The sequence below is a fragment of the Bos taurus genome, chromosome 19 (genome assembly GCF_002263795.3).
Source record: "Bos taurus isolate L1 Dominette 01449 registration number 42190680 breed Hereford chromosome 19, ARS-UCD2.0, whole genome shotgun sequence".
Taxonomy (NCBI): domain Eukaryota; kingdom Metazoa; phylum Chordata; class Mammalia; order Artiodactyla; family Bovidae; genus Bos; species Bos taurus.
In genome coordinates, this window is record NC_037346.1 from 35,882,572 (window position 1) to 35,953,481 (window position 70,910).

The 70,910-nt window shown below is 47.9% G+C and overlaps 2 protein-coding genes across 5 annotated transcripts; one reads left to right on the top strand and one right to left on the bottom strand.

Moving 5' to 3' along the window:
- The first annotated feature begins 460 nt into the window (after positions 1–460).
- TOB1 (transducer of ERBB2, 1) lies at positions 461–4,372 on the top strand. 2 transcript variants are annotated; one of them, NM_001077075.3, is made up of 2 exons: positions 461–791; positions 2,452–4,372. In NM_001077075.3, the coding sequence occupies exon 2, from the start codon at positions 2,591–2,593 to the stop codon at positions 3,614–3,616; it is 1,026 nt and encodes a 341-aa protein (NP_001070543.2). In that variant the 5' UTR covers positions 461–791; positions 2,452–2,590; the 3' UTR covers positions 3,617–4,372. The 2 variants fall into 2 exon arrangements, with proteins under 2 accessions (NP_001070543.2, NP_001265503.1); NM_001278574.1 differs by having other exon boundaries at positions 461–588.
- A 20,615-nt stretch (positions 4,373–24,987) lies between these two features.
- Positions 24,988–31,965, bottom strand: WFIKKN2 (WAP, follistatin/kazal, immunoglobulin, kunitz and netrin domain containing 2). Of its 3 annotated transcripts, none has more exons than XM_005220574.5 (2): positions 31,499–31,965; positions 24,988–27,919 (listed from the first exon to the last, which is right to left on the bottom strand). In XM_005220574.5, exon 2 carries the CDS (start codon positions 27,848–27,850, stop codon positions 26,399–26,401), a length of 1,452 nt encoding a protein of 483 aa, XP_005220631.2. In that variant the 5' UTR covers positions 27,851–27,919; positions 31,499–31,965; the 3' UTR covers positions 24,988–26,398. The 3 variants fall into 3 exon arrangements, with proteins under 3 accessions (XP_005220631.2, XP_024836012.1, NP_001070353.1); XM_024980244.2 differs by lacking the exon at positions 31,499–31,965 and adding an exon at positions 31,229–31,479; NM_001076885.1 differs by lacking the exon at positions 31,499–31,965 and adding an exon at positions 30,433–30,843.
- Positions 31,966–70,910: the final 38,945 nt, after the last annotated feature.

The following is a 70,910-nucleotide window of genomic DNA, read 5'->3' on the forward strand; positions in this document are numbered from 1 at the left end:
TGTCTATTCTCCCCTCCCTCTCGGGGTCTTGGGCTCTTCTCCCTGTTCACCTAGCCGCTACGCCCCCAGCTTCGCTCCCCTCCCCCCTTCTCCACAGTTCTCGGCCTAGACCTAGAGTCGGCCGCCCCAAACCACTTCTGTCGCCCTCTCTGGCATGTCTCTCCCCCAATCCCTTTCCAAATTTTCTCTTAATCCCGCCCACAATGTCTGGAAGATCATCGATTCATTGGCCACCCTGGAGACCAAGAGGTGTGGCCTTGCCCACCCGGCCCTCCGCGGCTTGTCAGGACTTGGGCAGGCGGGACTTGACCAATGGCGTCCGGGGGCAGGGCAGGGGCGGAGCCAGCGGCCTGGGTCTAGGGTACCCGGTGGGAGGGCGGGGAATGGTGACGCCACCCGGAGCTGTGTGACGCGGGGCGGGCGCGCGCGTCCCTACGGGAGGGGATGGGGGTGGGGAGGAGAATATAAAACGAGAGGCGGGGCGCGCGCCGCAGCAGAAAGAGTGAAGCTCTGGCCCGGCGCGGAGTGGGCGCTCTACGGGGACACTGGACCGGGCACCCTGGGCCGGGCACCGGGCTGTGTGGAGAGGTGAGCGGGCTCGCCTGACCGCGTCCTTGCCACCCCGAGCCAGAAGGGGCGAATTCCTGAGGCCCCGGTCCTCCGTAGCCTCCTCCCGGCGGCGTCGGCGTGCAGTCTGCCCGGTCAGCTAGCTCGTCGCCGCCGACCCTTCCTTGCCCCCGCCCCGCCTCCCCTTCTCCGCCCAGCGGCCGGGTCTGTGGTGGAAGCAGCCCGTAAGTATCTAGGGGCGGCGGGCGGGGTTAAGAGGAGGAGGGGCTGCAGCGGCTTCGAGCCCCGGGCCCTCGGAGCTTGGGATGGCGGCGTCGCGGCCCGGGCGCGGTGGGGACCGGCTCCCGACACCCGGTCGGAGGCGGCTCTTAGGGTCTCCGGCGCGCCCCGGAGGCGGGGCTGGCTGGCGAGTCGGGCTCGGCCGGGCCGGGTCACTGGGGAAGGGCTGTTCTGGGCGAACTGAAGGGAATCGGGTGTTGGAGCGCCCGGGAGCAGCGGCGAGCTCGAGGGGAACGCTGGAGTCCGCGGGGCCGCCAGGCCTGAAAATGGTGCCGAGGAGCTGGTGCTCCCCGGACTCTGGCTGGGTCCCAGGAACCTCGGAGTGGGGGGCAGGGAGCGGCGGGTCGGGTTACGGCGGGGGGAGGGGAGCGGCTGACCTGGTGCGACCGGCGCCGCGACCCGCCGGGTGTCCAGCCCCCGGCCCCAGTGGTCCCTTTTCCATTTCTCGTGGCTTTCCTCCACCACCTCCTCCTCTTGCTGCTGCTGCTGTAGCGCTTGGCTCCGAAGGCTGTGAGCAGAAATCTAATGAGACCCAACTGGCTGTTTATGTAATTCTTCATGCTCCCGTCTTTAAGGCGTTGCTTTGAAACTACCTTTCACCGAGCCTGAATTTCGCTCGACTGCACCTTCACGCAATTTGGCTTAATCAGCTGCCTTTGCCAGCACACGAGCTTGGAAAGTGTAGTTTCGGGGCAGCCTGGGATTCTTTTCCCTTTATCACCACGAGTATGGAAAATGAAACAGATGGGTTAATACCAACTTGATTTTTTTTAATGTCCTTTTAAATCAACCTAAGTGTACAGATAGATCCCTTTTGCAAATATCTTGTTTGCCCTTGATCTTTTCTTATCCCCACCCAGTGCTGATCCAGCAAACGTTTAAAGGTCGACCTTATCATACATGCCTCTTCGGCTGTTCTCTTTTCGTGAGAGAGGGAGTTGTTTTTGAAAATCAGAATAAAACTCAGAACCCCTACCCTTTAAACAGAATAATCAGAAGAGTTTGAAGTTAGTTGTTTCTTTTGTTAACAAGAAGTATTTTCAGATTTAGAAAAATACACATTAAATAGTATAGAGAAAAGGTTGTATCATGTACTTTCAAAATTTTCCTTACGTCTCACATTTTGGGATTGTTTGATAATAAAGCAGATTTAGGCAGTATATGTCCAAAATTAACTGAAATACAGAATTCATTTCTAAGCTAGTGAATAGGAGTATGACCAACGTTTAAAACAAGCATATACAGGTAAATAGACAGATGTGCTTAGTATGGTTTCCAATAAATATTCTTTTGAGAACTGCAAGAAGAAAAAGAAGGAATATGCTGTATATTCTGAAAGTGTTTTTCCTCTTAGAATTCTATTCAGAAACAAAGTAAATAATAGGGTTTTGTTTTGCACATTTTAAACTGTAGATCTTGTTTTCCCGAGATTTTGGTCTTCAGTAGACAATTTTCTGTTGGTAAGTGTGGATTAGATTTTTCAGACTTTCTAGCTTATTAGACTTTTTCAAAACTGAAATTACTTTGGGGGTAAAAAAAGGTTGTGGAACTTAACGTTTATCTTACATGGACATGTTTTCTTTTGTTTTCTATGTTTTCTTTAAGGAACAAGACTGCTTGAGGTGAAGGATATCTACTAATACCAGCACTTTGAATGAAAATTTGTTTTTCTGCCACAAACTGAACTTTTTTGTGTGTGTCTAGGGGGGAATTGAAACAAACCTAATTTTGTGGCATAGCAGCTATGCAGCTTGAAATCCAAGTAGCACTAAATTTTATTATTTCATATCTGTATAATAAGCTTCCCAGAAGACGTGTCAACATTTTTGGTGAAGAGCTTGAAAGACTTCTTAAGAAGAAATATGAAGGGCACTGGTATCCTGAAAAGCCATACAAAGGATCAGGGTTTAGATGTATACACGTAGGGGAGAAAGTGGACCCAGTGATTGAACAAGCATCCAAAGAGAGCGGTTTGGACATTGATGATGTGCGTGGCAATCTGCCACAGGATCTTAGTGTTTGGATCGACCCGTTTGAGGTTTCCTACCAAATTGGTGAAAAGGGACCAGTGAAGGTGCTTTATGTGGATGATAATAATGAAAATGGATGCGAGTTGGATAAGGAGATCAAAAACAGCTTTAACCCAGAGGCCCAGGTTTTTATGCCCGTAAGTGACCCAGCCTCATCAGTGTCCAGCTCTCCATCGCCTCCCTTTGGTCACTCTGCTGCCGTAAGCCCTACCTTCATGCCCCGGTCCACTCAGCCTTTAACCTTCACCACTGCCACTTTCGCTGCCACCAAGTTTGGCTCTACCAAAATGAAGAATAGTGGCCGCAGCAACAAGGTTGCACGTACTTCTCCTATTAACCTCGGCTTGAATGTGAATGACCTCTTGAAGCAGAAAGCCATCTCTTCCTCAATGCACTCTCTGTATGGGCTTGGCCTGGGTAACCAGCAGCAGCCGCAGCAACAGCAGCAGCCATCTCAGCCACCACCACCGCCGCAGCAGCAGCAACAGCAGAAAACCTCTGCTCTTTCTCCTAATGCCAAGGAATTTATTTTTCCTAATATGCAGGGTCAAGGTAGTACCAATGGAATGTTCCCAGGTGACAGCCCCCTTAACCTCAGTCCTCTCCAGTACAGTAATGCCTTTGATGTATTTGCGGCCTATGGAGGCCTCAACGAGAAGTCTTTTGTAGATGGCTTGAATTTTAGCTTAAATAACATGCAGTATTCTAACCAGCAATTCCAGCCTGTTATGGCTAACTAAAAAAAGAAAAAAATGTACAAGTTAAAATGGTTGGGCCCAAGGGGGATTTTTTTTAATAACCTCCTTGAGTTTTTTTTTTTTTTTTTTTTTTAAAGCTTATAGTAAGGATACATTCAAGCTTGGTTACAAAAATAAAACATGCATCATTTTTCATTGCCAACCAAGCACAAAGTTATTTTATACTGACTGTATATTTTAAAGTATACTCTCAGATATGGCCTCTTACAGTATTTAAGATATAGCAAGGACATGGCTGATTTTTTTTTTTATAAAAAATTGGCACTAATAAGTGGGTTTATTGGTCTTTTCTAATTGTATAATTTAATTTAGTACAAAGTTTGTAAAATATCAGAGGATATATATATTGTTTCTACGACATGGTATTGCATTTATATCTTTTTACTACAGTGATCTGTGACAGCAGCTTCATGTTGTATTTTTTTTACTGAAATTGTAAAATATCCATCTCAAAGACATCACCTATTCTAAAAATTGTGTACAGGATACTCCTTTAGTGGTGGAATTAAAATGTACGAATATTTGCTTTTTCAAAAAAAAGTATTTTCTGTTAAAGGTTTAAAAATTTTTGCTATATATTATGGAAGAAAATGTAATCGTAAATATTAATTTTGTACCTATATTGTGCAATACTTGAAAAAATGGTATAAAAGTATTTTGAGTCAGTGTCTTACATGTTAAGAGGGACTGAAATAGTTTATATTAAGTTTGTATTAAAATTCTTTAAAATTAAAAACATTTATTGTGGTCTTTGTTTTTAAGTCTTTGCCAAAGATCTAATTCTGGAATTATGTTGTAAATGCTGATACAGCAGAAAGATCTGACTCATTGAATCACAAAGTTATAATGGAAAGCAGTTGCTCTACTAGGGCACAGATAGTAGCTTACCATATAAAAAGTTGTGCTTAACCTGAGCAACGCTTGGGACAGCTTTGTTTTTTAGCAACAAGGGTGGTATGCTTAAGGCAAGTCAACTTTATTAAAATTGTGTCACACTAACATCTAAGATGGAGTCAGGTGATAAAATGAAATTCTCTCATGTAAACTGAGAGAGTTTATTTGAAATGTATATGGAGAAAGAAATCATTGGATCAATTTTCTGCATGGGAGATGAATAGCTCAGAAAACTTGCTTGACAAAGCAGCTCACTTGACTGCTTAAAAAAGATGATTTAGGTCTGTTTTTACTGATCCTTACACTTAAAGACTACTCATTGTAACTGGAGAATTTATGATTAACATCTATTCAAAATTGACAGGTTGTTAAATATTAGTATTTCTGTGCATTTTCCTATCAAAGTTTACACACAGGTTTTGGGTTGGTTTTTTCCTGGTTTGGTACTTCAAAGATTAGTCATAATGTGTCAAATTGTAGTGGCTCCTTAAGGAAGGAGGTTTTGGTTTTTTTTTTTTAGCGCATGAGTTGCAAGGGTGAGACACATTGTTAAAGTAAAATAATGAGTCATTTCACTGAATGTCCATTGATAACAGTGTTGACATTAGAAAATTGTCTTGAATTGGAATAACTTTCTCTGCTTTTTTAGTGAGAAACCAACACTGTCCAGGTTACTTGTGAAATAAATTTGGTCTCAAATGAGTTTTTTTTTTAGACACCAGTCTACAGAAGCCTTTTGTCTGTTACCCTTGTAATTTAGAGGAATAAAAAGTTTTAAGGAAACAAGCCCTGAAAACAACAGAGCTAAGCTGTTCTGTCAGCTCTATGGTGAGGCCTTTGTCCATTAGTGGACAGAATGAGGTTATGAAGAAGTATTGAGATAGTGACTGGAAATGAGAGAGATTTTTCTTCGTATGCTATCAATTATGTGCTTTTGTGATAGAGTTTGAAAAGCTATAAAAGAACGATCAGAGTAACAGTTTTAAATACTAGTTTCCGCTAGAAGCTTTTGGGTAAAGCTATAGGCTTAACTTGGAAGAAAACTGGTCTTTTTATGAATGAAGAAAGGCTCAAGTTAACTTTTTCTAAAAGCAACTGGCCAAGAGACACAAAATAGAGTTTGTAACAATCAAGAACACTAATACACATATTCAGGGCTTCTTTCCTGGTAGTTCAGATGGTAAGGAATCTGCTTGCAATGCAAGAGACCAGGGTTTGATCCCTGGGCAACCCACCCCAGTATTCCTGCCTGAAGAATTCCATGGATAGAGGAGCCTGGTGGGCTACAGTTCATGGGGTTGCAAAGTCAGACGCGACTAACACACATAATACTTATGTATTCATATTTTAAATAATTGAACTTAATGTATGACTATCTTTCAGATCTTAGGTATGCGTGTACTGACAAATCTGAGAGAAATTTCATATTGGTGCATACATTGGTTTGGTGCTGAAAACATTAGCTCAATTTTATCATGATTGGGTTCAAGAAAAAGTTGATTTGAAATTGATTTGAGCTTGGTATCCTTGAGGTCTTTTTTTTTTTTTTTTAAGAATGAACAAAGGCTCTCTGTTTTCATGCCCTTTTTGTTCATGAGGAATGGAAATTTTTAAAGGTGCTTTTGTTTAGCACAACTTAGAAAAACTCAGAAAAGTTTACATCCTAGTCTTTTTTCCCCCACTGCCATCACACTTTTTGACCTTATGTGTGGAGACTTTTAGCTGACAGTTTTGCTGAGTTAATTATATTAATAGATTTTCCCCTTTTTTTGTTGGGGGGGGGTGGCTCTTCAATAAATATACTGTGGCAGCCTCTGAATAGCCCTATTGTGGTGTCTAAAATGCTGCTTTACAAAGTACATAGATAATTGATGAGTCAAGATGATGATTCCAAAAAGTAGTTCTCTGATTTTAGAATATTCCTTTATTGTCCATTTTCTAAAATCAGGTGTACTGTTAAATCTCCTTTGGATAACTTTAACCTATCTTAGATGGCAAAATGAAGCCTTCAGTCAAAATGCCTCCTTAAGGATAATAATCTTGGACTTGCCTGGTGGTACAGTAGATAAGAATCTGCCTGCCAACGCAGGGAACACAGGTTCGATCCCTGGTGGGGGAAGATCCCACACGCCAAGGAGCAACTAAGCGTGTATGCCACAGCTTCTGAAGCCCATGAGCCTAGACCCTGTGCTTTGCAACAAGAAGAACCACCGCAATGAGGAGCCCATGAATCAAAACTGCAGAGAAGCCCCTTCTCGCTGCAACTAGAGAAAGCCCTCGCGCATCATCGAAGACTTAGCGCACACACACAAAGATAATAATCTTTGTTTACTGTATTAATGTCTTAACTTTTGAAGGTGAACTAAAAGTTATCCTGAGTGTAAAATGTTTTTCTAATGTGTATCAGTGTTATTCGCATGGTACCCGTATTATAATTGACTTAATCTAACAAATGTCCAGAACTTAGGTTATTTTTAAATGTCAGTGTAATGCACAGAGAAAATGAAGCACAGTTGAGCCTTGAACAGCATGGGGGTTAGAAGCAGCAACCACCCTCCACTCAGCGGAAAACCCATGTATAAGTTATAGTCCTTCCAAGTTCACATTGAGGATTCAACCAACTGCAGATCATGTAGTGCTATCGAAAAAAAAATTCCCATATAAGTGGACCCTCACAGTTCAAGCCCATACTGTTCAAGGATAAACTGTACCTCTTTTTGCATGTATTTAAGCTAATGAAGTAAAACGCTGGCTGGAGACCTTCCTACACAAGCAATATAGCATAGACATTTGTGCCTGCTCAGTATGTGTGCTCAGTGCTCAGTCATATCTGACTATTTGCAACCCCATAGACTGCCAGGCTCCTCTGTCCATGGAATGTTCCAGGCAAGAATACTGGAGTGGGTTGCCATTTCCTACTCCATCGTCATTTCCTACTCCACAGGATCTTCTCGAGCCAAGGATCGAACTTGTGTCTCCTACATTGGCAGGCAGATTCTTTACCACTGAGCCACCTGGGAAGCCATAGGATGGGCACAGCACATCAAATATATTTCATTGCCTGACTATATACCTGTCAGAAGGAGGATGACAATACTCTAGGGCAAGATCAGATAAGGAAAAAGTCTGACAAGGATGTAAAATCACTGTTGCTTAATAAAACCCATTCTATTGTTTAGTATGCCAATCAGCTGATGCTTAATCAATTTGACCCAGGAGTTCACTTTAGATCAGAGTTCTTCAGTTTTTTTTGTTATATTAAGAAGATATCTTCTTTTTTGTTGTTCAGTCACTAACTCATGTCCGACCGTCTTTGCAACCCCATGAACTGCAGCACACGAGGCTTCTCTGTCCTTCACTATCTCCCTGAGTTCGCTCAAACTCATGTCCTTTGAGTCAGTTATGCCATCCAACCATCTCATCCTCTGTCACCCCCTTCTCCTCCTTGAACAGCATGGGGGTTAGAAGCAGCAACCACCCTCCACTCAGCGGAAAACCCATGTATAACTTATAGTCAGTCCTTCCAAGTTCACATTGAGGATTCAACCAACTGCAGATCATGTAGTGCTATCGAAAAAAAATTCCCATATAAGTGGACCCACACAGTTTAAGCGCATACTGTGGGCCCTCAATCTTTCCCAGCATCAGGGTCTTTTCCGTTAAATCAGCTCTTCACATCGGAGAAGGCGATGGCACCCCACTCCAGTAGTCTTGCCTGGAAAACCTCATGGACGTAGGAGCCTGGTAGGCTGCAGTCCATGGGGTCGCTAAGAGTCGGACACAACTGAGCGACTTCACTTTCACTTTTCACTTTCATGCATTGGAGAAGGAAATGACAACCCACTCCAGTGTTCTTGCCTGGAGAATCCCAGGGACAGGGGAGCCTGTTGGGCTGCTGTCTATGGGGTCGCACAGAGTTGGACACGACTGAAGCGACTTAGCAACAGCAGCTCTTCACATCAGGTGGCCAAAATATTGGAGCTTCAGCTTCATCATCAGTCCTTGCAAAGAATATTCAGGTTGATTTCCTTTAGGATGGACTGGTTTGATCTCCTTGCATTCTAAGGGACTCTCAAGCATCTTCTCCAGCACCACAGTTCGAAAGCATCAATTCTTGGACACACGGCTTACTTTATGGTCCAACTCTCACATTCTTACATGACTGCTAGAAAAACCATAGCTTTGACTATATGGACCTTTGTCAGCAAGGGTGATATCTCTGCTTTTTAATATGCTGTCTAGGTTTGTCATAGTTTTTCTTCCAAGGAGCAAGCGTCTTTTAATTTTTTTCTTAATTATCTTTTATTTATTTATTTTTTAGCCATACCACATGGCTTGTGGGATCTCAGTTCCCCAACCAAGTACTGAACTGGAACCCAGGACACTGCTTCAGAATCTTAACTGCTAGACCACCAGGGAACTCCCATAGGAAGATATCTTCATGCTTCAGGGACCTAGGACCAGGAATTCCCTGACAGACCTAGGGAATAAAGGACCCAGAACCAATGTGCATACAGTTGGCAAATTAGTACAACACATACTTTTTTAATGTTTTAAAGTTAACAGACACTTACATATCACTTTCTGCTGCGCACGGTTCTAACCCAGTTTACAGAAGCGGGCTATGCCACGTGCTCAGTTGTGTTCACCTCTTGGTGATGCTGTGGACTGCAGGCTGCCAGGCTCCTCTGTCCATGAGATTCTCCAGGCAAAATACTGGAGTGGGTTGCCATGCCCTCCTCCAGGGGATCTTCTCGACTCAGGGCTCAAACCCGTGTCTCCTGTGTCTCCTGCATTTCAGGTGGGTTCTTTACCCACTGAGTCATCCAGGAAGACCGAAGGAGGACTGACGCACAGCTTGATATTGCATGGCCAATAAGTGGCAGACTTCGGATTCAAACTCAGGTAGTCTGTTCCAGAGTTCTTGCTCCTTAAGCTCTATGCTTTCTTCCCTCTCACTGGTTGCTCTTCTGATTCGAAGTTACAGGAACAAGACCTTTTTTGATATATTAGCCACGTCACTTGTAGAATCTCTCTACAAGAATGTCACTGAGAAGAGGCTAGTGGAAGGCTCTTAGCCATACTCCAAAGTCATGATTATGTCTTGAAAGATATACTTTGGAAATCCAGCGGCCATAAACTATAATCACAGGCTATCTGGCAATGTTTTTAGAAATCATTGTTATATCAATTCTATAATTTTGATTTTCTTAATTTAGTTGTGTTTACTTCTCTTATTTTGGAAGCACTGGGTGATGATTCCTTCAAATTGAGTAAGGGCTGTATCACTTCTAAGTAAAATTGTGAACATTGACCACCTGTAGCTATTTTCATACACATTCCTTACCTGTGCTATCAATAAACAACATAAGGAAAGACCAAGTAAGGTATCAAAATAGTCTTCAACAATGTTTCTGCTGCTGCTGCTGCTGCTAAGTCACTTCAGTCGTGTCCGACTCTATGCGACCCCATAGACTGCAGCCCACCAGGCTCCCCCGTCCCTGGGATTCTCCAGGCAAGAACACTGGAGTGGGTTGCCATTTCCTTCTCCAATGTATGAAAGTGAAAAGTGAAAGTGAAGTTGCTCAGTCTTGTCCAGCTTATCGACCCCATGGACTGCAGCCTACCAGGCTCCTCCGTCCATGGGATTTTCCAGGCAAGAGTACTGGAGTGGGGTGCCATTGCCTTCTCCGAATGTGTTTCTAGTACCTATGATTTAAGTTACTTTGAAAAACTATCTTAAGGCATACCTTTGTAGTATACATGACTTCTATATGTATAGATGTTGTGATAACTAGTCTTTTTGCTTTTATTTTTTAACATTGAGAAACCAGATGACCTCATTTTGAACTGATTCTGAAAGATTTTCTTTAAAAAGATCAATATATTTTGGTTTAAAATAAGAAAGGGGGCTTTCCCAGTGGCTCAGTGGTAAAGAATCCACCTGCCAGTGCAGGAGACACGGGTTTGCTGCCTACTCCGGGAAGATCCCACATGCTGTGGAGCACCTAAGCCCATGTGCCACAACTACTGAGCCCGTGCTCTAGAGCCTGGAAGCCACGACTGCTGAGGCCTGAACCCATGCTGTGCGGCAAGAGAAGCTGGCGCACTGCAGCTGGAAATAACCCCCAACTGCCACAAGTAGAGAAAAGCCTGAGCAGCACTTGAAGACCCAGCACTGCCAAAAGAAGATAAATTAAAATTATTTAAAGTAAGTGGTTACATTTTAGAAGGATAAGCTATTATGGAGGAACTTATATTCCCTTTATTGTTTTTTGTGTGTATGTGTGTGTTTTATTTTAGGCCATGCTCTGCAGCATGTGGGATCTTAGTTCCAGGGATTGAAACCATGCTCCTTGCATTGAAAGCACAGAGTCTTAACCACTGGACCTCCAGGGAAGTTGCATATATTCCCTTTATTGTTGCTATTCATTTTGAGCACGTTTAAACTGCACAATAAACAAAAGCCCACTTAAAAAATAGCTCAGAAGAGTTTCTGTAATTTCTATATGTATTAAATCTTGTTATACTAAATGTTATACTAAATGCCTAGTATTTTGATTTGGGGTTAAATTTAATTGGACCAAATATTGCTGAACCATTAGATGGGCTTATGGAGGTTTAGATTGGGCTAAAAGTCTTGTCAGTAATGGTATTTGACTTGTGAATAGTGAAACCTCTACTAACCATTTCTCAATGTTTGAGTTTTAAGATTTATATTTAAGAAGACTTGCTTTATACATATAATCTATAAGTGAAGCTTTGAGATCATCTTATAATTAGGCAAAGCTTAGAAAAAAGGACATTGGGAAGCAGCTCCTGTCTGGAGGCAACTGGAAATTATGAGTCTAGTTCCTTTCTTAAGCATATTAAGAAATTTGACTCAGATGGCTCAATTTCTTCATCTGCAAAGTAAGTACAGGGATATCAATACACTTCCCCAGAGAATTATGAGGAAATAATCACCTTCTATCAAGAATGGTAATGTATTCTTGGAAACCACGAGGTCTAGAATTTTATTCATATTTGTTGTGTTGCCCCTTGAAAGCAAGAATGTAAATTAAAACCATAACTGTCTTTATTCAACATTTTGTTGTCCAGTCTATTATGTGCATCAACAGAGAATTAAAATTCTACAGTAATATCCCAAAAGCTATTTTATCCATGTTTCCATAATAAATACCACTGAGTTTGTATTTCTAGTTTTGAGTCGCTGATAGGGAAACCCGTGTTTCAGCATTCTTTTTTATACAATCAGCAAGTTGATTTAAACCTAGTGTACAAGTTGGCATTCCCTTTTGGGAGCAGTCAAAAATGTTTGCTGAAGTGTCCACACTGTTGTGAAAAGTAATGAAGTGGTTGATCCTAAAGAAACAGGAAGAGTTAAAATGTAGCTTTGAGGGTAGATGGGTCATGTGGATAATGTCTCTAGCTTTATTTTAGTGCAGGTAGAAAAGAAGAGGAGGTTTGCTTTACAGAAGGGAAAAACATTGAGGACTTGGAAGGAAAAACACATTCCTCATCTGGCATTATGAGTACTTTACTTCACTGATAAAGTATGACCAGTGTGCAGAACACAGAACAGGTGTAAAATATTTTTAGACAAATCTTGGCATATGCTGTAGGTCGCACCCCTTCTGTCTATACACTCAAGTGTTTCAAAAATAATGTGGAAAAACCACATTAGCAAAATAAGATATTGCTTTTATGGGTTTTTTTGTACAAAATGTTAAAGTCAAACATAAGCTTCTATCCCAGCCATCAGGTTGCAGCTATATTTAAACACTAGCTCTCCACATGCCCTTTGACAGCTTTTGAGTCTCCTTTTCCTTCCTTAGTGCTGTTGAGAGAGCTGGGAGAATATGGTTTCATAGCCTCTTTTGGAGCATGAAAGCTAGGTTGTGATATTTCCTCAAACCAGATTAGTCTCAACCACTAATTCAAAACAATTTTGAACGTCCTTTAGCCTAGAAAGGTAAGACAAGCATGGACATGGCATTGTCTAGCTGGGTTTCTAGCAGGTGAGTATAAGTTGATGACTTCTGGATACAGATAGACAGGAATACTGATACTCCTTCTATCAGTATGGTTTAAGAAATGGAATCATAGGACCCTACAACTGTCTCTTTTAGTCCAGAGTTCAGAGGTTCTGTGACACAAATTCAGTAGTTCTAGGGACAATTCCTTTTTCTGTTTTGAACTGAATGCAAGCACTCCTTTCAGATGGCTTTTCCTGGCCACCTCTCCAAACAAACATGGATTCATTTCTAGTAAGGATGAAGGCTGGATTTTTATTTGTTTTGTAATGAGTATGTCTGCTGTTTCTTCACTGATTCTTCAGATCTGCCTACTGATCTCAGAGCTCTTTTTTTTTTTTTTTTTTTAAAGAACAAGAACCTTCCTTGTTTTGTACACTACCTGCCATCATTTTTTTTTTTTTTTTTTGGCTCCACCTTGCATGAACCCACACCCCCTCCAGTGGAAGTGTGGAGTCTTAACCATAGGGCTGCAGGGAAGCCCCAATTCATTTTAAAGTTCTATAGAGTTCTGTGACTGACTTTCTGCTAATTCCTTTCTATTTCCAGGAAACATGATGGGTATCCCTAAACCATTTCAATCCAATGCTTAAGACAGCTGCAATCCCTGGACAGCCTTTCTAGAAATTAAGGTGTCACCAGAGGCCATTTAACTAAAGACTGAGAACAACCCAGTTTCCATAAAGATATAAAGGGTTTTGAACCCGAGGCTCCTGCATTGCAGGCAGATTCTTTACTGTCTGAGCCACATAAAGAGATTTAGCTGGAGAAATTTCATGGTTTTGAATCTTACAATAGATTGGAAAACAGATAGGAAGAAAGGGAGCACCATTTTTTTTTTTTTTTTTTGGAACTTAGGAAGAAATATTTTTTGGAAGGAGATTCTTATTTAGTTCAAAGAACTTTGGGGGTTCTGTATAAAAGGAATAGAGAAATAAGACCTCATCTCCCCAGGAGCTTCTGCCAGAGGAAAAGAGTCCAACAGCAGATAGAAAAGGGTTAACAAATGTCCCTTCCATCTGCCCTTCCTTCAGGTGTGGGAAAGGTGAAAGAACAGTAAAAGAGCCTGTGTGTGTGCAGCTGCAGGACTCCTCCTGAAGACCGTTTCCCTTGATGGATATTTTGCAGAAGTTTGGAGACCCCGGACAAGTCCCCTAGTGCAGGTACACCACACTCTTCTGACGTTTACAAGTTTTCTTCCAGACTTTAACAATCAGTGGGTAGCGGCACCGGTACTTTGCATGCTACCTACTTGAATGATTTTGATATTATCAAAAGTCTTGTGGAATTGAAGTGATAACCAACCTCAGATCAGATCAGATCAGTCGCTCAGTCGTGTCCGACTCTTTGCGACCCCATGAATCGCAGCACGCCAGGCCTCCCTGTCCATTACCAACTCCCGGAGTTCACTGAGACTCATGTCCATCGAATCAGTGATGCCATCCAGCCATCTCATCCTCTGTTGTCCTCTTCTCCTCCTGCCCCCAATCCCTCCCAGCATCACAGTCTTTTCCAATGAGTCAACTCTTCGCATGAGGTGGCCAAAGTACTGGAGTTTCAGCTTCAGCATCATTCCTTCCAAAGAAATCCCAGGGCTGATCTCCTTCAGAATGGACTGGTTGGATCTCCTTGCAGTCCAAGGGACTCTTAAGAGTCTTCTCCAACACCACAGTTCAAAAGCATCAATTCTTCGGCGCTCAGCCTTCTTCACAGTCCAACTCTCACATCCATACATGACCACAGGAAAAACCATAGCTTTGACTAGATGGACCTTTGTTGGCAAAGTAATGTCTCTGCTTTTCAATATGCTATCTAGGTTGGTCATAACATTCCTTCCAAGGAGTAGGTGTCTTTTAATTTCATGGCTGCAGTCACCATCTGTAGTGATTTTGGAGCCCAGAAAAATAAAGTCTGACACTGTTTCCACTGTTTCCCCATCTATTTCCCATGAAGTGATGGGACCAGATGCCATGATCTTCGTTTTCTGAATGTTGAGCTTTAAGCCAACTTTTTCACTCTCCACTTTCACTTTCATCAAGAGGCTTTTGAGTTCCTCTTCACTTTCTGCCATAAGGGTGGTGTCATCTGCATATCTGAGGTTATTGATATTTCTCCCGGCAATCTTGATTCCAGCTTGTGTTTCTTCCAGTCCAGCATTTCTCATGATGTACTCTGCATATAAGTTAAATAAACAGGGTGACAATATACAGCCTTGATGAACTCCTTTTCCTATTTGGAACCAGTCTGTTGTTCCATGTCTAGTTCTATGAAGACCTACAAGACCTTTTAGAACTAACACCCCCAAAAGATGTACTTTTCATTATAGGGGACTGGAATGCAAAAGTAGGAAGTCAAGAAACACCTGGAGTAACAGGCAAATTTGGCCTTGGAATACAGAATGAAGCAGGGCAAAGACTAATAGAGTTTTGCCAAGAAAATGCACTGGTCATAACAAACACCCTCTTCCAACAACACAAGAGAAGACTCTATACATGGACATCACCAGATGGTCAACACCGAAATCAGATTGATTATGTTCTTTGCAGCCAAAGATGGAGAAGCTCTATACAGTCAGCAAAAACAAGACCAGGAGCTGACTGTGGCTCAGACCATGAACTCCTTATTGCCAAATTCAGACTTAAATTGAAGAAAGTAGGGGAAACCACTAGACCATTCAGGTATGACCTAAATCAAATCCCTTATGATTATACAGTGGAAGTGAAAAATAGTTTTAAGGGCCTAGATCTGATAGAGTGCCTGATGAACTATGGAATGAGGTTCATGACATTGTACAGGAGACAGGGGTCAAGACCATTCCCATAGAAAAGAAATGCAAAAAAGCAAAATGGCTGTCTGGGGAGGCCTTACAAATAGCTGTGAAAAGAAGAGAAGCGAAAAGCAAAGGAGAAAAGGAACGATATAAACATCTGAATGCAGAGTTCCAAAGAATAGTAAGAAGAGATAAAGCCTTCTTCAGCGATCAATGCAAAGAAATAGAGGAAAACAACAGAATGGGAAAGACTAGGGATCTCTTCAAGAAAATCAGAGATAAACAACCTCAGAAGGTCAGTAATAATCATCAACATTTTATAGTATTTACTGTGTGCAGAATATTGTTCTAAGCAGTTGTACTTTTTAGCTCACTAAATTTCATAAGAAGCCTCTGAAGGTTATGCTATTTCCCTCATTTAGGGAGGGAAGTGGAGTTTGGGACATAGTTACTACCAGTAGAGTCAGGATTCGAACTGTGGGAGTCTATTTCCAAAAGTCCACGATCCTTAACCATCATACTATACTACTCCTTTGACCCCCATAGGAAGGCTTTATGAAAGAACCACACTCAATTACGTGGGAGACAGTATCTAAACTATGCTTTGTGTCATTTCCCTCTCCAAACACCTGGCCTGGTCCTTTAAGTGGTCGTTTGCTCAGCAACCCTAAACTTGTGTTAATATTAGCCTTTTCCAGGCATAGTTGGGAAAAGAAAATCTGCTGCAGAAATACAGCGGGGAGTGGGTTGTAAAAGTTTGCATGTCATGGGCTAGTTTTCAGTATCCACATCCTGCTGCTGTCCGGGTGCTCAGATTCTCTTTGAGGCACTTCACATACCTGAAGTCTTTGGTCCTGGGCTTTACTAGTCCTTACAATAGATAGCAAAAGGGTCAGACTGACTTGACGGTCAGATTCCATTCAAGTTCTTAAATTGTATCAAAGTGCTGCTGTTGCTAAGTCGCTTCAGTCATGTCCGACTCTGTGCGACCCCATAGACGGCAGCCCACCAGGCTCCCCTGTCCCTGGGCTTCTCCAGGCAAGAACACTGGAGTGGGTTGCCATTTCCTTCTCCAATGCATGAAAGTGAAAAGTGAAAGTGAAGTCACTCAGTCGTGTCCGACTCCTAGCGACCCCATGGACTGCAGCCCACCAGGCTCCTCCGTCCATGGGATTTTCCAGGCAAGAGTACTGGAGTGGGGTGCCTTTGCCTTCTCCTGTATCAAAGTGAGGTAGCATTAAAAAAGAGCCCCTACGTTCACCCAATCAACACATTTATCGAGCATCTACTGGGTTAGGAGCTGGTGATACATATATAAGCCTGGAGAATCCCAGAGACAGAGGAGCCTGGTGGGTTGCTATCTATGGGGTCGCACAGAGTCGGACATGACTGAAGCGACTTAGCAGCAGCAGCAGCAGCAAGGGCTTATACTCTAGCAAATAATAACACACACACCAAAATAATCATACACAGGAGAATGTGGAGGTATGGAAAAAACGGAGAGAGATGACATCTGTCTGAGGGGTTCTAGCCTGGGGAGGAGTAATCAAGTTGTGAAGAATGGGTCACCTGGGGAAGCATGGGTTCTCTCAAATTCCCAGCCCCGGTGGAGGAAAAATTTGGTCCTGGTTCTTTTGCTTTATCTGATGTGTCCATAGTGGGAGAATTTGTGCTAACTCTTAGGGAAAAGAGCGGAGGCATCTGAACTAGAAGGCTTGCTAGCAGCCCCGCACTCCTAGGAAAAGCTGCTTTTAACTTTGGGTATTGTCATTTTTTTTCATTGTTCCAAGCTTTGAACAGAAGTACTGTGAAAGAGAGGTGGTTCGGAATTTATTTACTTGTGAGACCCAGGGGTGACATGGGGTGGTGAAGGAAGAAGTCCAGGGTAGAAGTGGCGGTAGTGAGGAAAGAAAGCGCAGGAAGGGAAACTACCCTGGTTTCAGCTTTAAATGCTCATCCTAAAAACCGCGTCAGGCTAGAAGCTCCCTCTAGGGGTCACCTCATTTGTTTTCCCACCTTTCGAGACAAAATTTCTTGTTTTTTGTAATTATCAGGGTTCAGAGCAGGCAGTGCCCTTCCAGGAGCTGGAGTGGGTAGAATGTGTGTGCTCACTGAACAAATCCAGACACCCCCAGCTCACACCCGCTCACTGTTCCCATCACCACATTGTTCTTCTGGCCAAGGTAGCTAGTGTTTTCAGAGCTCAGCTGTTTCACTTTCCAGCTTGGCTTTTTGGTTGCTTATAATATCTTCCAGTTTGAGCATAAATCATAGAAAGAGGCTTTGGTGAGGAAGCTTTATAATATCTAAGCAAGAGATTAATAGCCGCAAATAACTTTTCCCCTGGGTCACTTTCCCTGAGCAATGCCTTTGCCGAGTCTCCCCTAAGTTCCCTTTATGGCTAAGCACTCTCTCATCCTCTGAAAATACCACACACACTGGCCAAACCCCTTCACGTGACGTGGGACTGTCCAGAGAACGTTACTGCTCTGTACGAAGTTTGGCTCTTGCTTTGGAACAGAAAACACCAGTCTCACCCCAACATCACCAGTATGAAGAGAGAGGTCTAGGCCCCACAGGTTTCCCTCCAGACTCCTTGGTAACTGTTAAGAGCTAAGTAATGTTCTACAGGAGTGTAGGGACTTCATTAAGCCTCCAAATAAAATGACTCCTAGTAACCCTATTACTAGGCTTAGACAGCCCTAGGGTCCAGACTTCCAACTGAATCCCAAACTCACCTTGGAATAGCTGTGCCCCATGAATCTTTTTCAGCCTCAGATTTCCTAAATGAGAAAGCCTACTTGTTACAGTTAGTGTGAGGGCCACTAAGGGATACGAAGCATTGACCGTAATCCTCTTCCCCACAGGGAATGACCTGAATACTCTCTACTCTTCTGTGAGAGGGGCTTACATCCTCTCCTCTTTTAAACATGACTTTTCATGAGAATTCTACACAGTGAAACTTCCTGGTGGATTAGCAGGGAGACGGGAGGAAGCAAAAGAGAAAACGAATGTACTTCACTATTCTTGACTCTGTGGTGAAATATACATGTGGTTAAATGCATGGGCTTTGGAGTCACAGAGACTGACCTAAGCTTGGTTTCGTGCTTGGCCAGGGGCCTTCAGCAAATTAGTCAATCTCTCTGAGCCTCAGTTTCATCATCTCAGAAATGGATGACATGCACACCAGAGTGTTGTAAATATTTAATGAGATAGTGTGTGTTGAGCACGTACTAGGTACTGCAGGCTATTAGTAATGGAAACTACTAACCCTGTTCTCACGGCATCTCGGAGGTAAAGAGCAGGGGTACCTTCCATGAGGCCTGAGGTAGGGACGGGTCACCACCTGTGTAAGTCTCACTGAAGCTGCATTCTGCTCATCCACGAACACTGGCCTTTCCTCTTATTAGGGTCATAGGTGAGATAGTTGGTTGTGATGATGGAGAAGATTACTTTGAGTCTGAATTATTGGTTATACCAAGACTCTGAGGCTGTTTCCCCTTTTATTCTTTTGTCCTTTTTGGTGCATTAAGAAGGCGAATGGTGCTTGAAATAAAGGACCAGTAAGAACTCAGCTCCACGCTTGAAGGTATTAGAGCTGGGAATGGTAGGGAAATACTCTTAGGGCCTCCTTAGAGGTCCCAGATGTTCCCCATCTCTACCCCATTGCTACACTTATCTCTCACTGCTTCCAGTGCAACTCAGGATGTGTGTCTCTCTCTCCTCTCCTCTCTGGCTACCCTTATCCTAGACTCTTCCTTTGTCAGCAAAGGAGACTGTATGTGTTCTTACTTTGCTGTCCAAGGGCAGCTTTGGAGAGAGGGGCCCGTTCTCATCTCCTGCTTCTTTCCAGCTATGAGTGGGAACATGCAACAGCAATTATCTCCAACCAGCTGGAGCTACCAGGCCCAGGGCTGACTCCTACTAGAGAGGCACTGTGGGAACAGTTATTATTCATTACTTACAGATGAAGATACTGAGGCATGAGAGCTTAACTTATCCAAAGTCACAGAGCCAGTGTTTGAGCCCAGATAGTTTGACTCAAGAGCCCATGCTCTGTCTGCCATGACTCTGGCCTTCCGTCATGGCCACTCACCCTGTATACCGCAGAAATTGGAGGGCTTAAGGCCTAAAATATCTGGTGCCTCTTTTATTAATAAAAGTCTTATGCAATTCAGTTCTAACAGCAATGACCATAACAAAATAATTCTTAGACCTTTAGTCAGCACTTCCATGGCATCTCTGAAGACCTGTGGAGTACCTGGCCCACCAGTGTGAGCACTTCACAGTTGTCGTGGGTGCCGTGTCATGCCATGAGCATATTTAGTTGGTAGCCCCTGCTGTCTGCCTCCTATCAGCAGCCCTTGTCCACCATATTTAGCCAAAGTTTTGGTAAACTCATCTTCCCCTGAGTGCCACACTGCTGGGGCTTGGTGTGTATGGACTCTCTTGTGTGCCTGTTTTGTGTACCTATTCTGGGATTACTTTGGTGGGTGGGGGTCTTCACTGCAGTACACAGGCTTTCTCTAGTTTTGGTGCCTGGGGACTTCTCTCCAGCTGTAGTGCATGGGCTTCTCCTGTTTCAGAGCACGTGGGCTTCAATTGTTGTGGCCCACAGGTTCAGTTGCCCAGCAGCATGTGGGATCTTAATTCCCCCGACCAGGCTCAAACCCGTGTCCCCTGTGTTGGAAGGCGGATTCTTAACTGCTGGAGCACCAGGGAAATTCCAGGGAAATTCAGGAACTTCATTTGCAAGAAGGCTTACAGGAGACTTCTGTGAGAGAGGATGAGGGGGTTTTTTTGAGGTTGAGATCGGAGTCCAGAGACAGTGGGGTAATTCCACAAGCCCCTGTGGGACTAGGACCCATGAGACTAAAACCAGGAGCTGCCTAAGGAAGCAGGAATCCCGGAGTCCTTGGCAGGGCAGGAGCCTAGAGTCAGGACCCCCACCCCTACACAAGATTTCTGAGAAAACAAGAATTACAGTTTAATCCTTTGTAACAGTCCTATCCAACAGAATTTTCTGTGATGACTGTCCAATATGGTAGCCACCAAACACATGACATGTGACACTTGGACTATAGATGGGAGGCTGAGGAACTGAATTTTTAAATTTTATCATTAATTCCTATGAAGTCATTTACATGAACTCAATACTGTTGAAGGGTGCAATTTTATAACTTTCTGTACAGCCTTGGCACTCCTGGAGGAGTAGAAGTGGTGGTTATGGATGTTCAGGAGGGGCTTGGCCATTAGGGGCCCTCAGCCTTAAGCCAAATGGTTAAAATATATATGTCACCCTGGAAAGAATATGGTCACTAAAGTCAGACAGACCTAGGATCCAGACAGACCTAGGATCCAGACAGATCCTGGCTCTTGGGCAAACTTGCCCTTTAAATGTTTAATCCTTTAAACATTAAAGGATTAAGGATTAAACTGGACAACAAATGTAAAGTGCCGATCAGAGTTGTTCGTACCTGGGGACTCCCTGGTGGTCCAGTGGTTACCAGTGCTTTCACTGCTGGGGTCCCAGCTTCAATCTGTGGTGGGGCAGTGAGATCCCACAAGTCCCGTGATGCAGCAAAAAAAAAAAAAAGGACTTCCCTGGTGGCGCAGTGGATAAGAATCCTCCTGCTTATGCAGGGGACACAGGTTCAATTCCTGGTCCAGGAAGATCCCACATGCTGCAGGGCAGCTACGGCCGTGCGCCACAACTTCTGAACCCACATTCTAGGGCCCGCTGAGCCACAACTAACGAGCCCGGGTACTGCCACTACTGAAGCCTGTGCACCCAGAGCCTGTGCTCCACAGAGCAGACCCCGCAACAAGAAGCCCATGCACCACAGTGAAGAGTAGCCTGTGCGCGCCACGACCAGAGAAACCCGCTCACAGCAGCAAAACCTCAGTGCAACCAAAACAATAAAGAAGAAAAAAAAAAAATTTTTTTAAGGGGTCCCTGAAGGAGCAGCATTAGCAGCCCTTGAAATCTTAAAAAAAAAAATTGTTCCTGCTCAAATGCCCACCTCTTCTCTTCTAGCACCGTGCTCCCCCACTGCTGGAGGTCCTCACTTCTACCCCAGGCCTTGTCTCTACTTCTTGGGTGTTCACACAGAAAGAAGACAAAACAGTCACCTTCCTCTGCCAGATCTGGGTGTGTGCCTCACACCAAGACAGAAAACAAATGATTGGGGTGGGTATATCATCATCCTGTCAGGTCTCTGGCGGCATCCTGAAGACTTGAAAAGGACAGGAAACACCCAGATACCTCATCTCACCTCAACAGATGCGCTGGGAAGAGGTCCTACCAATGGGAGGGTCCAGTCCTCAAAATGTTGGGAATGAGGCCTGTTCTCCCCTTGTCTGGGAGGCCAGGGTGTGGCTGGAGACCTGGATGCCAGAGCTCCACATCCTAGGGTAAGTTGGGGTAGAATACGGAGACTCCATCACAGCCCTAGAATAGGAGCTAGAGAGGAGGGAAGGAGAGGGTGGTGGGCTGCCCACCTGCCACCCCTACCCTCTCCCTTGGGCATTGCCAGCTGGAGGGTTAAGCTTCCTTCCTCCTAACACACCGCTTGAGTGAGGAGTGTCGCTTGACCTCAGGGCACATTCCAGAATGAGGTCACAGCCAAGAATAGGACAGGGGAACCCTGCCCTCCATACTGACTGTATTAATCACTCCCAGAGCCAGAGAGAGACTTCAGACTCCTTGGAGAGGTGGGAGGAGGAGGAGGGGACAGTATCAACCCAGAGGAGCCCCTTCACACCCTCGAAGTTGTCCTGTGCACCGCCTGGCCCTTGGTCCTAGGGCCATTTGTTCATCCAGCGAATCCTTCTGGAACTCTGTGAGCTGGGCCCACGGGCCTCCCAGAGCCCTAAACCGTGACTCTGGCCAGGAAACAGTGCAAGTGTAAAGGGAGACAGAAACTCAGAGTGTTTGTGCAGCCTGGGGACAATGGAGGCACCCAAGGAGCTGAGTCCTGAAGGATGAGTAGGCTCAGGAATCTAGGCCATGACTGCTCTTGCGTGTGATAGAAATAACCACGTGACGCGTAGGATCATATGCATGGGGTGGTGTGCATGAGGCTGACGAGAGGCAGGCTCTTTGGAGACATTTGAGTTCCTGATGGGATTCCACACTGCCCAGCCCAGAGCTGTGTGTGTGTGTGTGTGTGTGTGTGTGAGAAACAGCATAGTGTGAGCACAAAGAGCCTAGAAATCAGACTGCCTTGGTTCAAGTTTTGGCTCTGTCCCTTAATGGCTGGGTGATCTTGGGCAAGTTTCTTATCCTCTCTCACCTCAGCTTTCCTACTTACAAAACAGCTTCTGTCTCCCACGTGTGTGATGGAGATGACAAGAGAAGACACCCAGGGCCTGTACTGTAGTAACCACCCACTTGATGCTGAAGTTACAGAAGGACAGCTGGACACAGGGCATCCTCCTCAGCCTGAGGAAATTGCGATGTGGCTGTGTGTTTATTCTCCCCCTTTCTTCATCAGGTTCTGCCCCTACTCCCCGCTCTCTGGCCTCACTATCCAGGGGATGACATCAGACTATGGAGCAGCTGGGCAGACAATGGAACGGAGTGTCCTCGGAGATCAGAGGTGCTGGGGGAGGCAGAGGGTGGAAAAAGCCAAGCTGCCATGCCCCAGAGGCCTCAGGGCTGGTCTGGAGACAGCCAGCACCAGAACAAGCTTCTGAAGAGGCAAATGGAGAGACCAGAGGAGGATTGCAGGGGGTGGGGGGGTGCAGGGCAGACAACAGATGCTAGGAGGGGAGGAATGAATGTCCAGTGTAGACAGGAAAGCAGGTGAATCTGACTTCAGACCTGAAGGAGGGCTCAATCCCGCTATGTCCTGGGGCCAAATCTCCCAGTGGGGCAGCCTCTCGAGGTCATCTGGCAACCAGGCCCTGGGACTTCAGTTCATCCTGCACTGAGCACCTTTCAGAAGTCAGTTCCTGTGTAAGCAAGACACACAGACTGGTTTCAAGGACAGAAAACAAATGCCATGTGGTGGGTCCACAAGGACGATTGACTGTATCCACCCTTTCCCCAAACACCTATGTTTTACAAATCCCAAACCAGCCTATGTGGAGCAGTCAGTTCTGAGCAGCAGAATACAATATTTGAGACGATATGGTCTCTGAGCCTGCAAAAGCCGAAATCTGGGTGGAAGAGCAAGGGGAGGGCTCAGGTCTTGGGGGCCTGCTCTCAGCCAGGGAGCTGCTGAGGGCATGGAGGGGCCCAGGGGCAGCATCTGTGCCAGGTTCTGTTTTCTAGGCTTTGCAGTTTGACACATAATAGGGTTGAACTCCCCAAGTCTCCATGGTGTTCTGTCCTACAGATGAGGAAACTGAGGCTCAGAGAGATGGCAGATATGTGTCAGAGCCCAGATTCCGCCTTAGGTGGGTCTGACTCCACAGGCTGGGCCTTCTCACCCTGCCAAGGTGGGGCTGGAGTGTGACAGGGACCCTAAGTCTGTGGCTATGTGTCAGCAGCGAGCCTGTGAGAGGAAGCCTGAGATTGGACCCCTGAATCTCACACCTCCACCACATAGTCACGGGGCTCAGCCCCACATCTATGCAAGTGGAGGGAAGTGGGGAGGTGACAAATGCTGGCATGTGTGCGCTTGCCCCCTCAGATTCGAAGGTGATGTGCTATTATTAGGGCACCTCGACCTAGAAGCAGGTACAATAGTGTGTCCTCACTCTGAGGGAGAGTGAGGAGCCAAGTCCTCACCCAGGTTTCAAGACCTGCATGGGTGGGTCCTGAGCCTGTGCTCACACCTTCTTGGCTAAGTTCTGTGCTCAGCATTTTCTTGGTGGTGACTTGAGAAGCTCCCATTCCTCTGGCCTCTCTTCTCTCTCAAGGAGCAGCTTGTCTTCTTGATCCCAACCGCTCCTTATTGCAGGGAATTATCTCTAAAGAGGGATTGGCCTGACTGGGCTGAACTGAGCCTGAATTCTTCCTTTGGGCTGTGGCCCGGAAAGACCAGAGAAAGGCAAAGGGATCCGGTGTCCCTCGTGCTGAGCTGGCTTCCAGCCTAGGGGACAGACAAGCTGGGGTCATGCCCTGGCTGCAGGCTCCTGAGCACATCTCTGGGAAGGGGAGCTGCCAGGAGCCCCTGAGACCAAAGGTACTGCTGCTGCAGACTGGAAACCTGATCACATGCTCTGAGCACCCAAGGCTTTGGGATCAGCCTTACCCAGAGACCCCTCTAGGGAGTCACAGCCAGACAGAAAGGTCCCCCTGCCCACTCCTGTCTCCTCCACTTTCACGCCCCTAAATTCATCACCAGTGGGGTCTGGAATCCACCATGACCCACTGTGCTATTGTGAGGGGGCGGGGGACTGAACTGAGTACAAAGCAGAACACCTGGGCTTCCACCCCATGCCTTCCTGCCCGAGTTCCTGGCTGAGTCACCTGGCCTCAGCTCTCCTGTGCCTAATGCACCAAGCTTCAGTGAGCACCACAGTCAGGAGTCATGGAGCTGCAAAATGAGCCAAGTGTTAGCAGTGTCTCTCCATCACTCAAATGGGATCCAGTTGGCTAGATTCCCCTGTGCTCCCCCCAAGGTAGGTCACCAAAGCAAATGACACTGCCCACCACTTCCCTCTCCCACCTATACATTAGCCCAAGTGACTCACACAGGAAGGGCTGTCGATACTATGGGCTTTTAATTGGTATCTTCCCCCTACATTTGAGGAAGAAATGAGAATGCCCCACAATGATCTTCTTCAGCTTTGGAGGGGCATGGACATAATGAAGGCTGAGGAGGATTGAAGAGGGGTAGATGAAGAGCTGACAGTGGCTTTCTCAAGTCCTAAATCTAGTAGTGGGGTAGCAGACTTGTCCTGGAAGTCCCGAAACAGAAATCAACAAGCTGCCACATCCTCAGACTGGCCCTCCCAGTCCTCACCTAGAGTCTTCCTCCAGGTCCCTGCAGCTCCAGAGACTACCACCAGATGGGAGCATCGAGCAGCATTCCTTTCCCTTCCCAAGCCGACCTCCCGGTCTTCCCTCTTCTTTCACCAACCCACTTCCCTGCCTTGCTTTTCCTCTTCCTTTATTTCTCTTCCCATCAGAACAGATCCTGGGGCTTCTACTGACTTTATGTCTGAGGAAGCGAGGGGCAACTGAGAGCTCACTATCTGTTGAAGGGATCTTTTGCCAGCTGGGAGCTCCAGCCATTAATCTGCTGCTGGGAGAGCCCTGGGATCTGGACATTCGTGTTCAATCACTGTGAGCTGGGCAGTAGCTAACATCTCTCTGTGGTCCTGGCACCTGGCACCCAGTAAGTGTTCAGAAAACGTCCACTGACTTGGACTGAATAAAACTGAATCAATACATCAATAATCAATAAACCAATCAATAAACCCAGGGAGAAGAAGCATGACAAACATATTCTGCTTGTGCTGTGGTGGCCTCAGAGACTGCTAGGCCAACACGATCAAAGCACAGGCTGGCCACCACCCAAAGGACTTGCCTGGCAGCCTCCACTTAAGGCAAGCTGTGCACTGGGCTGGATCCTGCCTCCTGCTTCCTGCTTCCCACCACCCTCACCATGAGGTGGTCTCTGTTCATAGTGCTCTGGAGGGCTGTGGGGAGTTTATGCAATTAGTTCCTGGGCCCTCCTTTCTATCCCCACCTACCTTTTTAGCAAACCAATTCATTCAGTTATTCCTGTGACCATCCTGCAGCCAGCCACCATCTCTAGAATCCTGCCTGGGAGTCTGGCTGTGGGCAGGGAGTCTGGGAGAGCCAGGGGAGGGAGTAGTCAGCCAAAAGAAGATAACAAAGTCAGAGGAGACTGGCCATCAGGAATAACCTGCAAATGTAGGTTGGCTTCTTTTGTTCCCCCCCTCCCGCCCCCGCCCCATTATCAAGCCCAAAGAATAGAAGCTGATTTAAGATCCTCTGGTGGCTTTTTTCTGATGCATTGACCTCTATTCCCCTCTTGGCCTAAGACTGTCTAATCTGACCTTGCCCAGTTTGCTGACTGAGGGGCACCAGGAACGGGTAAATAGAAGAGGATCAGAAAGAGGGCTGGGGAGAGGCAGAGGGCTTCACTGCAAGCCTGGGAAGTCCTTGAGGACATCGCAGGTTTTCTTGTGCATGACCTCACGCAGCTTCCGAGCCCGCCGGGTGCTCGAGGCTCCCACAAAGCTGTCGGGCCGCAGCACGGCCATGCCGCCGTCCACCTCGCCCATGATGATGAGCGGCGCCTCGCCCACTGTCACGTTGGGGCAGGGGCAGGTCCAGTCCATGTGGAGCAGAGTGACCTCCAACGGCTCCTGGCCCAGGAACTTGAGGCCCATCTTCTCATCCTTTAGGACCTCGTCCACAGTCACCAGGGCACGGCCTGAATCGGGCTCCTCGGTCAGCTCGGAGATTCGGCCCAAGATAACAAAGTCACTCCGACAGAAGCTGGTGACAAGCTTCTGCCTTGGCTTGCAGGCCCGGCAGCGCTGGTTCCCCCGAGGGAACGGGCAGGACTCCTCGCAGTCCTCGCGGCTCTCAAAGTTGTTGCCGTTGCCCTCGCAGCCGCCATAGACAAAGGACTGGCACTGGCCTGTCTGGCTGTTGTAGGCCCAGCGGGGCACATAGGCCTTGCAGGGCCCCTGCAAGGCAGGCAGGCTGCACATGGCCAACGACCCACTCATGCAGGCCAGCATGCAGGCCTCATAGGTCTCAAAGTGGTTGCGGTTGCGGTGGCAATGGCCGAAGGTGAAGGTCAGGCAGTTGTTGGCTTGGGCGTCGAAGTACCAGCGGGTCTGCTCCTCACCGCAATCGTCGCTGTCAGGGGGTTTCAGGCACTCAGCTGCGGGTAAGGCTGTGCCGTTGGGGCTACTCTCTGCGGTGGCTGAAGCCTGACCCCCACTGACCACCGACAGTGGGAAGTCAGCGCGCAGGACGCCAGCAGCGTTGCGGGCTGTGCAGGTGTAGATGCCAGCGTCCTGGGGCTGGGCGTTGTAGATGACCAGCTGGGCGATGTTGGTGACCACCACGTTGCCGCGCACATGGTTGGGTCTCATGACCACGTTCTCCCGGTCCTCCAGCTGTTTCTCCCAGGTGATCTCAGGCCGGGGTCGGCCCACCACATCACAGAGAAAGCTCACCGTCTCACCCACAGTGACTGACTGGTGCGCAGGGTGGTTGAGCAGAGCTGGGGCCGTGGCGTCCAGCCCAGGGGTCTCTGGAGGAGCCGTGGTGGGATGCACAGTGGTCTCGGGGGGTGAGGGGCTGGTGTTGGGCCAGGTGAAGTGATAGCGGCAGGTGACGACAGCCAGCGTGATGCCCTTGGAGCAGGCTTCAGCGTCCATGTAGCAGCGGTTATAGTAGGTGAGGCCATCCGAGGCGCAGGTAAAGCTGGGCTCCTTCTCACAGCGATCTCTGCATTTGCACACTGGCTGGCCATCCCAGATGTCACATTCAGAGCCCTGCTGCAGACACATGAAGTGGTCGCACGTGGCCTCCTTGGGCATGCCCACGGGGCCCTTCTTCCCCTTCACATCCATGTAGCGGGCCGCCACGCAGCTCTTGGTCCCACACACGTTGGGGCAGCACTTCTCATAGGTCTCACACTCCTGGGGAGAGCCAGATGGAGAGGTCTGAGCAAGGAGAAGGAAGAGAGCACAGGCTTCCCCCAACTTCCCCCATGGTTTACAGGGAAGGGAACTGATATGTGCTCACCTATCATGAGAAAATCATTGTGATATAATAACTAATGTATTCGTAGCACCCACTTTTTGCCAGGCCTTCTTCTAAAAATGTTTACAACTGTCAACTTATCTCGTGCTCATTACAATGGGTATAACCATCATTCTCACTTCACAGGCAATGATAACTGAGGCACCGAGGGATAAGGTAACTTGCCCAAGGTTGCACACAGCTAGCAGTGTGGGAAGAGGCGGATCACATACTCCATGAGGAAAAGTCTTCCTACTACCATGAGATGAAATGAGAATGTGAAGACTAAGCGAGGTGACATTCAAGCCCTCAGAGCTGGGAACTGGTGGGAAAGGACTTCAAGCTCCAGGTGGTGGAATTCAGAAATGAGAGTTTTTTGTCTGCAACTTATCATTCCCACAGTGAGGTGTCACCTGGAACAATGGAGCCCGCCTTTGTGTCTTTTCCATTGGGAATGCCCTGGCCAAATGCTAAAAAGGAAAAGTCAGACACTGCTGGGACAGCTGTTCAAAGCTGTGCTTGGGCACAAGACATGCACGTGTACACACCAGGCAGCTCTCATGTTGGCCCCTGTTCATCCAAAGCCTAGAGGAAGGGCGGGCAAGACAGGCCCAGGACATCAGGTCTCACCACTGTGGGCTGTGCTAGTTCCAACATGTGAGACTTTGCATGGGGAAATCAATAGCAAAAAAAAAAGTCCCCTTGTGTGGCAAAGGTCAGCCAGGCCGTCATCGAGGACTTGCCAGGCTGTAATTCCTTCTGATTCTCTGTGGAGCCATGAAAGGCATTAGTCTAATTCCTCAAAATTAGCAACATGCTCTGGGGCTGACACAAACAAGGATTTCACGTGGTGTTTTCTCCAGGATGTGGGCAATGCCCCTAATCCTGAGCCCTGGTCATGGCTCTGTGAGCCGCTCCCCACCAGGGCCGGCCTCATGCGGCCGCATCAGCTGAGGGCTGCATGGAGCCTGCCTGCTAGACTTGTTTACTGTTTTTCCCTCTCGGCTCAGAATGGGGACTTTGTTTTGCAGCCCTTGCTTGGCATAGGCTTCTAGGCCACACCAGGGAGGCTCTAGGGCAGGGATGGACAGATTTCAGAGCCGGGTTCTGAAGGAGAGGGACCTAGTGGGGGTGAGGGCAGGAGGGGGCTGAGCAGCAGGAGAACCTGCTCCTTGCCCGAGCATCCCTTGGTTCCTTGAAGACTCTGGCCTAGGAATCTCCTTCCGGACTTGGAGGTCCATGAAAGACCAGGTGCTTGGGGAAAGGGAAAGGTACTTCTGGGCACAGAAAACCTGGAGGGAATTTTCAGAACAGTTTTTGCTTAAGGGCTCAGAATGTATCCATAGGCTAAATCCCCAGCCTCACAGAGGAGCTTCTCCCCAAGACATAAAATCAGCCAGAGTCTCACTGTCTCCAAGCCCCACCTGATTTATCAGGCCAGGCTGTGCCCCTGAAACAGCCTTACCTACAAATGTAGCCAACCAACCGCCTGACCTCAGCCGGATAGGAACACTTTTCCACCCTTACCCAGGCTTTATCTTCCTTTCCCTCGGCTCCCCCATTGCTCATGAACAGTGAAAGGCTGGGATTGTCCCCTGGGCTCTCTGAGGGACAGGCCACTCTCTCTAGGACCAGTCTGTGCTCTCATAGGTTATGTACATTTGGCAGAGGGAGCACCCTGGTGATGCCCAGACAGGCCCGAGCCCAGCAGCTGCCAGACTGTCAGGAATTACCTCTGCCTAGGCAGGTGCCAGGTACTAGCATGCGCTTCACCCTGGGAGAAGTAACAGAAACAACCCTTGAATGCAGGAGCAGGGAGAGAATTGTCCTAGAACCAGGTAGAGCCAGGCCTGCCCTGAGCACTGGGAGGATTGGAGGATCACCCAGGTTGGAACCTAGTCCACTTCCCTCTCGCAGACACCCAGAGAGTCTATTCAGATCCACTCCTGCCCACCCTCCCCATCAGCCTGCACTGATCTCAGGGTCAGGGTCCTAACCCCAGAGGTGGCCCAGAGGCTGGATGAAGCATCAGCTCTGTGGTCAGATGGATGCGGATCTGACCTCCCTGGCCCTGGAGCCTTGTGCTTGTCCTGAGTTTCTCTCTCACCTGTTGACAGGGTGCGGGTGGGTTGTGCCAGTCTCTCTGATGTGCCTGGCATAGCACTGGCTCAGAGCAGCCCTCAGCAGACCTGAGAACAGGAATCTGAGGATTTCCAGTCCCTGAGAAATTCCCACATCACGTCCATCTCTTCTTCCAGGCCTCGAAGTTAAGACATTGCACCCTGTTTATGTCCGTGTGGCCCAGGGGCCAGATTCTTTCCCGTTTTGAGTCGTTCTCACCACCCAGCTCCCACTCTGCCTCGCCAACAAGACTGCTTGGCCTGGCTCAGGCCTCCGGGTTCACACTCACCTGGTCCGTCTCACACTCCCGCTTGCAGGTGCTCTGGGCATCCACCCAGAGGTTGGGGTTCATGTCGTTGGGACAGATGCCGGCGTGAGAGTATCGGAGGGGTGGCAGGGCCAGGCCTCGAGGGGGCACCCCAAGCAGCAGCAACAGCAGGGCTGCCCCCTGCCCCCAGCGGGACCCGGAACGGCAGCCCCGCAGGGCCCACATGCTGAGGTCTGCAGCGGCCAGAGACCTCCCCTGAGAGGACGCCAGGGCTGGGCCCCTGGGCCTTCTGCTCCTCAGGGCTGCAGACACCTGCCCTGCCGACCCCAGTGGGCCTCCGTGGGCTGCTGCGGCTGCTGCGGCTGCCTCCACCGAGTCTGTGGAGTCCGCCAGGCTGCGGAGCCTCAGATAAAGGGAGCTCCCTCTCCGGAGTGTGCCGGGAGAGGAGCCGCACCGGGGCCAGAGCCTGGATTTATGTCCTGGGCGCGCCACCCGAGTGGGAGCGAGCTAACCTGACGCCTGTCACAGGCAGGCTGCCGGCTCCTCTGTCCTGTGGCTGATCACAGACTTGTTGCAGAAAAAAAAAAAGCTGGAAGCAGTTTAGGCGGCGTATCTGGCACGGTGGGACACCTGCTTGTTTTTGACTCCAGGAGGCCTTTAACCCCTTCAGGGGCCAGAAATGGCATGTGCTTTGGGGGGAGCTGGCTCCAGGACACGCCAGCTCACTGTACTACATGAAGAGGCTTGCTTCCCTTCCCCCCACCTCTCGGCTGGGCCCCCTCCTCCCGTTGGCCACCTCCGAAGAACACACACTCACTTGTTACAACGAGGGACCTGCAGCCGCAGGGTTAGCATCGCCGGCCCGATAGTACATCTGAGAGCAAATGACGTGGAAAAACAACAAGTTCACGGCCATTCCAGGGCGGGCCTGAGCAGCCTGTGCTGTGTAAGCCGACTCCCACCCCAGCACCAGGTCCCAGGGTAGGGGGGGGCGTGCGGACAGCCCCCTATCTCTCTATCCTGGGCAGTTTGCGTCTCAAGTTCCAACTTCGGTGAATTTTCCCCAAATCATTCCAGAGACACATACCAGCTATGCTCCAGCTCCCCCAGCTCCGGGACGTATCACATTCCTGCTCCTCGACTGACACACTCCCCGCTCCAAGAGAAGCTACGTGGTCACAGTGTCTCAGGACAGTGCTGGGCAGCTGAGCCGCCTCGCTGACGACCATGAAGCCTTTGCCCAGGAAGAGCCAGTTGGCTGTCGTCTCCCCACTTTATGAAGGAGAAGGTCACCCCTGGTGAGCAGCAGTAGGATATTTCCTGGGGTCATAACGTGGGCCAGACTGTGTGCATTGTCTCATTTAATCCTCACAACAAACTGTGCCTTCGTTTTAGATTTGAGGAAAAGATAGGGTAAGCAACTTGCCCTGTGTCACACAGCTATGTGACCCCACCATTAATGCAGGGACCCTAGTTTGCAGGGCCTTTGAAATCAACCCTCCCCACCAAGCTGTCAAACTGCTGTCAAGGGGGCAACCTGACTCTAGTCTCTACAAGCTGGACAAGAAGTTTGTGAAACATCAAGGACAGTATTGAAGGAGGAGCCAGGAAAAGAGCCAGAAGCTGCCAGGGGGTGGGGAAGAGAGAGGTTACTTTTTCAAGGCCAACTGCAAAGGATTTGGGGAGCAGTAACCAAGCTGCTGTGTCCCAGGGGCAGCAGATGGTGGTGCGGCCCCAGTCTTTTCACAGACGGAGATACTGAGTGCCAAGCCCGGGCCACTCTCCCCTCAGGCCAGACCTCAACCTCTAGCTGCTCTGCAGAAGGGCGTGCCCCTCCCTCCACCCTGCAGATTTTGCTTCTTCCTCTCGAGCAGGGTATTGCCTCCTCCCCTGAGCCAATTCCTTCCTGTCTGTGGGTCATTCTGCAAGATCTGTCTTTTCTGCTTATGTCAAAGAGCTAATGAAGGGTGTCAGATCCTAATCCCCTAAATTATTGGAATAAACTTCCCTCCGAGGCTGGTCCCAGTAATGAAGCCAGACAGCAGGCGACGCCGGCTGCTTTGAATTCCCTGTAATTTCATAAACCCGGGTTCCAGCTGCTCCAAGTTGGGCCTCAGCACAGCCCTTGATGAACGTGGTTTGTGCTGCCTCCTTTGATACCACAAAGGGAAATGGACAGTGACACATTTCTGAGCAGGACTTGGAAAACCTGTCACAGCCCCATTACAGGAGACAGGTATCTAGGCAAAGGAGGTTGATTTCTTGGGAGTCACTCGAGACCATTAGGAGGGAGGTGAGTGGGGAGGGCCACAGGCCAGAGGTGGGGGAGGAGAGGGTAAGTCCCCGCCCAGCCTGGTCCTATTGAGAGCTGTGGGCCTCCCCTGCCCAGGCCCCACTCCTGGCCATTCTGCTCTGAGAACTCTCAAAACAGCACTGGGGAAGAAGGGGCCCTAGTACACTCGGCTCTCCCTCTTAGCCCTTCCAAGTCTCCCACCAAAACACAGCTCAGAATAATAAATAACATCTGATCAGGGCTTGGCGCCCACACAGCACTTTCACCTACATCGTCATGCTGACCCTCACGCCAGTCCCGGAGGGAACCCAGGTGTGGCTGTGAGCTCAGTTTTATGAGAGAAGAAAGCCAGCCACAGAGAGGGGAGGTGGGCCTGGCTGGGGTCTCCGGGCTCTTGCTTCGCCTCTCTGACCCCTCCTGTCCCCTGCTCTTCACACAACCCCATGCACGCTTCCAGCCCCTCCAGAAGGGCCCCTGCTGGCCGCCTCACCAGCTCAGCTTGTTTATAAGCTGCTCAGGGAGTGCTTTGAAGTCCTCTCTCCCTGGGCCTTCTCTCGCACGGTCCCTGGGTCTGGCTCCCTCTGGCTCTGCTCCCTTCATGCCCTTCTCTGGAGGGTGGTGTGGAAGCCATGCTCACCAGCTCCCTGGGACAGCTGAGGGCTCGGTTGTCTGTTCCCACACCTCCAGGCCTCTGGGGAGTGGAGACAGCGTGGGGCAGCCTGAGCAGGGCCCTGAACTGGCGGGTGTCCTCTGCCTTTCACCCTCCCCAAGGAATCAGACGCAGATCTGCCTGGAAGGGGCTGGCTCTTGACCTTGTCTCAGAAGAGCCCCACCACTGTGGGAAGACAGAGGGCCCATGGACCCTTCATACCTTCTAGGACGGGTTCAAAGCCTACCTACTCCAGGTGCAGCCAGTAGGAAGTCACCCAGGACAGTGAATTCTGGATGACCCTTGACCTCGAGATCACCCTTAGCAGAACAATTCCCAAACCACCAGAGTATTGACAACACACTGACACTGCTTCCTAAACGGGCCCGAGACTTCAGCTATAAACACGGTGGGACACCTGGAGACCCACAGGGACACCAAGCAGCATCCCAGATGCCATGTCCCTCATGCACAGCCCAAACCTCTCACCTCTTGAAGCATCTCCTCCCGCTCCCTTCTTGATGTTTTCTAAAGCGCCTACTATGGGCTAATTTGTGGGTACACAGGGATAGATGGCCGTCCTCATCCACAGAGGGCACAGTCTTGGCCAGAAAACAAACATGCAAAAGCATAAGAGTAGTATTCAGTCTTGGGGGTCCTTACAAGTGCCGAGGCACAGGCAGGAGGCAGAAGCCTGGGGTGGCTGTTGGGCCCGTGACATGGGCTGGGTCTTGAGGTCTAAACAGGACCCTATTTCCTATACTTCTTCTTGGATGCCTTCTCAGCTAAGACCCTCCTTCGGGGGCATAGGCCTCCAGAAACAGAGGTGAGAGGGAAGTACAAGGATTTAGGAAAGGCGGTGGGGTGGGAGCTGTAGGTCTGCTTCTGTTTGAGATGGCCCCAGCGGAGTCAGAGCAGCAGCCCATTCTGGTCCGTCCTGCTTGGGCTCCCAGACCTGAGGCAGTCACACTTTCTCCCAGACGGATGCCAACCCCCTGGGAGCCTCCCTGCCCTGTTCCTGGTTATTTAAACATATCTGAGGAGGAGGAAAGATTTGAGGCACAGGAATTGAGGTGCTGGGGAGAAGGAAGTCCTCAGCAATGGTACTCAAATGGATTCTCAGAAGGCCAGGCAGTCTTGGTTAAAGGCGGTGATTAGTCAGAGCCAAGCCAAGGAGTTCAATAAAGCCGGCGGCTCATTACGCAGCTGGGGACCCCCTGCCTGAGCAGCCCAGGGCCTGGGTTACATTACAGGGCTGTGTGAACTCTCCCCTCAGAGTGAGACTGTACTGGCCTTGAAATAATTATGGGGCCTCAGCAGATGGTGGAGGCAGACAGGAGAGACCTTCAGCTGTGGGACACGTGACCTGTCAGCATCTGTGCAGAGCAGAACACGGGAGGGTCCACCCTGGGGCTCAGGGGAGGCAGCACTGAATCAAGATCTGAGAATGATGAGGTTGGCCGTTGGCGTGGCCTGGCCAGTGCTCTGGGCCAGCCAGGCCCCTTTACAGCCTGTCCAATCCAGGGGGGCCTGCTAGTGGGGCCAAGTCCCTGGAAGCTTGAGTGCCAGAGTCTGAATAGATCTGCGGGTCATACCACAAGAGCAGGAGACCCTTCTGGCAACTGTGAGTCCTTGAATGCCTTCCTGGAGCAAGTGGGCATCAAGGAGCTTGGGGATTTCAGACACCTCACTGCGAGGCCCCATGGTGCTGAAGCTGAGCACCATGCAAGGAGTCAGAGGACCCCCTGAACAAACCCCTCAGGCCCCTTCTCTCTCCCTCCTCTGTGATCCTTCGTCCTGACTCCTCCAGCTCTGCCTTGACAGAACAGGCTTCAAATATCCTCAGGCAGCTCTCAGCCAAGACAAACACAAGAGGGAAGGAGCCAGAAGACTGCGGGGCTCCACCTCTCCACTCTGCTGGGGGAGAGTGAGGGCCTGGGGCTCCAGCAATGAGACTAAAATGGGGCATGGCCCCCATTCCATTCAGGCCTCACCTACCCAAAAACCTTCCCTGACTGCTCCACTCTCCTCACTCCCAAGTTCTCTGCTTCACTGTTTCCTCCTTTCGGATAAGAGAGAAGAAAGGACGGCTCAGATTCTGTTCTCTCTGCTCACCCTCATGCTGCTGAGCCAAGGGGCACATATCCTTTAGGACCAAACACAGCCCTAGTTCCCTTTCCAACAGCACAAAACGAACAATGACTGTGAAACAGGCTCCTTTCCTGAATGATCATTATTTCAAGACCTCTGGCTTAAAGACGGCTTTTCCACTTTCATTTAGCCTGTACTACCATGAACTTCCGCCTCCGTTTGCTTCTCCATCTTATAGTTCTCCCTTCTCTCCTAAACCCTGGAAGCTGCCACGTTGCTCTTTCAATCTTTAAAAGTTCCACACAGGATTTCCCTTTAACCTATGTGAATGCTGTCCTCCCCATGGAAGACGTTCCTTCCCTGACCTGTTCCGTCTGATCCTGGCCAACTGCTTCCCAACCCATCTCAGAAGCTGCACCTTCTAGGAAGCCTTCCTGACCTCAGAAGCTGAGGGAGGCCAAAATCACCCTGGGGGTTCCACGTAAAGTTTTTAAAACAAAAAAGCAAAACAAAAACAAAAACTGGTATACAAAATCTGTTGCAATTAAACATTCAACCCTGTCAGGATGTATGTCTGTACCTGTGTAAATGGTAAATAGGTTTAAATGATAATGTCAAAAATCCACAATAGATGGAGGGGAGGAATAAATGAGGAATATGGGATTAACAGATATGTATTACCACACAGAAGACAGATACACAAGGATTTACTATATAGCCCAGGGAACTACATTCAATATCTTATAATAACCTATAAGAGAAAATAATTTTGAAAAAACAAATTTGAAAAAAAAATAGCAGGAGATGGCAAGATTGAACATCAACATCTTAGGAATTAGTGAACTAAAATGGACAGGAATGAGTGAATTTAATTCAGATGACCATTATATCTTCTACTGTGGTCAAGAATCCCTTAGAAGAAATGGAGTAGCTCATAGTCAGCAAGAATCTGAAATGCAGTACTTGGGTGAAACCTCAAAAATGACAGAATGATCTTAGTTCATTTCCAAGGCAAACTGTTCAATATCACAGTAATCCAAGTCTATGCCCCAACCACTAATGCCAAAGAAGCTGAAGTTGACCAGTTCTATGAAGAATTATCACAAAAAATGATGTCCTTTTCATCCTAGGGGATTGGAAGGCAAAAGTAGGAAGTCAAGAGATACTTGGAATAAAAGACAAATTTGGCCTTAGAGTACAAAATGAAGCAGTGCAAAAGCTAACAGAGTTTTATCAAAAGAATATGCTGATCATGTTGTTCAGTCACCAAGTCATGTCTGACTCTTTGCTACCCCAGGGACTGCAGCACACCAGGCCTCTCTGTTCCTCACCATCTCCCAGAGTTTGCCCAAGTTCATGTCCATTGAATCAGTGATGATATCCAACCATCTCATTCTCTGCTACCCTCTTCTCCTTTTGCTGGTCATAGCAAACACTCTTTTCCAACAACTCTACACATGGACATCATCAGATGGTCAATAGCAAAATCAGATTTTTTGTAGCTGAAGATAAAGAAGCTCTATACAGTCAGCAAAAACAAGACTTGGAGCTGACTGTGGCTCAGATAATGAAATCCTTATTACAAAATTTAGGCTTAACTTGAAGAAAATAAAGAAAACTACTAGGCCATTTAGATGTGACCTAAATCAAATCTCTTATGATTATACAGTGGAGGTAACAAATAGACTCAAGAGATTAAATCTGGTAGACAGAGTACCTGAAGAACTATGGACGGAAGCTTGTAACATTGTACAGGAGGTGGTGACCAAAACCATCCCAAGAAAAAGAAATGCAAAAAGGCAAAGTAGTTGTCTGAGGAGGCTTTACAAATAGCTGAGGAAGAGACGCAAAAGGCAGGGGAGAAAGGGAGAGATATACTCAACTGAATGCAGAGTTCCAGAGAATAGCAAGGAGAGATAAGAAGGCCTTCTTAAATGAACAATGCAAATAAATAGAGAAAAACAATAGAATGGGAAAGACTAGAGATGTCTTCAAGAAAATTGAAGATATCAAGGGAATATTTCATGCAAGGATAGGCACAATAAAGGATAGAAACAGCAAGGACCTAACAGAAACAGAGGAGATTAAGAAGAAGTGGCAGGCTTACACAGAACAACTATATAAGAAAGGTCTTAATGACCCAGATAACCGTGATGGTGTGGTCACTCACCTACAACCAGACATCCTGGAGTATGAAGTCAAATGGGCCTTAGGAAGTATTTGTGGCTCAGCTGGTAAAGAATCCTCCTGCAATGAGGGAGACTAGGTGTGATCCCTGAGTTGGGAAGATTCCCTGGAGAAGGGAGAGGGTACCCACTCCAGTATTCAGACCAAGAGAATTCCTTGGACAGTCCATGGGGTTGCAAAGAGTAGGACACGACTGACTGACTTTCACGTCACTACAAACAAAGCCAGTGGAGGTGACGGAATTCCAACTGAGCTATTTCAAATCCTAAAAGATGATGCTGTGAAAGTGCTGTACTCAATATGTCAGCAAATTTGGAAAACTCAGCAGTGGCCACAGGATTGGAAAAGGTCATTTTTTATTCCAGTTCCAAAGAAGGACAATGCCAAAGAATGTTCAAACTACCATCCAATTGCACTTATTTCATGCTAGCAAAGTTATGCTCAAAATCCTTCAAGCTAGGCTTCAGCAATACATGAGCCAAGAGCTTCCAGATGTACATGCTGGGTTTAGAAAAGGCAGAGGAATGAGAGATCAAATTGCCAACATTTGTTGGGTCATGGAGAAAGCAAGGGAATTTCAGGAAAAAAAATGTCTATTTCTGCTTTATGCTAAAGTGTTTGACTGTGTGGATCACACCAAACTGCAGAAAATTCTTAAAGAGATGGGAGTACCAGACCACCTTACCAAACTCCTGAGAAACCTGTATGCAGGTCAGGAAGCAATAGTCAGAACCAGACATGGAACAACGGACTGGTTCAAAATTGGGAAAGGAGTATGTCAAGGCTGTAAACGGTCACCCTGCTTATATAACTTATATGCAGAGTACATCATGTAAAATGTCAGGCTGGATGAATCATAAGCTGGAATCAAGATTGAGGGGAGAAATATCATCAACCTCAGATATGTAGATGATACCACTCTAATGGCAGAAAGTGAGGAGGAACTAAAGAGTCTCTTGATAAGGGTAAAAGAGGAGAGGGGAAAGCTGACTTAAAAAATTCAGCATTCAAAAAACTAAGATCATGGCATCTGGTCCATCACTTCATGGCAAATAGAAGGGGGAAAAGTGGAAGCAGTGACAAATTTTATTTCTTGGCCTCCAAAATCACTGTGGACAGTGAGTGCAACCATGAAATTAAAAGATACTTGTTCGCTGGAAGGAAAGCTATGACAAACCTAGACAGCATATTAAAAAGCAGAGACATCACTTTGCTGACAAAGGTTGTTGGTTGTTCAGTCGCTCAGTCATATCTGACTCTGTGACCCCATGGACTGCAGCATGCCAGGCTTCCCTGTCCTTCACTAACTCCTGTAGTTTGCTCAAACTCATTTCCATTAAGTCAATGATGTCATCCAACCGTCTCATCCTCTGTCATCCCCTTCTCCTCCTGCCCTCAATCTTTCCCAGCATCAGAGTCTTTTCCAATGAGTTGGCTCTTAGCATTAGGTGGACAAAGTATTGGAGCTTCAGCTTCAACATCAGTCCTTCCAATGAATATTCAGAACTGATTTCCTTTAGGATTGACTGGTTTGATCTCCTTGCTGTCCAAGGGACTCTCAAGAGTCTTCTCCAGCACCACAGATTGAAAGCATCAATTCTTCAGCGCTCAGCCTTCTTTATGGTCCAACTCTCACATTCATTCATGACTACTGGAAAAACCATAGCTTTGACTATACAGACATTTGTTGGCAAAGTGATGTCTCTACTTTTCAATACACTGCTTAGTTTTATCATAGCTTTTCTTCTGAGGAGCAAGCATCTTTTAATTTCATGGCTGCACTGATTTTGGAGCCCAACAAGATAAAATCTGTCATCTGTCACTGTATTTCCATTTTTTCCTGTCTATTTTCCATGAAGTGATGGGACCAGATGCCATGATATTAACTTTTTGAATGTTGAGTTTTAAGCCAGCTTTTTCACTCTCCTCCTTTACCTTCATCAAGAGGCTCTTTAGCTCCTCTTCACTTTCTGCCGTTAGCGTGGTGTCATCTGCATATCTGAGGTTATTGATATTTCTCCCTGAAATCTTGATTCCAGCTGTATTTCATCCAGCTTGGAATTTTGCATAATGTACTCTACATATGAGTTAAATAAATAAGGTGACAATATACAGACTTGATGTACTCCTTTCCCAATTTTGAACCAGTCTGTTGTTCCATGTCTGGTTCTAATTGTTGCTTCTTGGCCTGTATACAGGCCTGCCTCCTGACTCCTTACTGACAAAGATCCTACAGTCAAAGCTATGTTTTTTCCAGTAGTCATGTATGAATGTGAGGGTTGAATCACAAAGAAGGCTGAGCACCAAAGAATTGATGCGTTCAAACTGTGGTGCTGGAGAAGACTCTTGAGAGTCCCTTGGACACCAAGGAGATCAAACCAATCAATGCTAAAGGAAATCAACCCTGAAAGTTCATCGGAAGGGCTGATGCTGAAGCTGAAGCTCCAATACTTTGGCCACCTGATGTGAAGAGCCAACTCATTGGAAAAGACTCTGATACTGGGAAAGATGGAAGGCAAAAGGAGAAGAGGGTGGCAGAAGATGAGATGCTTACTCATCCAACTCAATGGAGATGAATCACCAACTCAATGGACATGAATTTGAGCAAACTCTGGGAGACCGTGGAGGGCAGAGGAACCTGGTATACTGTAGCCCATGGAGTCACAAAGAGTTGAACACAACTTAGCGACTAAACAACAAAATGTGTGTGTGTGTGTATGTATACACACACACATATATATGAATTGCTTTGCTGTGCCCCTGAAACTAATGCAATATTGTGAATGAACTTTGCTTTGATTTTTTTTAAAAAAAATCCATACAATGAAATGTTACTCAGCTTAGCCTCCAATTAAAATAAATAAATTTAAATTAAAAATAAAATAAAATCCTCCAGCATTTCAGAGGAAAAAAAAGAACAAAATAGTGCCATTTGCAGAGATGTGGAGGGAACTAGAGATTGTCATACAGAGTGAGTTAAGTTGGAAAGAGAAAAACTAATAAAATGTGGCTTGTATGTGGGATCTAGAGAATGGTGGAGATGAACTTATTTGCAAAATAGAAATAGAGTCACAGACATGGAGAACAAGCTTAGGATTACCAAGTGGGGAAGGAAGGGTTGGGATGAATTGGAAAATTGGGATTGACATATATACCCTATTGATACTCTGTATAAGATAGATAGCTAATGAAAACCTACTGTATAGCACAGGGAATGATACTCAACGTTCTGTGGTGACATAAATGGGAAGGAAATCCAAAAAAGAGGATTTGCACACTTTGCTGTACAGCAAGAAACAGAATATTATAAAGCAACTACTGTTTTTTAGTTGCTAAGTCATATCCAACTCTTTTGTGACCCTATGGACTGTTTGTAGCCCACCAGGATCCTCTGTCCATGGAATTTCTCAGGCAAGAATACTGGAGGGAGGTGCCATTTCCTTCTCCAGGGCATCTTCCTGACTCAGGGATAGAACCCACTTCTTTTGCATCACAGGTATATTCTTTACCACTGAGCCATCAGGGAAGTGAAAAGCAACTATACTCCAATAAAAATTAATTCTTAAAAATCCACATTTGAGGCCCTTTTTGAGTACATCCTGGCCCGGTGACCCTCCTGGGATTGCCTGTGATACACCCGGGCATAGTTTGTGTAGTGCTGAAATTACTTTCCCATCTATCATCCAGACTGGCCTAGAAACTCCTGGCAAGCAGGGCCTGTGTCTAGTGCCTGGTTCCAGCAGAGAGCCCACACTGAACAGACGTACACTGGAGGAATGAGTGGACGGTCCCATGAATGAATGGATTTGTCAAGCAGACCATGTGCTTACAGGACAGGAGTGAGCATTCCTGGTGTCTGTCACCCCTGAGAGAGACTAGGTAGTCCTAGGGCTGTAAGTCAGGACTCCAGAGACCAGCTCTAAGTCAGGCCAGGTAGGATACAGCCATCCCTGGGTCCATCAGCCAATTCTAGGCAAAAAGGTACTGGAGTCCGCAAGGAGCAGCTGGACAGTGGGGTCAGAGAAAGTTTGGGCATCACATGGGCAGCCCTAGGGGTAGAAGGAAGGTGCCCACTGGGACCCACCACAGCTCCCACACTGCTTTTCACGTATGCATCCCTTCACTTCTCTCCAGACCTCCATGATTTCATATTTAACAGCGAAGAGCCCCCCTTCAACCATATTCTCCTCTGCTTCCAGAGTTACCTTTTTAATTCCAACATTGAACATGTTGTTTCCCTGTTGTGGTGGGTTAAATGGTGTGTGTGTGTGTGTGTGTGTGTGTGTGTGCACGTGCTCAGTTGCTCAGTCTTGTCTCTTTGCTACCCTATAGACTGTAGCCCACCAGGCTCCTCTGTCCATGGGATTTTCCAGGCAAGAATACTGGAGTGGGTTGTCATTTCCTCCTCCAGAGGATCTTCCTGACCCAGGGATCTAACTCTTGTCTCCTGTGTCTCCTGCATTGCAGGTAGATTTCTTTACCGCTGAGCCATCGGGGAAGTCCAAGTTGAATGGTAGCCCCACCGACAAAGATATGTCCATGTCCTAACATCTGAAATCATGAATGTGAACTTATTTAGGAAAAAGGTCTTTGCAGATAGGATTAAGTTAAGGATCTTGAAATAAGACCTTTCTGGATTAACCAAGAGGGTCCTGAAAACAGTGACAGGTGTCCTTAAAAGAGAAAGGCAGAAGAAAGGCCATTAAAGATGGAAGCAGAGATTAGAGCAATGTTATCATAAGCCCAGAGATGCCTGAGCCGTCAGCAGCTAGAATAGGCAAGAAAGTGATTCTACTCTGGAGCCTTTGGAGGAAATGCAGCCCCACTGACACCTTGGTTTAGGGCTTCTGGCCTCCAGAAAATAAATTTGGGTTTTCTTGAGCCACCAAGTTTGTGGTAATTTATTATGGCAGCCCTAGGAAACTTACACACTTGCCTCAAACTCTTCAATGGCCCCTCCTGGTCAGGATTAAATGGCCCAGGGAGCCTGCTGAGGGCTGATTCTGCCACCTCTCCAGCCTCGTTGCTCACCCTGCATGTTCCAGCTGTACAGAATTACTGATGGTCTCTGAGCATCCCACCAGGGTGATCAGGCATCCTGGTTTGCCTGGAACTGGCCTGGTTTTGGCACTGAAACTCCTGCATCCCAGGAAACTCCTCGGTCTTGGGCAAACTAGAATGTTTTTTTCCCTTTCTGCCATGCTGTCTAAATCTTAATTCAGGCCATTCCCTCTGCCTAAATTGTTCAAAAAACTCCACTTTGGGACAAGACTCAAATAAGGGTCAACGGGGGCCGTCCAGAGGTGAGGGGTGGGCCACCTACACCTTGGGGAGCCCAAGCCTGGATCACGCTATGAACCATAAAGACAACATTTATCCTGCCAGGGACCCAGAGTCAGCTGGCAACAGAGCCTCAGGCACCGGCAGCAGTGAGGGGTTGACAACCTGGGTGTGGTTCTAGCCCCATAGGAAGCGTCACAGTTGGCACTGGTGTGGGTGAACGAAGGCAGTGGCCTAGAGGAAGTGGCTATGGATGGGAGTCACCGCATGGCTGCTGGGTAAGGAGGAGACACAGGCAAGGGCTTTTTTGGCAGGAGGAATCCAATGATCCTGAGGGTTAGAGACAAGCAGTCAAAATAACAGTTAGGAGTGCATTTGGCAGCATGTAACAAAGCCTGAGCAGCTGTGGCTTAAATAATTAGAAGGTAAAGTTTCTCACAGAATAAGAAGTTCAAGGCAGCTTGGCTAATTTATCAGGGCTGTGGTTCTTATCTTTTCTCTCACCTTCAGCATGTGGCTTTTGCCCTTAATGTCTGATGATGGCTGCTCCCATAGATACTTCCTCATTCTGGACCCAGATTGGGGGGAAAAGCCAAAACCCCTGGAACCATATCTGTTTATTCAGGGAGGGAAGACTTCTTGCTCTTTTTTTTTTTCTTTAATGCAATAGCTCTACATACTTTTAAATTTATTTGTTGTGTTTTTTGCCTGTGCTGGGTCTCTGTTGCTCCAAGTGGGATTTCCCTAGTTGCAGCAAATGGGGCTACTCTCTCGTTGCAGTGTGCAGGCTTCTATTGTGGTGACTTCTCTTGTTGCAGAGCGCAGGCTCTAGGGCACATGGGCTTCAGTAGCTGTGGTGCATGGGCTTAGCTGCCGGGCTATATGTGGAATCTTCTTAGATCAGGGATCAACCCCACGTCCCCTGCATTGGCAGGTGGATTTTTAACCACCAGACCACCGGGGAATTCTGGAAGACCTCTAAGAACCTCAGGCCACAGCACTGCAGCAAGGAAGTGTGTCACATGACTCTAACTGCAAGGGAGCCTGGAAAGGTGATGGTTCCCGCTTTGCAACAAGGGAGAATGGAGTTGTGCTTGGCTTTTGGGTAGGCAATCCACAATATCTGCCACAGGGGACCATTCCTAGGACCCACTGGCTGGTGAGGTGTTTCATTTTCACAACCCTTGGTCTTGTCTCCCCTGTAAAGTAGTTTCTGCTTCTAGGATTGAAGTCAATTGACATGCAGGACAATGTGATGTTAGGTAAAGATGGATGAGGATTCTCAGAGATGCCTGCAGTTCTGTAGGATGCCAGTGAGCTATGATAAAGCTGGACTGAGGCAGCCCCACAAGCCCCTAGAAGCTGTCAGGGTGCTCTGCACAGCAGTGGGTGTGATCAGCTTTGCCATGTAGGGCTTACTGATGACTGCAGTCTCAAGGGAGAAGCTGGGCAAAGGGATTGCCTGGAGAAGGGACCTTTAACTCAACTCTTTTGACAGTGAACATCTCACAAACTGAGCCCTAAGGAAGGAACAGAGACTGGTGTCGGGTGATGCCAGAGCTTTGGGGATGAGTTCAAGTTCACTGCCCCAAATCTGGATGAAGACTGAACCCAGACACTGAGACAAGTAGTGGGAAAAGTGGTTTAGGTGGGAGGGTGAATTGTTGTACTATTCACAACATAACAGATATTGAGATGGTTTTGGGGGGCTGCTGGGCCAGTCCCAGGGAAAGGAAGTTATCATTCAATAGTCATTCACTCAGTAAAAATTGACTTTACGCCTGCTATGTGTCAGGCTTTGTATGAAGCAGTAGAGATACAAACCAGGAATATAGTCTTTGACCTCAGGAGGCATACAGTCTAGCTAGAGAGAAAGGTGTAGAACAGCTCATTATATAGTCAAGAATCCAATTATAGCTGAAGCATGCTAGGAAGGAGTCCAGGAGGCAGGGGACATCCAAGGAGGGGAAGAATGGGTCAGTCAGAAGAAACAGGATCTAACTGAAGTGAAGAAAGCCTTAGACAGATCAATAGCAAGTCTGCTATGGCTAGAGCCCAGAGAGAGAGAGAAGTAGCTGGTGGCCCCAGTCTGCCAAGGAAGGCAGGGATTACGTCCTAATGGGCGTTAGACTGTGGCGAGGGGTTTGGACTTAATTTTAAGGCTGGACTATGCCCCTGTGACTCTGAAAGGTGGCAAGTATCGGATGTTGAAAAGAGGCAATGGGCAGGAGCCCATACTTCTCATGTGGGCCCCGGGTTACCATCAAACAGAACAGAAAGAGTCAGACTCTGCTCCCAGACCAAACTTAGGACGTGCAAGCTGTGTCTGGTTCCTGGAAGTGACAGCTGGCTGGCAGAGAAACAGTTCCATGGAAGGTCGGACTGACAGGCTAGGGATCGCCCTCTGCCTTCTTTCAGTAATGAAATTTACGTAGGAAGGAACAGAGATGGGAAGGGAAAGAGGAGGAACAGGTGCTGCCCCAGAAAGTGAAAAAGAGAAATTTTCCTCATGGGAAGCTTGCTGAGGAAACTGTTAGGTTTCATCACAGCTTCCTTCAGTCAAGCTGAAGCTGGTAAAGGGCCACAAGGTTAAGTGGCTCAGATGCCAGACACCTGCCGGACCTCACTGAAGACTCTGATGCCCAGTGAACAATAGGACTTGTTATAGTCAACTATAGAGTTATACAGAGTTGTGCAAACCTGTGAACTCACTCTACCTGATCCCAAAGGCCAGAGGTCAATGCCTAATTCACACAACTGCCATGACTGGGCCCTTTGAGTTCCTCCTAAACTACTCTGTCCAACTCTTTGAGACCCATGGACTGCAGCATGCCAGGCTTGATAGTGGACAGGGAAGCCTGGTCTGCTGCCATCCTTGGGGTTGCAAATAGTCGGACACGACTGAGTGACTGAACTGAAACTACTCTCGGTTGCCTCCCAGGAGTGTATTCTCTTTGTTGATTTACTCTTTTACAGAGCCTCATGGTCTAGATGGTCTCAAAATAAAGACATCCAACAGGCTTTGAGTGGCCAGAGCAGTTGAAAACTGAACCCAGTAGCAAAAGCCTTGCTCTACCCTGTAAGGCAAGAGAGCTGATAGCACTGAACAAGTTTTCGGGAAGCAGGTGCTGAAGAAGGGGCTGAGCTGAACCAAGCCCAGTTTTAATCTGTAATCCTTGGGCTTTCACATGTTTTGACTGAAACACATAGTAAGAAATCGTCTTTTTTTGTGTGATGCAGAATTCACATTCCTGTGCACAATTGAAACAAAAGTTTTCCAAAATAATAGTTCCTTTTTCTACATGTGATGCACTCTTCAGTATTTCAAAAGTTGAAGATTACTTGGGAAGGTTGAGAAGAACCAAAGGACTGGGATTTGAGGACTTTGGTTGTCTCCATCAGCAAGCTCAAGGCTTCAGGAAACCAAGTTCATGCACACAGGTCAATTATTTTCCTTTATTCCATCAATGAATATTTAGAATTTGAAATTGAACAGCCACTAACCACTTGGGGAGAAACACGTGGAGACATGGAGAAGCATCATAGTGAATGTCTTTCTTGGACCTTCCAGCCCAGCCCAGTCACCATCTGAATGTGGTTGAGTGAATACCCCAGACAATGCCGCACAGAAAAGAACAGCCCCACTGAGCCCTGCCCAAAGTTCTAAGCCACAGAACCATAAGCAAATAAAATGTTTACACCCCCTAACTTTAGGGATAGTCTTTAGAGCAAATTATAAGTGGGATAGGTGTGCAGGGATACTGTGGAGGCCAGCTTCAGCTGCTCAGCTCATGACAAGTCAGGAGTTAGAAACAAGGATGCTGTCAGAGTGCCTTATAGAATCTGAGATGGAACACTTGAATCTGTCCCTGCAGCCATGTCTCAAGGAGCTGTTGTGTGTCCTGTGTTATATTTTAAACTGGCGAGATGGTAGGAAATGAGTTGCAGCCTCCATTTTCAAAGATTTGAAATTTGGGTGTAGGTTACAGAAACTAGACAACTGCACAAATGAATATCAATGACAGATGATGGAAGGTGCTTAAAGGAAACACACCGGATACCTTTAAGCAGGCAACAGGGCTTGCACCCTCCCTCACTGGTCCATGTACTCCACCTGTGAAGGGTGAGAAGTCAGCTGGAGGAGCTCTGAACACCTGGCCAGGCAGACTCAAAGGGAGAGAAGTAAGAGCAGGAGCCCGGTTTCCAATGTAGAGTAGGGGTCAGGGAAGGACTTCCAGAGGAAGTAGTGCTGATGCTGAACCCTGAAGGATAGATCACACATAGCCAGGCAAACAGGACACACTGCACATGCAAAGGCTGCATGGAACATCTGAGGCGCTGGAAGACAGCCAGGGTGGCTGGAGAGGATCAAGGCCATACAAGTCCAAGAGGGACTTGATTCAGAGTGGGGAATCTCTGGCCCATGCTTATACCACCACCAAGAAGGAGGCCCTGATTTTATCTTCCATTTAAAAATGTTTCCTTTGCACTTTGGATTCTGTTTTGGGCAGGTATTGGGTGAGGAATTTGAGAAAACAAACATATAAAACAAACCCAGGCTGCAGCTAATTAAGAGGAGGTTGCAGAAGAGCCGTTGGCAAGGCACTGCTTGCAGCAGACAGAAAACATATGGAGTATTTGGACATCTCCTAGGAGCATGCAAGAGGTGAGTGGGGGAACGCTACTTCCCACTTCCTGGCAGAACGGATAAGGACACAGCCAGACACAGACCAGGGGCAGAAAATGGGCCAAGCCCATTTGTCAGGAGTCACTAGGACTTCCTGCCAGTGAGGGATACAAAGACAGGTTCCTCTCTAACATGGAGCCAGGTGGGTGGGCATCATGGCTGAGGACAGAGGAAGCTGTTTCCAACGCCAGGGCAGCACAGGGAAATGGGATGAGCAGGAAGGTGGAGAGGGGGAAGGACATACCTGTTCAGTGGCCAGCCCTACACACCTTCTGGTTTCAACCCATAGGCAGTGATCTTGAGCCTGCCTGCTGTCCAGTGTGGCCTCAGATAGCAAGGACCAGGAGAGACAAAGAGCCCACCACTAGGGGCAGAGAGCGTGAAGGTGTTGGGATGAAGGCTCGATACCTGAACCCTGTGACTAAGCCACCCCCTGATTGTTTCCCAAAGAAGGTGGGGGGGGGGCACACACAAAAGGCAAGTGCCAATGGGACCAGGGTATTCATCAATCTTAGTCTTAGGGGCTTAGTGTCTGAGACACTGCAGAGACTCTCCAGTAAGACAGATCTTGACTGAGAAGAGGGCCTGGGTCAAGGACCTCAGGGATTCATCTTCCAGCTTCCCTCTCCAGGGTTCAGGCTGTGGGGTTAAAGCTGGTTTACCAGCTAGACACCTAGTTACACATGGAGAAGGTGGACCGGGAAGAGAGGACAGCCAGACCTCTACCAGGCCACCCATCCCTGGGACAGTGGCTCCAGGTCTGGCTGCCATGAAGAGAAGACAGAAGAAAGGAAAAGAAGCAGACGGCTGTTGTGGGACAGATGACATGGACAGAGGGCATGGAGCCCCATCAACGAGTAAACTACTGGTGAGTATGTGTTCTTGGAAGCGCGCAGTGAGATGACCCCTGCCCTTGCCCTCATCCTCTCCATCATCCATCCTATTACAACAACACTGTTTGTGTCGGGTCCCCACCCTTCTCTCCCCTTCCACCTTCTTAGGAACTTGCTGCCATCAATTACACCTTTTATTTTCCAAACATCCACCAGCTCTTCTTAACTGGGTCATTTCTATCAGCATCTGGACACTCCCCAGTCTCTCCCACTCTCAACAAATGACTAAATCATTCCCTTGACCCCCGCATGTTAGGGAACTGTTGACTAAAACTGCCTGCCTTGGCCAGGCATGATGATAACCACTTGCCTGAGTTGTCTTGCAACAGGAAGTCTGATAAAAAAAATGTAGAGTTTCTAACCGGGAGAATTTGGGAGGGGACAAAGAGAAGGGAGGAGACCATACATCCTACCCACCTCCCAGAAACCCTCACGCTGGAATCCAACTTGGCTGAGAGATGTGGGCACCCGCAGGGAGGACCCTGAGTCAGACCAAATATGGGCCCAGCACGATGACTGGCTGGAGAAAACCAGAAAACGAACCCCATTACAGCAAAACCTGGGACCGTGAACCACATGGCAGGGCAGTTCTCCTGGGCTCCCTTACCTAGCTGCTTTCCACCTGGGTGCCCGTTCCCAATAAAGGCTTTTGCTTTGTCAGCATTTGTGTCTCCTCGGACAGTTCATTTCCAAGTGTTAGACAAGAGCTTATTCTCAGGTCCCGGAAGGGGTTCCCCTTCCTGTAAGGTACACACCCTCTCCACGGACAACACTCATCTCCAAAGTCAGTCTACATTTTCTGTGTCCATTTTCTCACCTTCCAAGTCCTGACTCGCTTCCCTTCTGTGCACTCTGATCCGGCTTTGCTTTCATCGTTCTGCTGACAAACCTGCTGCTAAACCCACCAGTGGCAGCTTGGCCCTAAACGGCGCACGCAGCCCTGCCCCCTTCCATCTCTGCAGCATGCGGCCTGTTGACCGCTGTGCCTCTGCTAGGACCCTCCTGCTTCTCACCCACTTCCCTGGTAGCTTCTTCCCTATCTCCTTTCCCCAGACTTTGTGCTGCCTCCACAGCCCCTCCTCCCATAGACAGGGGTTTTCAGCACTGGCTGCATATTAGAGTCACCTGGGGACCTTTTGGAGAAGGCAATGGCACCCCACTCCAGCACTCTTGCCTGGAAAATCCCATGGATGGAGGAGCCTGGTGGGCTGCAGTCCATGGGGTCGCTAGGAGTCGGACACGACTGAGCGACTTCACTTTCACTTTTCACTTTCATGCATTGGAGAAGGAAATGGCAACCCACTCCAGTGTTCTTGCCTGGAGAATCCCAGGGATGGGGGAGCCTGGTGGGCTGCCGTCTATGGGGTCGCACAGAGTCGGACACAACTGAAGCGACTTAGCAGCAGCAGCAGGGGACATTTTACAAAGTACCAGCACCTGACTGCTCCTAATTAAAGCAGAGTCAGAGAGAGGTCAGATGTGGTAGCCTTAACAGCTCCAAAGTGATTCTGAAGGTGCAGCCAGGGTTTCAAGTCATTGCCGTGCGTGATTTGTTTCATGCCTCAAACTTGGTGGCCATCTGGGTACTAGTAGTCAAGCCCTATCTGCAGGCTCTGAGATGTCCAGAAATACCTTTGCTTCCCCGAAGGCAACAGGCCAGATGTCATCTTATACCGGAAACTGATTCCTCTCAGCTTTTGCAGAAACCATTCCAGAGTCTAACACACTTATGTAATGCTAAAGTCATTTATCTATATATAATCTGCCTTCACATTTCCATAATGAACTAATTGGGAAGACATTTTCCTTCTGGCCTAAGGAAGATTTTAGTAGCATATCCAGAAGCAGGTTTATTATTTTTATCTCTTGAATTATGAATGAAAAAAATCTAGAATGCTAAAATACCTATGACTAAATCATGATGCTTTGTTTTGGTTCTCTGTCTCTCTCTCACACAAGGGAAAAAAAGTCACTGCTTTCTGCTTCCTGGTGCCCTGACCCTGATCCTGCCCCTCCTACGAGTCTATCCATCACACTGGAATGTGATTACCTGTCTCCCCAACCAGACTCCAAGGCCTTTGAGGGAAGGGACCATGTCTTAGTCATTACTGCATCATCCATGCCTACCATTGTGCCTAGCAAAGGGTAAGAGTTTGTTGAATGAATGAATAGAATTTTACAGAATAAGCCACCACTCTGGTTATTTCTCCTAAATTGATTCATAAGGAGGAGACATAAGCTCTCAGCTTAGAAGCCATAATTGGAAGGCAGACTTGTATTGTCTGCAGATAGGATACGCTCCTCCTCTGGGCATAAACTTGAAGGAGGGTCTTGTAGAGAACCCCAAGCCTGGCACACATGAGAGTCACTTGGATGGCTGGTGAAACTTGTCCTGACCTCACTGGGATAAGGAACCTGTCTTTTCACACTCTCCCACTGGCCGCAGACCAGAAATGGAAGACAGTCTGGCACTCCCCGAAGGCAAAGTTTCCTTTACTCAAATATTTGGGAAATAAACTGAGGGGAAAAACACTGAAACAAGGAAATTCACAAGTAACCCAGGTAGGAGACAATTTTCTGCAGTCAGACTTGTCCCAGCACCACTTGCTGGGGTGGAAAGCAAAAAGTGGGCACAGAAGTGATGCTATAGACGGTGTACAGGGGCTCACCAGTCTGGCAGCCTCCCTTATGAGACAAGGAGACCCCATGTCTCCCCGGGGAGATAAACTTAAGGGGTTCCCACAACCCCCTCCTCAGTTTTGATAGTTTGCTAGAAGAGCTCCCAGAATTCAGGAAAACAGTTTATTTACTATTTATTACCAGCGCAGATGACACCACCCTTAATGGCAGAAAGCAAAGAACTGAAGAGCCTCTTGATGAAAGTGAAAGAGAAGAGTGGAAAAGCTGGCTTAAAACTCAACATTCAAAAAACTAGATCATGGCATCTGGTCCCATTACTTCATGGCAAATAGATGGGGAAACAGTAGAAACAGTGACAGACTTTATTTTGGGGGCTCCAAAATCACTGCAGATGGTGACTTCAGCCATGAAATTAAAAGACGCTTGCTCCTTGGAAGAAAAGCTATGACCAACCTAGACAGCATATTAAAAAGCAGAGACATTACTTTGCCGACAAAGGTCCATTTAGTCAAAGCTATGATTTTTCCAGTAGTCATCTATGGATGTGAGAGTTGGACTATAAAAAAAAAACTGAGTGCCGAAGAATCGATGCTTTTAAATTGTGGTATTGGAGAAAACTCTTGGACTGCAAGGATATCAAACCAGGTCCTAAAGGAAATCAGTCCTGAATATTCATTGGAAGGACTGATGCTGAAGCTGAAGCTCCGATACCTTGGCCACCTGATACAAAGAACCGACTCATTGGAAAAAAGCCTGATGCTGGGAAAGATTGAGGGCAGGAGGAGAAGGGGACGACAGAGGATGAGATGGTTAGATGGCATCACTGACTCAATGGACATGCGTTTGAGCAAGCTCCAGGAGTTGGTAATGGACAGGGAAGCCTGGCGTGCTGCAGTCCATGAGGTCGCAAAAAGTTGAACATGACTGAGCGACTGAACTGAACTATTATAAAAGATACAACTCAGGAACAATCAAACAGAAAGATCACAGAGCAAGGTGTGAGGGGCTTGCATACCACTCCAAGCACTTTGATAAGCCAGAAGCTCTCAGAAACTCCACCCCACCCCCACCATAGTTTTTTATGATTTCTTTATGCAGGCGTGATTGATTAGATCATTGGCCATTGCTGATTAACTTGATCTCCAGCCCCTCTTTCCTCCTGGGTGATCAGGTTGGGGCTAAAAGTCCAATCTTCTAGTCATTTCTTGGTCTTTCAAGGGCCCCCAGCCCCTATCCTGAAGCCATCTGGAAACTATCCCTCACTGATGCTATCCTGAAGCTAGTCCCACTCCTCTGGCCCCTCACCCCAACCCCTCCATCCCATCATTTTATCAGCCAACAAAAGACACTCATCACTGGAGATTCCAAGGAAGTAGGGACTAAGACCAAATATAATAAAAGATGCTTCTATCAGGAAATTACAAGTGTTTTAGGAGTTCTATGTCAGGAATGGGGGACAAAGCTCTAGAGGAAGAAACATGGTGGGTGTACCTTTCGAAGTAGAGACACCCCAAAGTGTTTCTAAGCCCCCAGGCTCCACTTCCTCACCTCTCCTACTGGCATGTCACAGGCCACCAAAGGCCTCCCTGTCACTTATCTCATAGGTCCAATTTGACCATTGCACAGGTGTCTATGAAGCACCTGCTGGGTGCGAGGTGCTGTGTTAAGTGCCCTGTGACACTTGTGGGCCCAGCAGAGAAGGGGCAGAGGAAGTGGAGGCTGGCAAAAGAGCCAGAAGAAGGCAGCCCAAAGACCACAGGGGGAGCAGGCTGAGGGGTGGTTCAGTGGGTGTGGGAAGAGTATTCCAGGCAAGGGGCCCGACAGGCTGAGGGTAGAGCGCAGAGGAACCTCTCAGAAAGCAGAAGTTTAACACAACTGGCCAGATTTTAGAGACCACGGTGGTTGAGGGGGAAAGATGCTTCCAGAGAGATGAGCAGGAGACATGGCTGACTGAGCTGTGTGACCTATGGCGAGGAGGAAAATCTGAGTCCTCCCTCTTCACCCTCTCTGTCCAAGTGACACCGAGTTGCCTCCAAGATAGCTGTTGCCTATTCAGTTCTCTCTGTCCTCCTTGTTCCAAATCTGGCTTATGAGATCATTGACCTAATTCCCAGAACTTCCAAATAGTACCTCACACAGCAAAAGGGAATACCATCTTTTGCCATATAAGGTGTGTAATTAAGTTAAGGATCTTGAGAGGAGGACCTTCTCTTGGATTTTCTGGGTGGGCCTTAATGCAGTCATGGGTATCCTTAGAGAGATGCGGATGAGAAGATAGCGACAGTGGAGAAGGCAGAGATTAGGATGATGCGCCTTAAACCGAAGAATGTCAACAGCCACCAGAAGCTGGAAGCAGCAGGGAACAGATTCTCCCCTGAGGCCTCCAGGAAGGAGGCTTGACTTCAACACCTTGATCTCAGATTTCTGGCCTCCAGAACTGTAAGAGAATACATATCTCTTGTTTTAAGCTACCAGATTTGAGTTGATTTGTTACAGCAGCCATAGGAAACCAATGCAGTGAGAATCTGTTCTTGCCTTCAGGGTCTAGAGGCCGTCTACATTCCTTGACTCATGTCCCCCTCCTCTATCTCAGAGCTAGCAGTGCCGCATCTTCTGGGCCCACCTGATAATCCAGGACTTCTCAAGATCCTTAACTTGATCTCATCTGCAAAGTCCTCTTTACCATATAAATTTATACATCACAGGATCCAGGGATTAGGACACAAACATCTCAGGGGGTCAGTAGTGGGAGGAGTGTTATTCTGTGAACCACACTCAGGTACCCAGTGTCAAGGTGCTTTCTGAGTGCTTGTCTCCAGAAGTCTCCAGAACTGTGCTTAAGTTCCCTTCCCACCAGAAGACTCAGTCCTCTCCTCCAGTTCCTGCTCTGGAGGCACCTGGGGCCCCTTTGAGGTTGGTGGCAGAGATGTTCATGTGTCTTCAAACCCTCCAGCTGCTCCCTAGTCCCTGGAACTCACGGCCCTGAGAGCCGCCCCTCCCCTTGGCTGCCTCTCTTCTACCTTTCCTTGGCATGCTCACTACAAAACCCTGATTTCCCACAATCTCCAGCCACCTCTGGGTCTACACACCTTGGCCTCCCGCTTTACTAGGGTCTTGGCCATTCTTCCACAAAGCTCACCCAGAACCATGTCCAGGGGTGGCACTTAGAGAGGGCATAAGTGCTCCACTGTTGGTGGGATCACCTGGGTCAGGACTGTCAACATGGCCCTGTCACCTTAGCCCAAAGTCAGTTGGGGTCAAAGGAAGGCTGAGCGAATGAGGGATTCTGCCTCCGTCTCCAGTGTCATCCTTTGGAGCTCAACACCCAAGCCTCCTCTTTCTCTCTATGGCAGGTGCTGTTGCCTGACCAACGCCTCCACCCCCCACATCATCCTGATGGTTGAACCCCAATTTTGTTCACCTTCTCTTCAAGGAAGAACCCCTGCCAAGCCCCAGAGGCATGAACTTTAATTGCTGCAAAGCAATCCTGGTGACTCAGGTCTTTTGCCAAGTGATTGGTTAGGCATGGCGGGGAGGTGAAGAAATTCCAGCCAGTGAAACATGAGAAGTTAGCTTTGGGGAGTTTCATTTTTAAAAGGAAGCAAAGATAAAGAAGTTGCATCACTCTGCCTCCGAGTCTAGGCAGGTGCCTAGACCTACAGGGTCTGCCTTAGGAGTCCAGAGGAGCCAGGCAAAGGGGTGGACAGAAAAGACAAGCCTCCAATCTGTGTCCCTGAGGAGGATGCCCAGCGAAGCACTGTGGCTTTACCAGCCCCAGGCCTGCCCTCCCCCCAGGGCTCCCTCTCTGTGTCCCCTCCTGTGTCAGCTCCCCACTGACTCCAGTGCTGCTGGTGGTTTCTGCTCCTTTTTGCTCATCACCCCCCACCCGTGGCCTCTGTGCATCCTTGCAGCAGCTGCTGGTCCTTGTTTAAAGCCACACCCCGTGTTGGTTTTGGCATCACAGTCTACCCTCTGTCCTTCAACTCCAAGGTTGGGGATAGGAGGATGGCCACAAATGAAGCTCCACAGAACAGAGTTGCCAGGTGTGTACACTGGTATGAAGTGACTAAGCTTGGACTGCTGCTGGGTAGGGTGGGAGAGAGATTAATTGGGAGTTGATGGCACACTGGGGAGACCTTTTTAATTGTCCCTTGACTGGAAGGTTGTGCTTCTGCCGAAAGCCAGGGTGGTCCATATAGCCCTTCTGTGACTGGAGGTGGTACAGAGAGAACCCCAGACTCCCAAGTCACTGGAAGCCACAGCAGGGCCTAGAGGCTGAGTCCACCCAGTTGGGTTAAGAGGAGAGACCCTGCAGCATCAGAAGTGCAGTGGTGGGGCTCCATGGATGGGCAATCAGGGTTGTAAAACTTTGATGCCAGGAAGCTGAGTGTCTGCTCTGTGCTTACTGTGACCAGCTGGGGACAGAGGGAAGGCTTTGTGAGTAGCCCAGGACCATGACAACCAAGGCCAAAGAGGGCCCCAAAGGCCAGGACTGGACGAGGCACTGCTCTTGAACTCCCTTGCTGGTGCCACAACAGTCCCTTCCTTGGAAGAGTTTGAAGGCAAGCCCCAATCTTCCCTCCTGTTTTTTTGGAGCTGGGTGATCACCTCAGGGTGCATGTCTCTGTGAGTGCAAATCAGTCACTCTCCTGGAATCACGGGCACCAAGTCTCCAGGCGAGAATCCTCAGCTATCCCTGAGCATGCTCTCCTCTCCACCTTCCAGGAAGTCACTGGCTCCTTAAGAGTCCACCTTGGAAGACATACAAACACACTTAAACACAAACACACGTACATATATGTGCTTAAATACCCAATTCCATGTACATACATATACGCACATATACACATACACACAGCGCATGTGCGCTAGAACCTGCAGTGCCCATCAGAAATGCTGCAACTCACCTGCCCCGCCTGCGGGACTGAGAAGCCCCAAGCAGGCACAGCCTGCAGACGGGGCTCTGGAGGACCTGGCATTTCTATTATCTATTCTGAAAAACCAGTCTTGACTCACCTTCCAGGTTTCCAAATTCCTACTAGAACCCGAGCCTCGGCCTTGTTTTACTGGAATCTCTGGTCTTTCCTCTTCTCCCACAGTTCAGACTGGAGCTCTGGCTCTGGCTGCTTTTGGCTACTGGAGAGGCATGAGCCTAGAGTGTGTCACCCGGGCCATGCTTACACCCTCACAAGCAGATCTGACCCCTCTTGGGAACTACCAAAGTCATCTGCCAGAGGAAAGGGGAGAGTGGTAGGTGCTCCCAGCCATCAGTGACCTCTCTAGGCCATTCCACAGGCTGTCGCGCCCCTGGACAGCTTCTCTGGATGTGACAATTCACTGGTTGCCACGAATACCCAAGGCAGAGATTCTCACTCCTGAGTGTGTAAGAGGTTGCCCGCACCTTTCCAGATACCCAGCACACCAGGGCGGATGACAGAGATGGAGCTGGAGGGGTAGGCCAGTGGTGGTTGAGGGCTGTGGTGGCTGAAGGGGTGTGGTGGCCGAGGGACTGTGGTGGGCGAGGATGTGAGGTGGCTGAGGAACTATAGTGGGTGAGGGTATGTGGTTGTTGAGGGTGTGTGTCAAGTGAGGGTTGTGGTGGCTGAGGGAGTGTGGTAGGTGAGGGTACGTGGTGGGTGAGGGAGTGTGGTGAGTGAGGGTGTGTGGTGCGTGAGGGTGTGTGGTGGGCGAGGGTGTGTGGTAGGTGAGGGTGTGTGGTGATAAGGATGTGTAGAGGGTGAGTTAGTGTGGTAGGTGAAAAATTTATGGGGTGTGTGGTGGCTGAGAGTGTGGTAGGTGAGCATGTGTTGTGGGTGAGTGTGTATGGTGGCTGAGAGAGAGACGTTAGTGAGGCTATGTGGTGGCTGAGGGAGAGCAATGGGGGAGGGTATGTGGTGAGCGAAGGTGTGTGGTGGGTGAGGGTGTGTGGTGGGCGAGGGTGTGTGGTGGGCGAGGGTGTGTGGTGGGTGAGGGTGTGTGGTACGTGAGGGTGTGTGGTGAGTTAGGGTGGGTGGTGCATGAGGGTGTGTGGTGAGTGAGGGTGTGTGGTGGCTGAGGGAGTGTGGTGCATGAGGGTGTGTGGTGGGTGAGGGTGTGTGGTATGTGAGGGTGTGTGGTGAGTTAGGGTGGGTGGTGCATGAGGGTGTGTGGTGGCTGAGGGAGTGTGGTGCATGAGGGTGTGTGGTGGGTGAGGGTGTGTGGTATGTGAGGGTGTGTGGTGAGTTAGGGTGGGTGGTGCATGAGGGTGTGTGGTGGGTGAGGGTGTGTGGTGGGCGAGGGTATGTGGTTGGTGAGAGTGTGTGTCAAGTGAGGGTTGTGGTGGCTGAGGGAGTGTGGTAGGTGAGGGTACGTGGTGGGTGAGGGTGTGTGGTGGCTGAGGGAGTGTGGTGAGTGAGGGTGTGTGGTGCGTGAGGGTGTGTGGTGGGCGAGGGTGTGTGGTAGGTCAGGATGTGTGGAGGTTGAGTTAGTGTGGTGGGTGAAAATGTGTGGTGGGTGAGGCTGTTTGGTGGGTAAGAGAGAGTGGTGAGTGAGTATGTGTGGTGACTAAAGGAGAGTAGTGGGAGAGGGCATGTGGTGGGCTAAAGTGTGTGGTGGGCTAGGGTGTGTGGTTTGTAAGAGTGTATGATTGGTGAGGATATGTGGTGAGCAAGGGTGCTTGGTGGGTGATGGAGCATGGTGGGTGAGGGTGCGTGGTGGTTGAGGGAGTGCAATGGGTGAAGGTTAGTGGTAGCTGAGTGTATGTGGCGAGTGAGGATGTGTGATGGTGGGAGTAATGTAGAGGGGGAATGTATGCATTGGGTGAGGGTGTGTGCTGGCTGAGGGAGTTTGGTGGGTGTGGATATGTTGTGGTTTAGGGTGTGTAGTGGCTGAGGGATGGTGGTGAGTGAGGAGGTGTGGTGGGTGAGGCAGTGTACTGGGCGAGGATGTGTGGTGGGTGAGATTATGTTGTGGCTGACAGAGTATGATGGGTGAAGGTAGGTGGGGGTATGTGGTGGGTGAAGGCGTGTGGTGAGTGAGGATGTGTGAGTGAGTGTGTGTGGTGGGTAAGGATGTGTGAGTGAGTGTGAGGATGTGTGAGTGTGAGGATGTGTGAGTGAGTGTGTGTGGTGGGTGAGTGTGGTGGGTGAGGAATGAGAGGGTGAGAGAGGGCAAGAAGGTCGGTGGCTTCTGTGGTTGGAATAGAGCCCAAAGGCAGTCTGGACTGTGCAGCTGGTGCAGACACGGTGGGAGGAGCCCACCCAGGCCCTGTGGGGCACAGGACCCCTGTGTCAAATAGAGGGACATGTCCCTTCTCTGAGGCTCCCGGCATGTTTTTTTTTTCAACAAGAAATACCAAAATAGGCTTTCTAAGACTGTGTCATATTTTAAATGTTGTATTCATTAAATTAATACTTTTGATACACACAAGCAATTAAATATTTTATTTCTCTGTTCCTAAAAGTAAGCAAATTGATGTAGTTTTGAGTGATATAAAATGTCAGAACCTTTGCAGTAAAACAACACTAATTTTGCATTTTGAAGAAGACAGAATATTCTACCAATTATAGTTGAATGATAATTCTGTGTCCCTGTGTGTTGGTTTCCCGAGGCTACTGTGGTAAATTACCACAAGCTTGGTGGCTTAAAACAACAGAAATTCATTCTCTCACACACTCTGGAGGCAAGAGGTCTGAAATCAGTTTTTACTGGGAGAATCCATCCCTCGCCTCTTCCAGGTCTGTTGGCTTCTAACTTCCTGGCGGCACCACTCTGATCCTTTTTTCTCTTCTGTGGAAACAGCTCCTGAAACTTGGTTTCTCAGTCATTTCTGACTCTTTGCAACCCCAAAGACGGTAGCCCGCCAGGCTCCTCTGTCCATGGGATTCTCCAGGCAAGAACACTGGAGTGGATAGCCATTTCCTTCTCTAGGGGAACTTTATGATCTAGATACTGAATCCATGTCTGTTGCATTGGCAGGCAGATTCTTTACCACTAAGTCACCTGGGAAACCCATCAGTTTCAGTTCAGTTCAGTGAGTCAGTCATGTCCTACTCTGCGACCCCATGGACTGCAGCACGCCAGGTCTCCCTGTCCGTCACCAACACCTGAAGCTTGCTCCAACTCATGTCCTTCGAGTCGGTGATGCCATCCAACCATCTCATCCTCTGTTGTCCCCTTCTCCTGCCTTCAATCTTTCCCAGCATCAGGCTCATTTCCAATGAGTCAGTTTTTCGCATCAGGTGGCCAAAGTATTGGAGCATCAGCTTCAGCATCAGTCCTTCCAATGAATATTCAGGACTGATTTCCTTTAGGATTGACTGGTTTGATCTCCTTGCTGTCCAAGGGACTCTCAAGAGTCTTCTCCAACACCACAGATTGAAAGCATCAATGGAAACAGTGACAGACTTTATTTTCTTGGGCTCCAAAATCACTCCAGATGGTGACTGCAGCCATGGAATTAAAAGATGCCTGCTCCTTGAAAGAAAAGCTAGGACCAACCTAGACAGCATATTAAAAAGCAGAGACATTACTTTGCCGACCAAGGCCCGTCTAGTCAAAGCTATGGTTTTTCCAGTAGTCATGTATGGATGTGAAAGAGTTGAACCATAAAGAAAGCTGAGTGCCTAAGAATTGATGCTTTTGAACTGTAGTGTTGGAGAACCGTGGATATGGGGGCCCAACGATAAGATTTTCAACTTCTCATAGGCTTGGAGCCTCAACTCAGCAGCCCCCATTGTTCAGGAGTCTAACAGAAAAGTAATTCAGTCTGCTTTTCTCCGCAGATACTGATTTTAGGATAAAGGTGCCTCTGGCTGCTTCTGAATTTTAATGAAAGCTAAGCTTTTCTACTCAACTCCTGCCCCAGGCTGCAGAGTCAGCTGTGACTCAGACTGAACACTATTCTCCTGGCAACATGATTGCCAAGCCAGACCCATGAGAGCCATTTCTAGGGCTTCTCTGCTGAGACATTCCCCTCTTCTCTGATGGGGCTGAAAGATATGGATGCTGCTGCTGAAGGATGGACAACCAAGGCAGGTCATATCCCTGATTGACTGCACCCCAGCTTCTGAGGTATCACACACCACAGTTGCTGACACTCCCTGGGACTTTCCTCAGTGTCCTTCCAATAGAGGCTCCTTGTTTTATTTTAACTAGTTTAAGTAGGTGGTGGTTTAGTTGCTAAGTCATGTCCAATTCTTGCAATCCCATGGACTGTAGCCTGCTAGGCTCCTCTGTCCATGGGATTCTCCAGGCAAGAATACTGGAGTGGGTAGCCATTTCCTTCTCCAAAGGATCTTCCCGACCCAGGAATTGAACCCGGGTCTTCTGCATTGCAGGCAGATTCTTTACCGACTGAGCTATGAGGGAAGCCCATTTTGAGTAGACTTTCTGCCAAAGATACTCAATGTTCCTAGGGTTCACCAGAGAAACTCCATCACCATTTTCTCACCCCTATCACCACAACAGCCAGCCCCTCAACAAGGAGAAAGGTTCAGCCTTAAATGATAGCCCCAAGCCTTCAGGAGCTGAGAAATCCATTCATTTGGCCTCCTTGGTCTTCTCTGAGCCAGCTTCACCTAGGGTGCTGCCTTTTGTGTATTGATGGGGGCACAGGATTACCATAGGATATAAACACAGATGTACCACCTCTTTGGCAAAATCTGGTCCTGCTGAGATCAACAATGCAAGTGGAAGCAATTAAGACTACCTTCAAGGGTGGACAAACTACTTTTCAGAAGACTGGCTGAGGCAAGTGACTTGGTTGTGACCAGTGAGATAGGCACCGTTCTCCAAGAAGTTCAAGTTCCACATCTTATTCTGGCTGAGAACCTAAACTGCTGAACAGGTGTCAGAATAGCTAGACATGAAAACTAAGAGACTGTGGCCTGAAAGCTCTGTGGTCATCTTATTATCAGGGCAAGTTCATGATGCTGTAAGCAAGCTGGAATGATAATACATAAACACAGCTGAGTTCATTTCTCATCCACATGAACAGTCCCAGGCGGGTTTACGTCTAGTGGCTGGGGATACTACTCTCATAATAAAGTTCTTTAAATATCTGGGCTCTGTTATCATCAATACATGGCTTCCAAGATCGTTGTAACAAAAGAGGAGAGGTCATGAAGGACCATGCAATGAGGATGTTTTCTACAGTTATATCAGGCCTAGAAAAGTTGTCACATTCCGTGGGCCTCATCTCAGTCTCATGGCCTCAACTAACTGCAAAGGAAGCTGAGACTGTGGTACAGGTATGTGCCCAAATGGAGGAGACAGCCATTTAGAGAGCAGTTAGCCATCCCCATGGTTCTTGTGGACATGAAGTCACCTGTGCGTGCTCTCCATGCTCCTGAGTTCCAGAGCTGCCCTGGCAGCCTCCATAGGGATGGTTCTGAGGGGCCAGGCTACCAATTAAATCAGCTGGGGAAAGCTGCCCCATCCGTGTTCACTCATCAGGGGCAATTCTAAATTACTCTCATGGATTCTGAATGCTCCACCCTTTGCATAGGACCCAGTCTAGCACTTGGGACCCTTGACCCTGACCCAAGCCTGATAGCCCTCAGGCTACCATGGCAAAGACTTCCAGATTAGCCCCCACGTGAACTCATGCCTCATGGCTCTACTGCCACTCTGAGAGCAGTGGACCCCTTGTGAGATGGCATCCGCCATTCTCTTCCTGGATCCTTGACCCTACCAACCCCAGCCACTGCCATTCTCTCCACAAATGACCTAGACACCTGAAGTTGCGGTTCCTTTCCCAGGTTGAACAAGCGGTCACCAGTCAACCATTTACTACCCAATAACCAATGACCGAAGACAGCTTCTCACGCATATCCTTCAGGAGTGCTGAAAATGTCTCCAATTCCCTACAGTGATTTTTGGAACCTATGCCACGCCCTTTCCTGTTCCCAGTCATTTTTCTTGTGAGGCAGGCAGGATCAAAGGCTTAGTGATGAAATTTCTGGACTGAGGAAAGTCCAGCTGAGCCCAGGCCCTGACCTCTCCTCACTAAGGAGAGGAGCAAACAGGCAGTAGGCACACAGGCTGCAACAGCTTCTCCAAGGTTCCAGGGATGGCCCCACTCCAGCCACCCACACCAGTGACGTGTCGTTGCCTCAGTGTTGCCCGTCCCCCCAGGCTGTGGATGAAGTTGGGCCTGAGCTCCAGCATCTGCGCCCTTCCTGAGCGAGGCCTGGCCTGTCTCCAGGCCTTGAGTTTTTCTTCATCTTCTGTGGTGGCAATGCCTCCGGACAGCTGAAGAGATCCTCTGGGTGTTTTGCAGAGAGAACAGGAGGAGATCAGACCAGCCTGACCTCAATCCAGGTGCCAACTCTTCCCGCTGTCTGACTCTGAGCCAGTTCCACCCGGTGTCTCTGTCCCCTCCTTTCAAAGTACAGATCCCTACAGGGCTGAGGGAGTCAGTTAACTGAGGTCACAGCGGGGGTTCTTTCCCCTGGCCCTCAGGCTGCCTTCGGACATTCACAGAAACTCTGAGCACGGGGCCATATGGTGTGTGCCAGCTGCCTGTGTCGCTCTGAGAAGAGGGGCCTTAGTTTTTGTCTGGTTCTCAGAGGGGCCCATAAGCCCCTCACCTAGAACCCCCACTCTCACCACTTTGGGCTGAGTATCTTTCTGGGTACCCAGCCTCGCCTCTTGCTCTGAGCTGCTTTTGCCATATGGCACTGTGGACCCGTCTCCCACACCAGGACTCACGCAGGGCCATGGTTGTACTCTATGACTGACCCAGAAATTATTTGTAACAGGGTCTTAACAGGTTCTTTCTCCAGCCACCATAGTCCTTTTCATCCAGAAGCCCTGCTACCCTCATCTCTCTACCTGCCCTTCAAGCAGAGCTGCAGTGATCCCCAGAACCCCTCTCTTGCCAGCCCCCACACCCCTGCTCTTGCTCCTCTGCCCCCATGGCTTCCACTAGGTGCTATGAAGGTGATACCAGCCACCCTGACATGGGAATCCAAGGTTGCAGTGGCTTAATGGAATAGAGGGATGATTCTTCATATAAAATCCAGCTGGCAGTGTGTTCCACAGAGCCACCAAGGGTCCAACCCCTGCCTTCTTCTTCTTTTTTTTTTTTTTTATTTTTCATGTGTTCCCCATCCTGAACCCTCCTCCCTCCTCCCTCCCCATACCATCCCTCTGGGTCGTCCCAGTGCACCAGCCCCAAGCATCCAGCATCGTGCATTGAACCTGGACTGGCATCTCGTTTCATACATGACATTTCACATGTTTCAATGCCATTCTCCCAAATCTTCCCACCCTCTCCCTCTCCCACAGAGTCCATAAGCCTGTTCTATACATCAGTGTCTCTTTTGCTGTCTCGTATACAGGGTTATCGTTACCATCTTTCTAAATTCCATATATATGCGTTAGTATACTGTATTGGTGTTTTTCCTTCTGGCTTACTTCACTCTGTATAATAGGCTCCAGTTTCATCCACCTCATTAGAACTGATTCAAATGTATTCTTTTTAATGGCTGAGTAATACTCCATTGTGTATATGTACCACAGCTTTCTTATCCATTCATCTGTTGATGGACACCTGCCTTCTTTACATGTGGCTTCCACGGAGGCCTTGGGCATCCATCTCCAGCCAGGGACCTGAGAGAACATGGAGAACAGTGTGGAAGTTCTCTTAGGTTTTCACAACAGATGCAAATGCCGCTTCTACCCACTTCCTGTTGGCCAGAACACCACCTTAGTCCACTTGGGCTTCTCACAGGTCTGGAGGCTGGTAAGCCCAAGATCAAGGCACTGGCAGATTGGGTGTGTGGTGATAGCCCACTTCCTGGTTCACAGTCGGCTCATCCTGCTGTGTCCTCACATCAGGGAAGGGTGGAAGAGTTTTGCGGCCTTTTTTTTTAATAAGGGCCCTAAGTTCATCCATAAGGACTCTACTTTCATGACCCAACTGCCTTGCTGTTCACACTGTTCACTGAACTCAGGATGGGCAAGGTGCAAGTTAAGAGGCTGGAAGGAGACTCAAGGAGCTGTAGGAACTGCAGACATGCTTATTCTCTCCTGGCTGACACAGCAGCAGCAGTAGCAGCAGACACTCTGTATTCTCCCCTCTCATGGCTGACCCAATGGACACAGCCGTGACGAAGCAGTAAGGCCGCCACTTCCTAGGTGGAGCTTTTATACCCCTACAGCACAAAGTAGCTCGTGACCAAGCGAGTACCTCGTGACACATAGGTGCAGTGCTATAAATGATCTCAGCTGTTACACAGTCATTATTTACAAAACGTGAAGCAAGAGAGCCTGGATATGCCATCTTGGCTAATTTGCTGTCTCCCCACTGCGCCCCTGTGGTCACTGAAGGAGTGCTGTTCCTCTCCTCCTCTCCCACACGGAACACACTCCCACTCCTGTGCCCTCTCTGCCTTCTGGGACCTCAGCCACACCCTGGGACCCCCAAGAGATACAGTTCTCTCTCTAGTCCATTGTGGGTCCTTGTGGTCTAATAGTAGTCGTGTTAGTCGCTCAGTTGTGTCCAACTCTTTGCAATCCCACAGACTGTAGCCCATCAGTCTCCTCTGTCCATGGGATTCTCCAGGCAAGAATACCGGAGTGGGTTGCCATTCCCTTCTCCAGAAGACCTTCCCGATCCAGGGATCAAACCTGGGTCTCTTGAAGAGCAGGCAGATTCTTTACCCTTTGAGCTACAGGGAAGTCTTTGTGGTCTGGAAACCAACAAACTAAAAAACAAGTCAGCTGTCTTCATCTGGCCTTCCCTCTCACTGCCTCACACACACACACACACACACACACACACACACACACACACACACACACAGTATCCAGGGGCAGAATATCCACCACACAACACCCCAGTCAGGAGAAGAATGCAAAGTGTCAAGCAGGCTCTAATCACAGCAATTGTGAAATCCAGCCGGACGGACGCTGGAAAAGTGGCTGCCTGGCGAGAGACTCTGCCCTGCCCTGCCCGACCTCCGCAGCTCCCCTCCCGGTCCAGGGCTCTGCTGCCGCTCTGCTCTGGTGCCTGGTTCAGAGTACGTATTGGGAAATGCCCTCCTAGGTGACTGCCTCTCTCTTGCAGCCTGCAACTCCCTCTGGTAAACGTTCGAAGGCCTGAGATGGTTCTAAGCCCAAAGAGTCAACATCTTTTTTATTTTAGTTCAGGCTTCTGGCTTAGTTGACGGGACAGATCCCTCAGAACCTGAAAGGCTCTTCATTTCTCTGCTCCCAGTCAGCCTCAGGTGTCAGTGACCACACGCAAAATTCATTTTGAGACACCATTCTTCAGACTGGTTTTTGACTTCCTATCCTTGGTCTATGTCCCTGGATACACTAACAGACACCAGAGGCTCTCAGGCCAGGGGGAAGGACACTCGCTTCCTCTGACCTGGCACAGGGTTGAGGCTTAATGGGCCTTTGCTGCTCAAAAGATTGTTGAATGTGAATTCCTTCTGACTGTCTAGAAGCAGTCACCCTTCCCAGCCAAGGCCCCAGGTTTCTAGGATCTTCGTATTTCATTTTAGTTTTGCTTGCAAATTAGCCAGTTTTTGCCTGGCCTCATCTTTTTATTCTAATACCTTGTTAAATACTGCCTACAAAAACCAAAGCTCTCTATGACAATCTGTTTTACAACCACTTCCCCTAGAACGTCAGCTCAGAGGACAGCTGGCCTGCTCATATATAGCAACCATCCTTCCAAATGTTTTGCCATCGCATAGCATGGGTCTCCATCTTTCCAGATCCCCAAAATGGTCTCCTCACCACTTGCCCCCAACTACACTACAACTCCATGCATTTCAGACGTTTACTGTGGTAAAACCCCACTCCTAGGGCCCCTTCCTGGATCACTGCCTTGCTGTGGTGAAGGGTCCTGCATAACTCAGTGAAGCTATGAACCATGCCCTGTAGGGTCATTCAAGATGGACGGGTCATAGTCGAGAGTTCTGACACAACACGATCCACTGGAGGAGGGAATGGCAAACCACCCTAGTACACTCACCATGAGGACCCCATGAACTGTGTAAGAGGACAAAAAGATACGACACCAAAAGCTGAGTCCCCCAGGTCAGAAGGTGTCCAATATGCTACTGGGAAGAGCAGAGGAGAAGGACTAATGGCCCCAGAAAGAATGAAGTGGCTGGGCCAAAGTGGAAATGATGCTCAGCTGTGGATGTGTCTGGTGATGAAAGTAAAATCTGATGTTGCAAAGAACAGTATTGCATACGAACCTGGAATGTAAGGTCCATGAATCAAGGTAAATTGCACATGGTCAAGCAGGAGATGGTAAAACTAAACATGGACAGGAATGGGTGAATTTAATTCAGATGACCATTGCATCTACTACTGTAGGCTGGAATCCCATAGAGAAATGGAGTAGCCCTCATAATCAACAAGAGTCAGAAATGCAGTACTTGGGCGCAACCTCAAAAACAGAATGATCTCAGTTCGTTTGCAAGGCGAGTCATTCAACATCACAGTAATTCAAGTCTACTCCCCTACCTAAAGCAAAGGAGAAAAGGAAAGATATTCCCATCTGAATGCAGAGTTCCAAAGAATAGCAAGGAAAGATAAGAAAGCTGTCCTCAGCGATCAATGCAAAGAAATAGAGGAAAACAACAGAATGGGAAAGACTAGAGATCTCTTCAAGAAAATTAGAGATACCAAGGGAACATTTCATGCAAAGATGGGCTCGATAAAGGACAGAAATGGTATGGACCTAACAGAAGCAGAAGATATTAAGAAGAGGTGGCAAGAATACACAGAAGAACTGTACAAAAAAGATCTTCACGACCCAGATAATCACGATGGTGTGATCACTCAACCTAGAGCCAGACATCCTGGAATGTGAGGTCAAGTGGGCCTTAGAAAGCATCACTACGAACAAAGCTAGTGGAGGTGATGGAATTCCAGTTGAGCTATTTCAAATCCTGAAAGATGATGCTGTGAAAATACTGCACTCAATATGCCAGCAAATTTGGAAAACTCAGCAGTGGCCACAGGACTGGAAAAGGTCAGCTTTCATTCTAATCCCAAAGAAAGGCAATGACAAAGAATACTCAAACTACTGCACAATTGCACTCATCTCACACGCTAGTAAAGTAATGCTCAAAATTCTCCAAGCCAGGCTTCAGCAATATGTGAACCGTGAACTTCCTGATGTTCAAGCTGGTTTTAGAAAAGGCAGAGGAACCAGAGATCAAATTGCCAACATCCGCTGGATCATGGAAAAAGCAAGAGAGTTCCAAAAAAACATCTATTTCTGCTTTATTGACTATGCCAAAGCCTTTGACTGTGTGGATCACAATAAACTGTGGAAAATTCTGAAAGAGATGGGAATACCAGACCACCTGACCTGCCTCTTGAGAAACCTATATGCAGGTCAGGAAGCAACAGTTAGAAATGGACATGGAACAACAGACTGGTTCCAAATAAGAAAAGGAGTACTTCGAGGCTGTATATTGTCACCCTGATTATTTAATTTATATGCAGAGTACATCATGAGAAACGCTGGACTGGAAGAAGCACAAGCTGGAATCAAGACTGCCGGGAGAAATATCAATAACCTCAGATATGCAGATGACACCACCCTTATGGCAGAAAGTAAAGAGGAACTAAAAAGCCTTTTGATGAAAGTGAAAGTGGAGAGTGAAAAAGTTGGCTTAAAGCTCAACATTCAGAAAACTAAGATCATGGCATCTGGTCCCATCACTTCATGGCAAATAGATGGGGAAACAGTAGAAACAGTGTCAGACTTTATTTTTGGGGGCTCCAAAATCACTGCAGATGGTGACTGCAGCCATGAAATTAAAAGACGTTTACTCCTTGGGAGGAAAGTTATGACCAACCTAGACAGCATATTAAAAAGCAGAGATATTACTTTGCCAACAAAGCTTCATCTAGTCAAGGCTATGGTTTTTCCTGTGGTCATGTATGGATGTGAGAGTTAGACTGTGAAGAAAGCTGAGTGCCGAAGAATTGATGCTTTTGAACTGTGGTGCTGAAGCCTCTTGTGAGTCCCTTGAACTGCAAGGAGATTCAACCAGTCCATCCTAAGACCAGTCCTGGGTGTTCATTGGAAGGACTGATGCTGAGGCTGAATCTCCAGTACTTTGGCCACCTCATGCAAAGAGTTGACTCATTGGAAAAGACCATAATGCTGGGAGGGATTGGTGGCAGGAGGAGAAGGGGACGACAGAGGATGAGATGGCTGGATGGCATCACCGACTCAATGCACATGAGTTTGGATGAACTCCAGGAGTTGATGATGGACAGGGAGGCCTGGCATGCTGTGATTCATGGGGTCGCAAAGAGTCGGACACAACTGAGTGACTGAACTGAACTGATGCCCCTACCATCGATGCCAAAGAAGCTGAAGGTGATCTGTTCTAAGAAGACCTAGAAGACCTCCTAGAATTAACACCAAAAAAAAAGGATGTTCTATTCATCATTGAGGATTGGAATGCAAAAGTAAGAAGTCAAGAGATACCTGGAGTAACAGGCAAGTTTGGCCTTAGAGAACAAAACAAAGCAGGCAACAGTTTATTGAATTCTTCCAAGAGAATTCACTGGTCATTGCAAACACTCTTTTTCAACAACACAAGAGACGACTTTACACATGGACATCACCAAATGGTCAATATGCAAATCAAATTGATTACATTCTTTGTAGCCAAAGAAGGAGAAGCTGTATACAGCCTGCAAAAACAAGACCTAAAGCTGACTGTGGCTCAGATCATCAGCTTCTCATCGCAAAATTCAGGCTTAAACTCAAGAAAGAGGGGTAAACCACTAAGTCAGCCAGGTACTGATGAAATCAAATCCCCTATAAATATGCATTGGAGGTAATAAATAGATTCAAGGATTAGATCTAGTTAATAGTATGCCTAAAGAACTATGGATGGAGGTCTGTAATACTGTATAGGAGGCAGTGAACAAAACCATCCCAAAGAAAAAGAAAAGCAAGAAGGCAAAGTGGTTATCTGAAGAGGCTTTACAAATAGTTGAAGAAAGAAGAGAAACAAAAAGCAAGGGAGAAAGGGAAAGGTACAGCCAACTAAACACAGAGTTCAGAAGAACAGCCAGGAGAGACAAGAAGGCCTTCTTCAATGAACAGCCCATAAAACTAGCAGAAAATAACAGGAGGGGAAAGACTAGAGATCTCTTCAGGAAAACTGGAAATATCAAGGGAATATTTCACCCAAAAATAGGCACTATAAAGGACAGAAAGAGTAGAGACCTAGTAAATGCTGAAGAGATCAAGAAGAGACGGAAAGAATATATGGAAGAACTGTACAAAAAAGACCTTAATGAGCTGGATTACTATGATGCTGTGGTCAGTCACCCAGAGCCAGACATTCTGGAGCGTGAAGTCAAGTGGGCCTTAGGAAGCACTGCTGTAAACAAAGCTAGTGGATGCGATGGAATTCCAGTAGAGCTATTCAAAACCCTAAAGGATGATACCATCAAGGTGTTGCTTTCAATAAGTCAGCAAATCTGGAAGACCCAGCAGTAGCCACAGGACTGGAAAAGGTCAATCCTCATCCCAATTCCCAAGAAGGGTAGTACCAAAGAACGTGTTAGCCATCGGACAATTGCACTCATCTCCCATGCTAGTAAGGTCATGTTTAAAATCTTGCATGCTAGGCTTCAGCATTATGTGAACCAAGAGTCTCCAGATGTCCAAGCTGGGTTTAGAAAAGGAAGAGGGGCCAGAGATCAAATTGTCAATATTCGCTGCATCATAGAGAAAGCAAGGGAATTCCAGAAAACCACCTACCTCTGGTTTTCATTGACTATGTTAAAGCCTTTGACTGTGTGGATCATAACAAACTGGAAAGTTTTTAAAGAGATGGGAATAGCAGACCATCTTACCTGTCTCCTGAGGAACCTGTATGCAGGTCAAGAAGCAACAGTTAGGACCCTGTATGGAACAACTGATTGGTTCAAGATTGAGAAAGGAGTACAATAGGGCTGTCTGCTGTCACCCTGCTTGTTTAACCTATATGCTGAGCACATCATGAGAAACGCCTGGCTGGATGAGTTACAAACCAGAATCAAGAGAAACATCAACAACCTCAGATATGCAGATGATACCACTCTAACTGCAGAAAGTGAAGAGGAACTAAAGAGCCTCTTGATGAGGGTGAAGGAGGAGAGTGGAAGAGCCAGCTTAAAACTAAATATTACAAAAACTAAGATCATGGCATCTGGCCTCATTACTTCATGGCAAATAGAGGGGGGGAAGGTGGAAGTAATGACAGATTTCCTCTTCTTGGGCTCTAAAATCACTGCGGATGCTGACTGCATCCATGAAATCAAAAGACAATTGCTTCTTAGCAGGAAAGCAATGACAAACCTAGACAGTGTGTTGAAAAGCAGAGACATTACTCTGCCGACAAAGGTCCATATTGTCAAGGCTATGGTCTTCCCAGTGGTCACGTACAATTGTGAGAATTGGACTGTAAAGAAGGCAGAATGCCAAAGAATTGATGCCTTCAAACTGTGGTACTGAAGAGGACTCGGCTGAAGCTGGAACTACAGTGATTTGGTCATCTGATACAAAGCACCGACTCTTTGGAAAAGTCCCTGATGCTAGGAAAGATTGAGGACAGAAGGAGAAGAGGGCGTCAGAGGATGAGATGGCTGGATGGCATCACCGATGCAATGAACATGAACTTGGGCAAACTGGGAGATGGTGAGGGAGATAAGGGAGGCCTGGCATGCTGTAGTTCACGGGGTCGCATAGAGTCAGACATGACTGGGTGACTGAACAACAGCAATACCAATTTGTCTTAAAAACATTAACTC

Excerpts from the sequence above, each read along its gene's own strand:
- TOB1 (NM_001077075.3), top strand. The coding sequence starts at position 2,591 with ATGCAGCTTGAAATCCAAGTAGCACTAAATTTTATTATTTCATATCTG.
- WFIKKN2 (NM_001076885.1), bottom strand. The coding sequence starts at position 30,636 with ATGTGGGCCCTGCGGGGCTGCCGTTCCGGGTCCCGCTGGGGGCAGGGG. Across the intron at positions 27,920-30,432 it reads GGGAGTGTGAGACGGACCAG|GAGTGTGAGACCTATGAGAA; the intron begins GTGAGTGTGAAC and ends GGCTCTCCCCAG.